We start from the raw sequence: 72,089 nt of genomic DNA on the forward strand, positions 1-72,089 counted from the left end.
TAGCTATTATTAAAATGTGAAAAACTAACATGTTGATGAGAATGTGGAGAAAAAAGAATACTTATAAACTGTCGGTGGGAATGTAAATTAGTACAACTTTTATGAAAAACAGTATGGAGACTCCTTGACTCCTTAAATAACTAAAAAGCCATTTAATACAGCAGTTTCACTACTGTGTATCTATGCAAAGGAAATCAAAAGTAGCGCATAAAAAAGATACATGTACCCCTATGTTTATCACAGCACTATTCATAATAGCAAACATACAAAATCAACCTAAATGTCTATAAATTACTAGATAAATAAAATGTAATACACACAGACACACAACGGAATACTACTAAACTATATCAAAGAATAAAATGATGTCTTTGGCAGCAACATGGATGGAACTGGATACTATTATTTTAGTGAAATAACTTGGAGAGTCAAATCTCACATGTTTTCACTTATAATTGGGAATAAAGAATGTGTTCATATGGGCACAAAAAGCAGAATAATAGATATTGGAGATTTAGAAAGGTGGGAGACTGGAAGGAGGGTGAGGGATGAGAAATTTTCTACTCAGTACAATGTACACTGTTCTAGTAATCATTACACTAAAAGCCTGGACTTCCCCACTATGCAATATATCCATGTAACAAAACTACACTTGTACCCCCAAGCCTATATAAGTATGAAACAAGTTGACAAAAACCAATTATCTAAGTATCTGTCTCAAAAACTATAAGTATCAAAGCAAACCCAATGGAAATATGAGAAAATTAAACAATATTGAGCAATTAATGGAATAGAAAAAAATTTAAAGAATGTACAAAAGTGAAAACTTAGTTTATTTTGAAAAAGTAAAAATACTAATTTTCTAACAAGGTTTATCAACTAAGCAGGATGAAAGAATAATTAATGTTTATAGAAATGCAAAAGATGACATAGCAAGTGATTTTACAGAAATAAAGAAAATTAGAGTGTATAATTATGAGATTTATATTTAAAAATTTAGTACAAATATATAAAATACAACTTATCAAATTGATAACAATATGAATACCTATGTATGTATTTATATACATATTATTATGGATGTGTGTGTGTATTGCACACTTCAAATCTCTAGAGTTAAGGAAGGACTTATTTATTTATTTGATAATTTAATAATTACATAACAAACTTTTTAAAGTTTGGCATGATACTTATCTCAAAATCTTAAAAGAACATTATATGAAAAAAACTAAAAATCCATCCCATAATTACATAATATATATTTGTATACATATTATATATGTAAGCATGTAAAAACCCAGCTCTGTTTGTTACTGTTATTATGTTGGATACTTATTTGGTAATAAAGGTTTTGTTTTTCATTAAATAACCAGCTAATATATTAATATCAGAATAAAGGAGAATGTGTGATGTACTCAGTGGATATGGAAAACATTTGATAATGTTGAAAATTAATCCACAATAAAAGCTTATAGCAAATAAAGCATGGATGGGAAATTTATATGCATTTAGAATATCTACAAGATACTTACAGCCATCATTACACTTAATGTAAATTTTCAAAGCTTTCCCCATGAGATTCAGGAATGAGGCAAGTGTGCATATTATTTCAGCTTCTTTTCATCATTTTATTGTAAAATCCAGTCAGTGTAATAAGAAAAACTCTCCCTACCCCATTCCAAGAAGAAAAAAATAAAAGAATTGAAAAGGAAGAATGATATCTTATTATTTACATGACATAATTTTGAATGCAGAAAATACATGATATTCAAAATTAAATCACTGCAATCAATAGGTGTATATAGCAAGAATACTGGAAACAAATTCTGTATAAAATTCTATGGAATTTCATATATAAGTGATTAATTACTAAGGTCAGATGTATAAAAATAATTAAATTTACAGTAGTATCACAAAATATAAAATATCTAAGAATAAATGTACTGAAAATCATATAATTATTTTTTAGTTAATTAAACATAGGGATAAATTTAAAGACATATAAATTGAAGGCAATGATACATTCATGGAATGGAAATAAAATGTTTAAATTATTCCCAAGTTAATCTATAATTCAATGTAATAAAAAATCAAAATCAAAGCAGTTATTTTCATGACAATCACAAATTTTATAAAAATCAAAAATTACCAAGCATAGCTAAGATATAAGAATTTTACATTGGCTATTGAGTTACTACAAAGATTTATTAATTCAGGGAATGTGGTATTGTCAAAATGACAGATAAAAGTAACTATTAATAAAAAGATGAAATTGAATCTATATAGAGACTTGAGAAACTGTGTACAAATAAATGGTACTTGATTTACAGAAAATAAATCTGTTTAGAATGGACATTCTATACAATAATAGTGTTGGATTGACTACACAGCAGCATAAAAAAAGAAACCTTTTCTCATACATCATAGAATACGTAAAGATAAATTCCAGATGAATTGTAGATTTTAATCTAAAGGGAAAAGCCATGACAAAAATATAAAAATATCTTCACTACTTTGAAGTAAGAAAAACTTTTTTCCTATCATGGGGAGGGGGGAGGGGGGAGGGGGGAGGGATTGCATTGGGAGTTATACCTGATATAAATGACGAGTTGATGGGTGCTGACGAGTTGATGGGTGCAGCACACCAACATGGCACAAGTATACATATGTAACAAACCTGCACGTTATGCACATGTACCCTAGAACTTAAAGTATAATAATAATAATAATAATAAAAGAAAAACTTTTTTACATATGCTATGATATGTAAATTACAGTATGTCAAAATTAAAAAGTTGTTCACCATTACTTGCACGCAAGAACAAAAAATGTCGTCGTAGAAGATATTCCCAAATATAAAAAACCCAACATAGAATGCACACATTTTTACATGCAGACAGCACACACACACACCAAACATACATGCACATGTACTTATGGTTATATCTACTAAAGTTGAACATATGAACTTTCTATGACCAAGCATTTCTACTCTTAGGTTATAGGTGATAGAATGCATATATACCTACATACATACATACACACACACAGGTACACATATATATGCACCTAATTTAAATACAAGAATATCCATGAAGAACATACAAAATGATTTTTGTCATTATGATATATATTATTATGACACCAACAAATCTACATGTCTTAGCAGAAAATGGCCAATGCATGACAAATAATGGAGTACACCATAATCCTGAAAATGAAGAAATTTTACAGGAAGAAGTAACATGGATCCATATACAAAATACTATAAGTAAAAAAATACATATACTGTATGTGATCTTATTCATATATAGTTTTAATACAATGAAAGTAAACCTACGGCTTTGAAATTCAGGATATGATTATTTTAGGGAAGGAAAGAGGTTGTAATAATTGAAGTAGGAAATAAGACAAAGTTCTAGGAAGCTAATGATATTATACTACTTATTTTATGTTCACTTAGTGATACTGTATTCATTTCAGCACTTCTGACATGACTTTTCTAGAAATGTATTTTAAGAATATGTTTTATAAAACACGAAATCTACAGAAGATAATTGCTTCTGAATTCCATAAATATATTAGAAATAGATCACAATAAATTAGAAATGTCCATTGTTTTTCATTTTATATTCAACTTTAGTAATCAAATGACATATTTTGTTAGTTTACCAAACAACATCAACAAAAATAACAAATATACCAGTTCTAAAATATATAAAGTAAGAACAAACAATGGTATGTAAAAATGGTAAAGTCTCTTTGGCAAAACAAATAATCAATTGCAAATTAAATGAGAAAAAACTAAAAATATTGTCACAGTTATCTATAAAATAGGAATATACACTATTCTCATAGTTATTCAACATTTTAAAGATGTTTAACAAAATATGTAATAAATATTGCTTAAGTAGTCAACATTTCTGAATTTAAAGATGATCTAAGAATTCAATGATACACGAATAAGCATATTAAAATTATTAACAAAATTTGATAAAGTGGCAGTTATAATGCAAAAATTAAAAAGTCATAAACTTTCATTCTAGTTAAGAAAATGTAATTATGTTACTCTTGTATCACTAACTTTTTCAAAACAGATTGTGATATAGTTATTTTTAAAAAGAAAATGAAAGCATGTATGTAGGCCCCTAAATGAGACAGTATCTACATATAGAAGTAAAAAAACATAAAACACAGGTTTGTTGAGCACTGTGTTTAGAAATAGACAGTGGAGGTCAAGAGTTTGTTTTCTCCTAGGTAAAGTGGAGCGGAAGTGTTTCAACCTCATGCCTAAAGCAAGGCACTGTAGAATGAGAGCTTCGTCACTATCCAAATTCTGAGCTTTGTTGCTTTCTGTCGAATATTTTGAGAGAAGAAAAATAACAGGTTAACAAACAAAAGGAGAAGATATTCATGCACTGAATGTGGACTGTTTTTTTGGTTCAATAGAAATTAAAAAGCATAGACATGGGCTTGTGACCAAGAACTGTACCAAAGTATCTGGCTTTTGAATATCACCTGGATAAGCAAAGGCAGAATATCTAAACTTTTTATTACCACACTGGAGTGTGGAATGGATGGTGGAGGCAACCAAAAATGATAACAGAGCAGCCAACATAAGCAACAACTGTAAAACAAATTCATTTTGGACAAAGTTGTCACGATGGAAGATACTTAGAGATGATATTACATTAAGTTAATTTGGGATGTTCAAAGTACTAAGAAAAAAAAAAAGGCCCAAAACAAAAACCAGCATACAAGTATGCAAAAAACTGTATATGCATATACAAGCTCATTCCAGAGAATGGACAAATATATTAGATTATCAGTCACAGACTTTCCTAATAGAACTATAAAATCATGTAAATTCTAGCAAACCTCTTAGATATGTAAACCTCTTAAAAATATTTTTAATCAAGAGAATTCATGAATTAAAATTGGAAATCACAGATGAGTACAAAAATTGAAATAATAGTAATATAAATATAACTAATAAACCACCATACAATATAAAGTTAATTTATACCTAAGAAAAAGCAATTCTAAAATAAATAATAATGGGAGAGTTGTGCATTCTAAGCTTTTTACCTTATGTGGGGAGGAAAGATGGAAAGACTAAGTGCATATTTAGTTAGCAAATTAATGTATAAATATCAATGTTAATAACTTAAAATTAATCATTAAAGAATAAAGTTGAATATAAAGTTTCCAATCTAGCAGAAACAAAAAATAGAAAATGAATATTTTAAAATTATGAATTTGTGAATGGAAGATAATAATAGAAGGAAATAAATATGATACTAAACATAACAAAAAAGGGCATGGTAGAAATAAATTCAAGAAAAGTATGCTTATGCAATGGAATACTATATGCCAGTCAATATGAAAAATATGTATAGATAAAAATACAGCCAAATATTCAAAGTAATATTATAAATAAGTTAAGAGTTTCAAAAGTTTAGAGACAGTATGACAACAATTTTATAAAGACAAAATTTTAAAATGACACATAGAAGCATGAAATTTACCAAAATAATTACATCTGAGGACAAAATATGAGAAGGAATTAAAAATAAGAGGAGAAATTCAAATAGAAACTTCATCATACCTAATGTTTTATATTTATATAAAATCTAAAGATCTAAAAACTAAATGACAAAGTTGTTGAGATTTAACAATGGATGATGAGTGTTTTAGTGTTAAACATATTATTTTTATGCTATTATTGATGGTGAACAAATATTAAAAATAATAGATTTCTCTATTCTAATAAAAGCTAATACTAGAAAAAAAATTTATTCAACTAGTAAAATTTATTTTTTAAATATTTTAATATAAATAATTATTTAATTTATGTTGACTGTTATATGAATTAGTCTATATTTCTTTTTCTTAGGTGGATAAAAGTTGTTATGCCAAAATGAATTAAGAAATAATTTTCTCCCATTAGTTTTGAATGGTATTTTAAACGTGTTATATATAGTTCTCATACATTCTTGAGTAAATTAGGAGACTATTTTTCAAACCTTTAGCATGCTTTGTCCTTTTGAGCAAGGGAAGAAACCAGAAAGACCTTAAGAAAAATAACATAATTAATTTCATAAAACATACTATTTTTAGCATTAAAATAATCTATGAAGTAAAAAGAAAAAAATCTCAAAATAAATGAATTATATTTTATAGTACAGTCTAAGGTTTCATATTACTAATTTGGAAATAATCCTACAAAATGATAAGAAGAAAAACAAGCAATCCATTAGAAAAAGGCAAATACAAAAGCAAACAATGAACATAAAGGGCTCCCTAAGAAATACCTGAAAAGCTGTCCTATCTAGCTAGTACATTTTTAAGAAAAGCAAAATGAATTAAAATAAAATAGAGATTTTCATTCATATGCATCCTAAAACTTTTAAAACTATTTACAACAATGAGAATTGTCAAGAGTGACAATACTGTACATTCCATACCTGCTGGTGGGAATGTGAACTGCTGAAAAATTAGCAGGATATTACCTGACAATATCTATTAAAAGTACAAATACCTTTTTAAAAAATTTCTTAAAATTTATATTTGTTTAAGAATCATCTCAAGTATTACAGGAATTCAATTGGTTATAATTCTTACATTCTTTTCTTAATATACTTTAAGTTCTGGGATACATGTGCAGAATGTGCAGGTTTGTTACATAGGTATACATGTGCCGTGGTGGTTTGCTGCACCTATCAACCCATCATCTAGGTTTTAAGCCCTACGTGCATCAGGTATTTGTCCTAATGCTCTCCCTCCCCTTGCCCCCCACCCCCAACAGGCCCCAGTGTGTGATGTTTCCCTCCCTGTGTCCATGAGTTCTCATTTTCAAATCCCACTTATGAGTGAGAACATACATTGTTTGGTTTTTGATTCGTATGTTAGTTTGCTGAGAATGATGGTTTCCGGCTTCATCCATGTCTCTGAAAAGGTCATGAACTCATTCTTTGTTATGGCTTCATGGTATTCCATGTTGTATATGTGCCACATTTTCTTTATCCACTCTATCATTGATGGACACTTGCTTTGGCTCCAAGTCTTTGTTATCGTGAATAGGGCTGCAATAAACATACGTGTGCATGTGCTTTATTGTAGAATGACTTATAATCCTTTTAATACAAAATTCTAACTTAGGAAATCTATGCTGTCAAAATAAAAGCAAGAATGCATAAATAATGAAAATAATGTGTATATTTTTTCCATTTTTTGTCCAAAATGGCAGAACAAAAACATCTGAAACTATTTACAGGTATCAGTATAGCCCTTTATGTTATTATGAGCACAAAGAAATATATAAATATCAATGCACCAACTTTTTAAAATTAATTACTTATGAATGTGTGTGTGATTCAGGAATAAAAGTAAATATCAGAGAAATTGCTAATACATTCTTTACATATCTGTATTTTACTTATTTTAGCAACTTTAAAATTTTTATACAAGTGAATAAAGTAATTTTAAAAACTTTAAATACATATTAAAATAACATTAAATTAAGGTGAATATTAATGTTGTTTTGTAGATACCAAATCATTGTCAGTAATATGAACATAATTCTGATTCATGTTTCCATAGGTTGTCTACAAGGGGCATGCTTATATTACCATGTGTGTTTGTGATGACTTAATTCTCCCAATGATTTTCTGTATTCTAACTATTGAGATACCTTTAATTTCAGCATATAGTGACATCACTGTCATGTAAGTATTAGAGGCTGACCTATCTTTTAAATATTAAAACAATTCTCGTTCTTATTTGCTTGTAGTAACAAGAGAAGTTATACTTGGCATCAAGGTACTTATATAGAATAATGAAGACACAGGCATTAAAAGATATGACAAAACCCAGGGATAAAAAAGTCTTCTAAAACATTTGTAGAATGTTGATATTATTATTATATATTTCACTATAGAGTAAAAAAAGTACACAAGTATCGACAAACAATCTCGTAGAATGTCTCAGACCCCTACAATTCATTCATTTTCTGTGTTCTGTTCACCCATTTTTGATTTCGGAAACATCTTTTCCAGTAGTGCGATTGTGGCTCACTGCAAGTTCCACCTCCTAGAAACATCTTTAATAGAAAATTATTTATGCAGATGAAGCTTCTTGCTTTGTGTAAACAGGTACATATATGTAAAAAAGTGTATCTATCTTACTAAGAATTTTTATAAAATTATACGTGAAACTTGTTGTGTTGTTTTTAAATTTCCACAAAATTTAAAGACACTTCTAACTTTGCATCTTGTCCAAGCTCTCCTTTTTAGCACCTTGGGTTATTAGAATGACCTTAAACATTTTTTTAGGACTAAATTGAATCTATTTTCGACGATTCTTCCTTCACCCCTAATACGCTGTTAAAGCTCACCAGATAGCAAGAGAGACATGGTTAGTATTTGAAATTCATCTAGTCAGCTCTCTTCAATGTGTTGAATCCACTAGTACTGAGGGGCGTAAGAGAGAAAAGGGGCATAAGAGCGAAAAGGGGCATAAGAGAGAAAATGAAAAGGATAAAGATTCCTTTACTTGTCTGGCCAGTAGTTAATCCTTTTAAGGCTGTTGATGCTTTGTGACAAAGTAATCCTTTTTAAGGCTGTTGCTGTTTTGTTACAAAGACTGGCTTTCAAAAATCTGTAAGGGCTGGATTCTGAATTTGTTTTCACTTTTTTTTTTTTAATTTATTTATTATTATTATACTTTAAGTTGTAGGGTACATGTGCATAACGTGCAGGTTTGTTACATATGTATACTTGTGCCATGTTGGTGTGCTGCACCCATCAACTCGTCATTTACATCAGGTATAACTCCCAATGCAATCCCTCCCCCCTCCCCCCTCCCCATGATAGGCCCCGGTGTGTGATGTTCCCCTTCCTGAGTCCAAGTGATCTCATTGTTCAGTTCCCACCTATGAGTGAGAACATGCGGTGTTTGGTTTTCTGTTCTTGTGATAGTTTGCTAAGAATGATGGTTTCCAGCTGCATCCATGTCCCTACAAAGGACACAAACTCATCCTTTTTGATGGCTGCATAGTATTCCATGGTGTATATGTGCCACATTTTCTTAAATCTAAAATTGACACTCTAACATCGCAATTAAAAGAACTAGAGAAGCAAGAGCAAACACATTCGAAAGCTAGCAGAAGGCAAGAAATAACTAAGATCAGAGCAGAACTGAAGGAGATAGAGACACAAAAAACTCTCCAAAAAATCAATGAATCCAGGAGTTGGTTTTTTGAAAAGATCAACAAAATTGACAGACCACTAGCAAGACTAATAAAGAAGAAAAGAGAGAGGAATCAAATCGACGCAATAAAAAATGATAAAGGGGATATCACCACCGACCCCACAGAAATACAAACTACCATCAGAGAATACTATAAACACCTCTACGCAAATAAACTGGAAAATCTAGAAGAAATGGATAATTTCCTGGACACTTACACTCTTCCAAGACTAAACCAGGAAGAAGTTGAATCCCTGAATAGACCAATAGCAGGCTCTGAAATTGAGGCAATAATTAATAGCCTACCAACCAAAAAAAGTCCAGGACCAGATGGATTCACAGCGGTATTGATGTTTTCACTTTCAAATGTATTTGTGAATACTTTGGAAGACCCTATGTGGGACTCCACTTTGCTCAGTTTTTGATGTAGAAGAACTTGCTTCGACTCATCTTCTCTATGCCTATCTCAGTTCTGTACAGATTGAAATTCCTCTTCAAAATGTGGCTACCTTTCTTCTAACCTTCCTTTCTATTGATTGAGGAGTGTTTATGACGATGATGGTGTGAGCACCTTTCAAAGGGAACCTCTATGAAAGTGGCTGAGCCCAATGGTTACAGACTTTCCAAATGTTGATTTTGGCTATTAAGAACTTTACTCTCAACATTGAGCTTCAGTCACAACCCTGTTATGCTTGGAAAAAAAAAATCCTGGTTATAAATCAGAATTGGTATTAACACTACCAAATTCTTCTGACAGTTTGTAGTAAGTTTTCTCATTTTAATTGGTTTTAAGGTCACATATTGTCTAATTCTCTCCTACTGTCCTACTCTCCATGAAACATAAAGTCAATGCAACTAATATTTCTTAGTGAATACACTTCTAAGCATGTCCCATACTCAGCCATTTGATTTGTGCAGTATTAAATACGTTACTGCTTTCTAAATTTTTCTGCGTCTTTGACTGATATTTATCTCTCCCACGTCTTTTAATGTACAGGTGGTGGTATTTAATTGTTAATCAAAATTTATCTGTCTCTTCCACAGTACCTTGTACTGGCTTAAGGAATAGAAAATCAACAATGATCAAGATAGACACTGTCCCTATCTCATAGTATTATTTTTCTACAATTCTAGAGACTATTACATTAATTTGGCATTAGCATCGTCTCAGAGAGTGCTGGTATCAGATAGCTAAATGACAAGATAAGATTTCGTAGAGCATTAAAATGAGAAGTTTACATCTAGCACAATTTTTAATGTCCAAGGATAAATAAAAATGTAACTTCATGTATTGTATCTCTTATAGCATTACTATTGAAAACGGCTTATGCAATTTAAATTTTAGAAAATAGAAAAGTTTGGACTCTCATTTATAGATAACACTCTCTGTTCTATCATTTATCTGTACCAGATCAAACATTTACCTTCCTCGTGCTTTGTTAACATAAAGTGATGAAGAATACTTCCGATGAATATAGACTTTCAGAAATGTTAAATCATTGTCATAATGTTGTGCTGTAAATACAATTCCAAAACAGGGAAAAAAAAAACAAAAAGCAAAAAACAAACAAAAAACCACCTGTATTCCACCCTTAATTAATACAAAGGCGCAGAGTGGCAAGAGCAAGTGCATAAAGCTGATAATATGAGCAACTGCAGAACACTGACAGATATGTTGGTAGTCTGAACACAATACAATGAAGAATATCTGGAACAGAGTCAGATAAATTAAACTGTTTGTTCACTTATATCCCACACAGATCTGAGTACTGCTTAAGATTTTTGAAATCATACAAAAATAGGAACTAATATATGTCATAAGCTTCAAAGAGATTCTCTGAGACATCAACGCTCACATTTACGTAGAGTCCCATAAATGTATTACATTGTAGAGGGTTATAATCAGTTCCTGATATTTTTGTCTTTATTAATTATATGGACAATATGAGCTAAATATTTATTTGTTTCAATTATTTAGAATATCAGTTGGATATCATGATACAAATAGTTACTTAATATTAAGCAGTAAATTACTTTAAAACTTTTTGAAAAGTGTTTTTCAATATGCATAAAAATGCTTTCATAATTACAGAATAATCATATGAAAGTTAGAAAGCATAGTTTCTACCACATTGTGAAAATTTCCCAAGTCAAAGAGTACTTTTTTATGCTAATATTCTTAACTGTGTCTAGTTAAACAATATTATATTTATACCCTAACCTGCAATCCTGTGATTATATAAAAAAATCAAGTCTACATGCTTAAGTTTTGATTATGTTTATAACAACCTTAATAAATATTGCAAATAAGCTTAGCAAACAAAAAAATCCTTTCATAATTAGAATGGAACAAATCTTTACCATGAAACAACTGGTCATAAGAGGTATTGAGAAGGGGAAGGCAGCCCACCACAGTGAATGTTGCAAAGTGTAGGGAGTACAGTTTTTCTTTGTTTGAAGGGTGTGTTACCTTTTTTTTTTTTTTTTTTTTTTTTTTTTTGAGACGGAGTCTTGCTCTGTCGCCCAGGCTGGAGTGCAGTGGCCGCATCTCAGCTCACTGCAAGCTCCGCCTCCCGGGTCTACGCCATTCTCCTGCCTCAGCCTCCCGAGTAGCTGGGACTACAGGCGCCCGCCACCTCACCCGGCTAGTTTTTTGTATTTTTTAGTAGAGACGGGGTTTCACCGTATTAGCCAGGCTGGTCTCGATCTCCTGACCTTGTGATCCGCCCGTCTCGGCCTCCCAAAGTGCTGGGATTACAGGCTTGAGCCACCGCGCCCGGCGAGTGTGTTACCTTTTAACATTTTTGTGGATTCCTTAGAAAATCAGAGATTTAAGAGGCCTTTGAAAAGTAACGCATACAGGGAACCACACATCCATAAATTTCCATTACAATTACCATTATTTCTGCTAGTGCATAAATTATAAATGAGTAGAAATAATTTTCAAATCTTTCACCCTCTCTAAGCATTAACGTTCCCGCACTAAGACTCCTTCATACACACTTCTATGGCACAATCATAATGTCTTAAAATAATTTCTTTCTAAAAGAAGTGTGTATATTATGTATGTTACTCACTACTCTAGGCAGTGCAAATTTACCAGTGATCATGTAAAGAAAAACTTTTGCTCGCATGAAACATAAATTATATTAGATGGGAAAATAATACAACACAAAATCAGCAAAATATGTAAGTTCTCAAAAGAATAATAAATGCAAAGAAACTAAACAAGGAAAAGAGAGCAAGAATAAGCAAAGGAGAAAAATAGGATACTTAGAGAAAGATATATTAAAGAAATGACGTTCGAGTGGCAACATGAAGTAAATATGTGACCAGGCCATAATACCAGGAGAAATAAAATTGTAGTGAAGGAAAACAGCAAGTGTAAAGCTCTGAGATAGCAACTTGCCTTGTATGTTTATAAACCAGCATGTAGGACACTATGGCTTCAACAGAAAAAGGAGAGATAATATAAGAGAAGATGGGGTCAAAGAGGTAACAGAAGGTGAGAAAATATATTTGCTTATAGATCATTTTAGGATACTGACTTTTGCTCTCAGAGAGATGGAATTTGCTAGGTTTTGAAACAAGAAATCTCAGGATCTGACATATTTTAGCAGACTCACTTTGGTGGCTGTATTATGAAGAGACTAAGGATGGTAAACAAAGGAAGGAGTAGAGGTACTGTTTTGAAGTGTATTTGAGTAACACAAGAGAAAGATTTTGATAGGTTGGACTAGAGTGGTGGCAGAATATCAACCAAGGGAATGTTTAAAATGCTGAAGTAGAGAAAATACTTTCAGCAACAGTCTTGAATGCTGTTGACAAGTCATCATTGTCATTTATTTGTCATCAGTGTCATCTATTCATCATTTATTACCTTGCCAAGAGCAAAAACTCATGGAAAGTAAAAGTTTCCAGAAACCAAACTAGTAGTTTAAGAATCATGTGATTCTTCACTGCTTTTTATACATTGTGTTTCATAAGGAATTTTATGAATTAGGCTTTTCATTAAAATTATCACAAAGTAATTTCTGAAACTATAATTTTGTAGCTGATTTTATATCAAAATAGCTCAGAAATGTGATTTGAATCATCTAAATTAGCTCATGCAGTTTAGTTTTTCAAAAATGAATTTTCAACCTGATTTTTCATCAAAAATGTTCAGAACCTTAACTTTTCATTTACATTATCTCAAATGTAGTATTTCTTAAATACCAGATTTATAATAGATTTTTATTCAAGTATAGTTCAGACACTAACAACCCAAGAAAAACTTGACTGATTTCATCTTTTTGGTTTCCACCTTGGTGCTCTGATAGGTATAATTTGCAATATCATGGATTAACATGTATGGAGTCATTCAAAATATATATTTGTGGTTTTCCCACAGAGACACTTAAGTTCACTGGTATACTATCATAATATAGTATTGCAGAATGATGAGATTAATAACAATTATGGGTAATTCAGTGCACTTATTGATGGTATTATAATTTTCTCCTCAAGAAATATATATGGAGTAGTATATGTACTCCTCATTATAGGTTACTATAGGTCAGCTAATGAAACCAGCAAGACCTGGTTCAGTGGAAAATTGTTGGAATTAAGTGGACAAGAGAAATAGCAATATCCTTCAAGTTAGAAAAATAAATTATTTTTACTGATATTTCACTAAAAAGGAAGCCTAGAAACTTGTGATACTCATTCATTTTGATAAAACTTCATTCTTTCCATGAGTTAGGCTGCCCTTATTCATTAATTCACCAAAATTTAAATTTGAATGATTGATGATGCAAAAATAAGCATTAAAGACTTACAATGGTCTATGGCCTCGGCTATAAACTAACCCTCAGATGATTTCACATGGCATACAGAATCAAGTCATTAGCAAAACTAGAATTCCACTTGATATGGTTTTGGCTCTGGGTTGCCACCCAAATCTCATCTTAAATTGTACCCCCGTAATTCCCACATGTTGTGGGAGGGACTCTGTGGGAGATAATTGAATCAAGGAGGCAGTTAACTCCATACTGTTCTCATGGTAGTGAATAAGTCTCACGAGATCTGATGGATTTATCAGGGGTTCCCACTTTTGCGTCTTCCTCATTCTCTCTTTGCCTGCTGCCATTCCATGTAAGATGTGCCTTGCTCTTCTTGGGTTCTTCCATGATTATGAGGCCTCCCCAACCATGTGGAACTGTAAGTCCAATTAAACCTCTTTCTTTCGTAAAATGCCCAGTCTTGAGTATGTCATTATCTGCATTGTGAAAACAGACTAATACAGGAAATTGATACTAGTAGAGTGGGGCACTGCTGGAAAGATAACCGAAAATGTGGAAGCAACTTTGGAACTGGGTAAGAGGCAGAGGATGGAACAGTTTGGAGGGCTCAGAAGAAGACAGGGAAATATAGGAAAGTTTGGAACTTCCTAGAAACCTGTTCAGTGGCTTTGACCAAAAGCCTGATAGTAATATAAACAATAAAGTCCAGGCTGAGGTAGTCTCAGATAGAGATGAGGAACTTGTTGGGAACTGGAGGAAAGCTGATTCTTGTTATGTTTTAGCAAAGAGACTGGCAGCATTTTGCCCTTGCCCTAGAGATTTGTGGAACTTTGAACTTGAGAAAGATGGTTTAGGGTATGTGGCAGAAGAAATTACTTAGCAGCAAAGCATTCAAGAGTTGACTTGGATGCTATTAAAGGCATTTAGTTTTATAAGGGAAGCAGAGCATAAAAGTTCAGAAAATTTGCAGCCTGTCAATGTGATAGAAAAGAAAAACCCATTTTCTGAGGAGAAATTCAAGCTGGCTGTAGAATTTTGCATAAGTAGCGAGGAACTGAATGTTAATCCCCAAAACAGTGGGGAAAGTGTCTCCAGTGCCCGTCAGAGGTCTTCATGGCAGCCCCTCCTATTACAGGCTGGGAGGCCTAACAGAAAATGGTTTTGTGGCACAGGCTCAGGGTCCTTGTGCTGTGTGCAGTCTAGGGGACTTGGTGCCCTGTGTCACAGCCACTCCAGCTATGACTTAAAGGGGCCAAGGTAAAGCTTCAGCTGTTGCTTCAGAGGATGGAAGCCCCAAACCTTGGCAGTTTCCACCTAGTTTTGAGCCTGGTGGTGCACGGAAGTCAGGAATTAAGGTTTGGGAACCTCCGCCTAGATTTCAAAAGATGTATGGAAATGCCTGGATGCCCAGGCAAAAGGTTGCTGTAGGAAGATTCCCCTCATGGAGAACCTCTGCTAGGCCAGTGTGGAAGGAAAATGTGGGGCTGGAGCTCCCACACAGAGTCCCTAATGGGGCACAGCCTATTGGAGCTGTAGGAAGAGGGCCACCATCCTCCAGACCCCAGAATGGTAGATCCACCGACAGCTTGCACCGTGCACCTGGTAAAGCCACAGATACTTAATGCCAGCCTGTGAAAGCAGCCAGGAGGGAAGCTGTACCCTGCAAAGTCACAGGATTTGAACTTCCCAAAACCATGGGAACCCACTTCTTGCATCAGTGTGACCTAAATGTGAGACATGGAGTCAAAGGAGATCATTTTGGAGCTTTAAGATTTGACTGCCCTGCTGGATTTTGGACTTGCATGGCCCTGTAGTCCCTTTATTTTGGCCAATTTCTCCCATTAGGAAGGGTTGTATTTAGTCAATGTCTGTACCCCCATTGTAACTAGAAAATAACTAGCTTGCTTTTGATTTTACAGGCTCATAGGCAGAAGGGACTTGCCTTGTCTCAAATAAGACTTTGGACTGTGGACTTTTGAGTTAATGCTGAAATGATTTAAGACTTTGGGGCATGGTTGGGAAGGCATGATTGATTTTTAAATGTGATAACATGAGATTTGGCAGAGGGCAGAGGTGGAATGATATGATGTGTCTCTGTGTCCCTACTCAAATCCCATCTTGAATTGTACTCCCATCATTCCCACCCGTTGTGGGAGGGAACCGGTGGGAGATCACTTAATCGTGGGCGAGTTTTCCCTCATATTGTTACTGTGGTAGTGAACAAGTCTCACGAGATCTGACAGTTTTATCAGGAGTTTCCACTTTTGTGCCTTCCTCATTCTCTTTTTGCCTGCTGCCATTCCAAGTAAGATGTGACTTGTGGCCAGGCGCGTGGTTCACACCTGTAATCCTAGCATTTTGGGAGACCAAGGCCAACATGGTGAAACCCCATCGCTACTAAGAATACAAAAAAATTAGCTGGGCGTAATGGTGCACACCTGTAATTCCAGCTACTCAGGAGGCCGAGGCAGGAGAATTACTTGAACTCAGGAGGTGGAGGTTGCAGTAAGCCAAGATCTCACCACTGCACTCCAGCCTGGGTGACAGAGCGAGACTCCCTCTAAAAAAAAAAAAAAAAAAAAAAAAAAAAAAAAAAAGATGTAACTTGCTCCTCCTTGCATTCTGTAAGTCCAATTAAACCTCTTTCTTTTGTAAATTGCCCAGTCTCGGCTATGTCTTTATCAGCAGCGTGAAAATGGACTATTACACCACTACTTGGAAGAGACTTTTGTGGTTCTGTAATTAAATGCTGCCTTGCAGATTACTTAAAAGACAATTGCTATTGATCACTGAATTTTGCTTGAAAGTGTGTCACCATGGAAATACATCAATTGATCTTGAGAATGAAAATAGCTATTATATCTTGAGTATGCAGATAAAATTTTGGATAAAAGGAGAAGCTTAAGAGACATCATCTATAAAATGGGATAGGTGTGTTCTATTACATGCATCAGAGGGAAGCTTAGGGGAAGGTTATTCCCCACACTGCCAAACATGAAGCATTCCAGTTCTCCCTTGCTTTGTTTCCCAACATTCTTTTCCAACCATGACAGAACACACTGCTGACTCACCATCGAGAGTTCCGGGATTGAATGTGACATTATTTGGAGACAGTTGTCATATGTCCTAAAAGAACAAGGTAATAGAACATCTGCACAATGGGCAAAGCTGAGTAGTATTTAGATAATGATTTTAAAAAATGCTTAGTGACACTCCTTCAAGGGAGTTTTTTGATGTTTTCTGAGTCTTGAGCCTTTGCCCTGGCCTTGCAGTAGAGTGAAGAAAATGGGCCCAACATAATTGGAGAAAATAGTCATGTATGGACTATTCTGAAAGTCTCTATGATAATTTAAAGAAATAATTGAAGTAAGTCATACAGAGGCTCACTCAAAAACTCATTGGCTACCTTAAAAGAGGATTTGAATTATGAAGTACATACCTTAATCAGATACCTAGAACTGCCCATATTCGTTAATGAAACAAGGGAATCTGTGGGTTTCCTGGCTATGTACCCATATACTAAATAACAATATACTAGTATACCCATGTACTAAATAACAATACTTCATGCACATACAAATGTAGGAATAAAGTGTACCCAGTGGCAGTAGAAAAGTTACTACCCGACTTGAACCAACACTTCACCAAAAAATATACACAGATGACAAATAAGCACATCAAACTATATTCAACACTGTAAACCCCTCAAGGAAATGCAGAGAAAAATCAAGGGGAGTGATATGGTTTGACTCTGTGTCCTCACCCAAATCTCATCTCAAATTGTAATCCCCATGTGTCGAGGGAGGGACCTAGTGGAAGGTGATTGGATCATGGGAGTGGAAAAGACAAATCTATTGTATCAGTTGCCAGGGAATGAACTGAGAATAAGATATGATTAAAAGGGATAGCATGAGGTAGTTTTTTGGAGATACAACTGTTCTGTATTATGATAGTGGTGGTGTTTATACAAATCTGCACTTGGATCAAAACATACAGATCTGTACAACAAAAAGTGTCAATATTACTTTATATGTTTGCTTTAAAACAATATACTTTCTGTAGTCTTCTTAGCATTGTTATTCTTATTTTATATAAAATATTACAGAAAATGTTACTGACAGGAAAGGATATATGTTTAAGCAAATTGTGAAAAAAATCTGAGAAGTCATTTGCAAGGAGATATTGTCTAAATTCAGAAGGTAAACTAGTGGTCAGCAAGATCGCAAAATAGAAAGCCTCAGAGCCTCTTCCATCCATGGAGACTCTTAATCAACAGTCATACATGGACCAATTTACTTTGTGAGGAATCCACAAACAAATTAAGAGGTTTCTCTATCTGAGGTGTGTCTGAAACAAGTCACATCAAAGGTGGTAGGGAAATTCAGGGGACTCACTCACCATAGCCCATTCCTTCCTTCATATCACAGTATAATTTGTAAGTGGAAAAAAACCCTTTCTTCCAGCTACAGAATGGGGAGAGAAAGAAAAAACTAGACTTATATGTCCAACATTCTGACTTTTCTAGGGGGATACATGAAAAAGTAGCTTCTACCTTGCTTGCATTTCAGCACTGACAGGAAAGGATATATGTTTAAGGCCCACTGAGAGCAAAGACAATGAGTGATTTAGATTAGCATTCACTCACTCGCCATATTCCCTCCCCACAGCTCTCCTACTTCCTACAGAAGTAGGAGAGAAAACTCGTAACTCCTGTATTTTCTTTTTCCTGGTGAGAGAAAGAGTTGAAGAATAAATCTACCATTCTGGCTTTTCAAGATGGTTCCCAAGGGACTGTTTTCTATCTCACTTGTCTTGGAGTACTGATAAATCCCAGCATAGATGCCTGAGGGTCACTGAAAACATGAGAGAGATAAGCAGCTTGCTGCTGCTCCAGAGGACGTGTGTTACAGCAGACAGAGGCTGACACATCTCAGAAGACTCCTCCTTGAAGGAAAGAAGAAAGAGAAGAATTGAGTATGTGTCCAATATTATAATTTGTTAGAGGGCTGCTTAACGGACTGGTTTTTGTCTTGTCCAACTTAGAATGTTGATGGAGTCTGGCACACTGCACAAGCCTGGAACTCTCTGAGACCAAGTTTAGTTCCAGCAGATTCAGAGAATCTGCAGTACTAGAGACAGACACCAGAGAAAGCAAAAAACTTATAAGCTCCTGAGAAAAAGAAACTGGCAAAACCTCTACTTGCAATTTACAAGCACAAGTTGAGAAAAATACATTGATAGAAAAAAATTGAGAAGCTCTCAGAATCCTGAACCAGACTAATAGGTGAAGGTATTTCACTGTTGAAGTTAGTCTGTAGCACTGGAAGAAGTGTTTTTTTGTTTGTTTGTTTTTGTTTTTGTTTTCTTAAATCTGTAGTGTCCAACACAAAACACACAAAGAAATAAGGAAAACTTACTCAATAGAGGAAGATAATAAACCTCTAGAAATTGAGCCTGAAGAAACAAGAAGTTCAAAATACCACCAAAAGATGCTCATCAGATTCAGAAAAACAATACATGAACTAAATTAAAATATCAACAGAGATAGAAAATATTAAAAAATAACCAAACAATATTATAACTAAAAACTGTAGTTATACTATTTTACTAAATTTAAAATTTAACTAGAAAAATTCAACAGCACATTTCAAGAGGCAGAATAAACAATCACAGATCATTTGAAATTATCTAGTCTAAACAACCAAAGAAGAAACAATGGAAAAGAGTAAAGAAGGCCGGGCGCGGTGGCTCAAGCCTGTAATCCCAGCACTTTGGGAGGCCGAGACGGGCGGATCACGAGGTCAGGAGATCGAGACCATCGTGGCTAACCCAGTGAAACCCCATCTCTACTAGAAAATACAAAAAATTAGCCGGGCGTGGTGGCGGGCGCCTGTAGTCCCAGCTACTCGGGGAGGCTGAGGCAGGAGAATGGCGTGAACCCGGGAGGCGGAGCTTGCAGTGAGCTGAGATCCAGCCACTGCACTCCAGCCTGGGCGACACAGCGAGACTCCGTCTCAAAAAAAAAAAAAAAAAAGAAAAAGAAAAAAGAGTTAAGAACTCCTAAAGGACTTATCGAACACCATAAATCAAAATAATTATACACAGTATAGTAATTCCAGAAGAATAAGAGAGATTAAAAAGGAGTGGATAGCTTATTTGAAGTAATGGTTAAAAACTTTTTGAATCTAGGTAAGAAAATGGATATCCAGATTGAACAAGGCTAATGGACAACTAGTAGTATGTACCTGAAGAAGTCTACATCAAAACACATTATAAATAAACTGTCAAAAGTAGAAAGCAAAAAGAGAATTTTGAAAGCAGCAACAGTAACTTTTCATATAAAACGAAGCCCCCATAATATTATCAGTAGATTTGTCAGCAGAAACCTTGAAGACTAGAAGGGAATGGGTGAGACGTTCAAACTGCTAGCAGAAAAAAAAAAATAACTCAAAACTTTCAATTCCAAATTCTTTATCTGACAAAACTGTCTTTCAAAATTGAAGAAGAAATAGACCCTTTTCCAGATGAATGAAATCTGAGTGAGTTCATCATCATTTGTTCTGCCTTGTAAGAAATGTGAAATGGAGTCCTTGATGTTAAAACTAAAGATGCGCTAGACAGCAAGACAAAATCATACAAAAATAAAACTCATTGGTAAATATAAATATATGGACAAATACTGAATACTGTAATACTGTAACAGTGGTGCATTGATCACTTTTAATTCTAGTATAAAAGTTAAATATAAAATTCTTTAAAATAACTTATAAAATATTAATAGATATATTTTTATAAAGATATGACTTATGACATCAATAACATTAAGTATGTGAGAAAGGAAAGCAAAACAGTAGAGGTTTTGAATGTGTCATAGTTAATATTTAGTGTTAATTGGATTGAAGGATGCAAAGTATTGTTTCTGTATGTGTCTGTGAAGGTGTTAGTCTCCTTTGCCAGAGGAGATTAACATTTGAGTCAGTGGACTGGGAGAGGAAGACTCACCCTCAATGTGGGAGGGAGACATCATCCAGTCAGCTGACAGCATGACTAGAAAAAATCAGGTGGTAGAAGGTGGAATAAGCTGGCTTGCTGAGTCTTTGGGCTTTCAACTTTCAGCAGTGCTGGATGCTTCCTGCTATTTAACATCAGACTCTAGCTTCTTCGGTCTTTGGACTCTGGGACTTAAACCACTGGTTTGTCAGGGGGCGTGTCGGGCCTTCAGCCACAGACTGAGGTCTACACTGTCGTGTTCCCTACTTTTGAGGCTATGGGATTTCAACTGAGCCTCTACTTTTAATTCTAGTGTAAATGTGATTGTGATTGTGTGAGTCAATTATCCTTAATAAAGTCCCTTTCATATATATTAATACATATATCCTATTAGTTCTGTTCCTCTGGAGGTCTCTGACTAATACAGTATGTGACTGAAGTTCAGTTGTTATCAGTGTCAAATAGTTTGTTATATTGTCATAAATTATGTTTTATGAAAACATCATGATAACCACAAACAAAATTCCTATAGAAGATACACAAAAGAATATGAAAAAAGAATCAAAGCATACCATCACAAAATATCAATTAAACACAAATGAAGCTAGTGGGAGAGGAAAAGAAAGGGAAAAAAAATCCCTACAAGGCAGACAGGAAAAGATGATCAAAATGACAACAATAACACCTTCTTTAACAGTGATTACTCCAAATGTAAATAGATTGACCTCTCAATCAAAAGACATAGAGTGGCTGAATGAATAAAAAGAAATAAGACCTAACTGTATGAGATACATGAGATTCACGTAAGATTTAAGGACATACAGAGCCTGAAAGTGATTGGAGGGAAAATGATACTTCATGCAAATAGTAAACAAACAGAGCAGGTGTGGCTGTACTTTTATGTGGCAAAAGAGACATTAAGTCAAAACTGCCATGAAAGACAATGGAAGAATGAAAGGTATTATAGCAAAAATATCAATTCACAGAAAAGGCATAACAATGATTATGTGTGTGTGTGTGTGTGTGTGTACCCAGGTTTAATTAAGGTACCCACACACATAAAGAAAATATTGACAGAACTAAGGGGAGAAATTGACAGCAACACAAAATTAGATTTCAATGCCTCACTTTCAAAAATAGATATAGCATTCAGATAAATGATTAATAATGTAACAAATGACTTGAACAACACTTTAGACAAACTGGACCTTAGAGAATATACAGAATATTCTATCAATATAAACAAACTACATAGTCTTCTCAAACATACATAGAGCTTTTTCCAGGATATATCACGTTAGGTCACAAAACCAGTCTTATTGAATCCTATTTGGTATTATTTCAATCAAACCAAATATCTTCTATCTGACCACAATGGAATGAAAGTAAATCAACCACTAACAGAAGGAAAACAAGAAAATCTGCAAATACATGAAAATTAAACAAGACACTCTTTAACAATCGATGAGTCAAAGAATAAATCCATTACTTGATTTCCTTTTCAGAATGTTAATTAGAAAAATCTTGAAAAAAATGAAAAGAAAACATAACATATCAAAATATATAGAATTCAGCAAAGACAGTATTAGGTGGGAACTTTATTACAGTAAATGCCAACATTAAAATACAAGAAACATCTTAAATAAACAATGTAAATTTATATCTTGACTAGAAAAACTGAAAAAAACTGCAGAAAAACAGTAGAAAAATCAAATAGAGGTTTCCTTTTCTTTCTAAAGATGTACAAAATTGGCAAACCTTGAGGTAGAAAAGAAAAAAGAGAGAAGGTTCAAATAAAATCAGAAGTGAACGAGGAGCCATTATAACTGATGCCACAGAAATATAAAGGATTGTTAAGAGTCTACTAGGAAGAATTATACACTAACAAACTGAGTAACCTAAAAAAATGGATAAATTGTTGGAAACATACAGCCAACCAAAACTGAATTATGAAAAAAATACAAAATTTGAACAAACCTATAGTTGTCATGGAGATTGAAACAGCAGTCAAATAACCTCTCAGTAAAGAAAAACTCCAGACAAGATGGCTTCCCTGAAAATTTCTACCAAACATTTAAAAAATAATTAATGGAGCCAACATTACTGTGATATCTAAGCAAAAGAAAGAAACTATAACAAAAGAAATGCACAGGCTGATATCCCTGATAATTATAGTTACAAAAATTCTCAACAAAGTACTAGAAGACTGAATTCAGTAGAACATTAAACGAATCATAGACCACGACCAATTAGAATTAATGACTTAGGCACAAAGATGATTCAACATATATAAATCAACCAAGGTAATATACTACATTAACAGAACAAAGGATAAAAATCAAGTGATCATCTCAATAGATGCAGAAAAATCATTTTACAAATTCAACACCCTTTTTGGATTTAAAGAACTTAAACCTGGAATTAAAAAAAAGAATTATTCAACATAGTAAAGAACATGTAGGAACTGCCCACACTAATATTACTATAAATGATGAAAAACTGAATATATTTTTCCAGCATAATGAACAAGGTAAGAATACCTCATTCTTGCCAGTTCTATTCAATGTGGTAGTTAAAGTCCTTGCTAAAGTAATTATACAATAAAAACTTTTAAAAAGACAAATCAGAAAGGAAGAAGTAAAAGTATCTATTTTAGCACATGCAAATGCTGATGATTCATACATGCACACATAGATAAACATACTGTCAGAATTAATAAATAAATTCAATAAAATTGCAAAAAACAAAACCAGCATGCAAATATTGGTTGTATTTCTAGATGCTAACAACAGAAAATCTGAAAGATGACATTCAAATGGGCAACATATATATGAAAAAATGCTCAAATAACCAATTATCAGGAAAATGCAAATCAAAACCACAATGAGATAGCACCTCACACCTGTTAGAAGAGCCATCAAACAACAACAAACAAACAAATAACAAATGTCTGTGAAGATGTGGAGAAAGATAAACCTTTGTGCACTATTGGGGGGAATGTAAAATGGTGCAGCAGTTTGGGCATGTTTGGCTAGACCTTTTCATGTAGGTTGTGTATTTAATAGGATAATTACAGGAATATGTTCATCAATAAAACATCTCTCTGTGTGAAGGTAATATTCTGCATGAATTGCTTAAATATAGCATGTTAAATCACATTCAGAATGCGTTCTAATACAGAACAGAAAGAATCTTTATAACACTTTGTTGACAGTCTTGAACTTCCTCAAGAAAATAATGTTTTACAAGCTTCAAATGGCCTGTATATTTTGAAATAAGGGTAAAGGTTGGTACTGGGTGGTATCTGTGATTAAATTAATTCTGGTTTGACAGTGTGATACTCCGTGTTTTCTCAAGGTATGAAAAATCCTTCCCCAAAAATCTCTATTTTGTGCTTGTGCTTTGTTTTATTTTTAATTAAGTTTAATTGTACAGATTACAATGTGCGAGTCTTCAGTGAACATTTGAAAATGTATACACCTATGTAAGTAACACCAAATGAAACATGCTTATCTGTCGATAAAGCTAGCTTCTAACTATATGGTTTTCATTTGCATTTCTCTAATGATGAGGATACTGAGCACTCTAGTGTTTGCAGGACTATTTATATTTACTTTACTTAAATTTTTGATTTATCTCTTTTTCCCTTTGTTCTATTATGTTATTGTTTGTGCATTGCATATTTTAGATATTTATATATTAAAGATACTGATTCTTTGCTGCATTTTTCCTAGTGTTTTATCCTCTGTTTTTGCTTACAGTTTTTTTTTTTTCATGGAGTTTTTCTTTTTGTATGTTGCAAACTTATTTATATTTTCTATTTTTGCATTGGGTTCAGTCATAACAATAAATTATTTCTTCACTCTTGTCTTAGTGTTTTCTTTTAGATTTTGCATGATTTCCATTTAAATATTTGATTGATTTTCTTACAAAACATGTTAGCTATTTTGTATACTTACATTAGGATGTTACATTGAGCATATATCTGTCATGGAAACTCAATTCTTACCTCTAGAGCTACAAAACACTACTATGGCCTTGATTTTTATGATGTAAATGAGCATGCATTCCTGGTTACAATTAAAGATGACTTTAGAAAACTACATGGGGCTTCAGGTATTCTAATAACAAAATCTGTTCAAAACAGTTGTCTTAATCTATTCAGGCTTCTATTACAAAATATAATAAACTAGGTAACTTAGAAACAACAGAAATTTATTTCTCACAATTCTGAAGACTGAGAAGTCCAAAATCAAGGTCCCAACAGATTCGCAGTCTTTCAAGGGCCTGCTTCCTGCTTTATAGATGATGCCTTCTCACTGTGCCCCCACATGGAGAAAGAAGAGAATAATTTCTTTCGACCTGTCTTATAAAGCCATTAATCACATTCATAATAAATCTGTCTCCTGACCCAATCACCTCACAAAATCCTCATATCTGAATACCATCACCTAATAGCACCCACCTACCCCACAACATAAACCTTAATGAACATTTCTAACGAAGTAGAAATACTATTTCAAAAATATTATATTCCATTATTGAAAACATTACAAAATTCTTTCTTTAATGAAACAAACTTTATTTACTTGCAGGTGTGTACTTTTGATCCTCATTCTTATTTTTCTGTAAGATTGCAAGAACAAACCCGCCATTTATTTTAACTAATAAATATTGCAGTTGACTGTATATATTTTATAATATTCTCTTTTCCAAAGTATATATTGTCATTAATATAGTGGCTTCTCATATATGGTTATTTCCAGTTACTCACCATCCCAATTACTCTAACCTTGGACATTCCAGTTTACCAATGTGCTATTTATAATAGGTTGCTGTATCTTTGCCCAATTTAGTGTAACAATTACTTTTATTAATTAACATTGACTGAAAGTTTATTCATCTTTCTCATTCTGTGGCCTTTTTGTTGTACTTAATTTACTTTGTCTTTTCTTGATGAATTATGGCCTATTCGTGAATTCAACATTTTATGCTTTTGAAAATAATCATATAACTGTTAGTTATTTAGCAAACTCATTTAAACTGTTTCTTGATTTACATATACTCAACTATGATCCCCTATGATCTATGCTTCTATCTCAGGGCTTTAGCTTTTGTGTGTGTGTGTGTGTGAAATTGATGGTAAATTTAATACACAAATACACTTCTTTTCTTGATTTAGAATCTGATTTTCTTTCAGATGCTTATTTCAATCTCTCTCTTTGGAATAATATAGACTAATTCTACTACTTTCCCACATTATTATCTTTTAAATATTTGAAATTATCTTTCAGGGTAAAATTTGCAAATGAAACAAAATTAGATAAAATAGTAGGCTAAAATTTACTAAGATCAGTATGATAGTTTCTTTACTTCCCTCAGAAAAACAATGCTTATGATGACATTATATTTGGATGTCACACCATTAAAGTTTGTGTTCCTATGTTTATATTTATTTATATTTGACCAAATAATTTTAACTGCATTCAAATGAGTGATTAGAAGTTAAGATAAATAATTTTATGTTCATGATGTTTAAGATAAATGGAAATAAAAATACTTTTATTTTCTTCCTATCTTCTAAAATATTAAACTACTTTGTTCATTATTATCTTTAACTTCTCTGATTCAGGATCATCCTAAATTTATATATAGATAAGTGATCACTAGGACAAGAAACATAGCTCTGCTTTCACTTATAGCAATATATATTACATCTATAAATATTAAGTATTAATGATGCCTCTATAAATGTGGTCTGCAGAGGAATGTGTGCCATCAGGAACTTGATTTTTATGAAAACAACTGTGCATGATTAACTCCATTTTAAATCATCAATTTTAATTACATTGAGTCTCCCATGTAGCCAGTTTTTTAACTTGTATGCTAAGTAAATGGCAGCATATTTAGCTGGAGTTTTGATTACAGTATTAATAAATTGATAACATTCTCTTATATGATCGAAGCTTAAATTTTCTAATAACTGGTGCCTAAATGAATAAAGAGTCCTGACAAAGATATTAGAAAATAAGCAACACTATATTATTTGGTATGAAATTTAAATTAATTATAAAAATTGTATAAAATTGAAAAAACATCAAATTCAGCTGTAAGGTAATTAAGAGGGAAAAACAGAAACAAACAGACTAAAAAAAAAAAAGTCAGCACAAATGCACGTCTTGCCTACTTTGTAAAATGAAACTGCAATGATTGGCAAGTTCCCTTGGGAAAAGGAATTTAATTATTTCTATTCTACTCTATTCTAAACATAATCAGTTAACTCTAGATAATCAATTGATCAATCCTTTTCATTACATCATTCTCCATTTGTGATTTTTGAAATTAGCGCCATTTATTATTCTCTCATAACAAGAATATACATGTGTGTACATCAAAACAGTGACAATTAATAGTTACAAAAAGTATGTATAAAAATAGAAGTCAAAATAGCCTACTTATTGGTATATACCCATTCAGTCTAGACTATTGACAACATGTAAGATGTAAATGGACCCTCTACAAAGATACTGATTTTTTTTGCTAGTCATATGATAGAATAAAACATTAAACATTAGAAATCTTAGAGAATCTACATTCATTGGCAATGTAATACTATTTTTAAACAAATACTTATCTAAGTCTTCTCCTGAGCTGCTAAGGATATGCAAATGTGTGTGTGGGTATGTTAGAAAATGTACAGTAAAATATTTTCCTTAAATCTACAGTAAAACTTTGTTGTTAAATTAACTAAGATATATTTTTTGAAATTCATATGCTAGGCAGACATTCCAGATGAAATATAGAGAACTGTTAAAAACCAAGATTGTTAGATGATCTCTCCCCTTTTTGTGGTTAGAAACGGCACCTTCCATCTTGAATTGTATTATGTAGCATTGGGGACACGGATAAATTGTTTAATTTTATTGAGTTTGAATTTTTCACTATAAAATGAAGATGTTTCAGTAATTTCTGTAATATCTTGCAATTCTAGAACTCCACACTTTTATAATATATCACTTGTTTAACTTATTTTAATTCACAGTATGTAATGGAAGTAATTGTAAACATGCCTATTATCTATTTTTAGATCACAAAGATAAGGACTTGAAATTTATCTTAAGTGATTTCTTATGATGAATCAAAGGCTTATTCCCTGGAATAAAGGGAGATAAGCAGGTTTTCTCAAACACTTTAGATAGATTAAATATATTAAACTTAAATACTTCCTTTTATTTAAAATTTTCTTTTAATCCACTTAATTTTGTGTTTATCTAGTGTCTAGTGGGAGTCAGAATAATAATAAACTATTTACTAAAATTGAGTCAAGTAAATATCAAAAAATAATTTAAAAAAATTTAAAACTGGTACTGAACCAACTCGTTGTTATCATATTTTCACAAGTATTTTATGGTGACAAAATACTAAACTAACAAAAGAAGAAATATATTTTCTAGGTTTCAAAGTTATTTTTCCTTTTTCTGACAGAAATTCCACTTATATCATTTACATGATATTGAGTCTGAATGTTTTTCCCACTCCAAATGATTACTTTTATTGAAAGAATTCAACACACCTGATTAATGAAATGTTGATGGCTAAAGTTTTTCAGAAGAGATGTCAGTAACCAATAGTGAATGCTTACATCTCTGTCTCTTGTTACCTGCAATCTATCAATGATTTATTGATCATCTTTGAATTCAGCTTTCTCACGTGTAAAACAAAGATAACTTTTTTGCAAATAAATATAAAATACATTACGAAGATTTTTATAAGAAGCATATAAAAATGTAATATATCATCCTCATCATTTTCGTAACTGTTATCTTTATCCAACAACTTCAAAGATTGAGATTAGTTTTCTTCACATCCCTGAAGCTATCTATTATTTTTTAAAACAGCTATTCATTTATGTATATACTTTTTTTTTTTTTTTGAGACGGCATCTTGCTTTGTTGCCCAGGCTGGAGTTCAATGGCACAATCATAGCTAACCGCAGCCTCAAACTTTTGGGGTCAAGCAATCCTCCCACCTCAGCCTCCTGAGTAGCTGAACTGCAGACACATGTCACTATGCCCAACTCCTGAATCTCCCTATAGCAAAGGTTTTCCCCTATAATTATGAAAAATATCAGATATCATGTTGAAAAGTTAAATAAATTTGAAGAACTATTTACTGGTAATTTTTTGTGCTATTATGTATGCTAACTAAGATTGATGGTATCAGGGCTAATGACCCTGTAAATTAGAAAATATTTGTTTTTATTGGTTCTTTTTCTTATTCAGCATGCTTGAGAATATGAAACAATTTAGTTACATAGTGACATTTTTACTAGGAAGTTAGCAATTACTATAAAATATGAAATTAAAAATATATTAAATATTCAATATCTGAGCTCTTGTCCTCTATAATTTGTCAGAGAAAAGGGCATTTCAGTAACCATAGAAAAAGCATTTAAATAAGACCTTACATAACATACTATATTTATACTTTGTTTTTTTTTTGTTAAAAAAACTTATTGATGGGCTTATGTATTATTCTGTTTCACTTTTCTTTTTTCTGATCCAGTTTGCCTACAATATCTGTTTTAGCATAGTATACTTGACATTTGTTTATTTTTTACTTGTCAAACGTTATAAAGAAAAAAAATGACTGGAAATTCCTGTTGTTTTATTAAATGTTTGTTGCAGACACTTCTGTCTATCTTAACTCTATTCACCTCTACTTTCTTCTTAAATGCAACGTTTTGATCTAGTTTATTGTGGCAATAAATCCATCACATTACACCCATCACATTACGTCCACTCTGATTTCACACTTTCTCTATAGCAAACGGTGGACTTGAGGCATGGATTTGTCCGATGAGAACAAATGAAAAGTGATATCTATCAGGAAAATCTTTTATTTTTTTCTTAGAAAAAAAAAAAAAAAAGGTGTATTCATCAAGGTTCTCCAGATAAACAGAAATAATAGGAGAGAGAGACAGATTAATTAATTATGGAGGCCAACAAATCTGCTAACTGGGGAACCAGGAAAGCCGGTGGTATAATTTACTTCAAGTCTGAAGACCCGAGAGCGAGGAGTGCCAGTGTCCAAGAACTGGAGGCGATGGATGACTTACATCCAACAGAGAGAGCAAATTTGCCCTTCCTCTGCCTCACCAGATTGGATGCCAGCGAGGGTGATCATCTTTGTGCTGTCTACCAATTCAGATGCTAAGCTCTTCCAGAAACACTCTCCCAGACACACATAAAAAGTGTTGTACCAGCTATCTGAACATCCCTTAGCCCTTTCAAGTTAACCTAAAATTAATCATTATTAAAAGTAAGGCACAATGACATCATTATCTGTATTTCCCCTTTTCTCCAGCTGTGCATTCTTATATAATGACTAAAGCTTCAGCAGATATCTTGCTGTCTCGGGAGAAATGCCCAGTTAATTAGACACATTGGCGCTACATATTCTAGTGACCTCCTGATTACTGAGCAAGATAGATATATTTGTTTCTCTTCTTTTTCATTTTTTTCTTTCTACTTTTTTTCGATATAATTTACACAGTGAGGTGTTAAGAATGTATCCCATTGTAGAAACTATTTATTGTTAAACTATCTATTTGTTAAGAATGCATCCCATTGTATGACACAGAAAACCCTATTGACTATGGCTTTAAAAAACAAGTGTTTATTTGTCCACGCATGACCAAATATTCCTGGCATAAGGGAGTTACTTCTTTTGATTCAGCTCCTCAAATGTACTACCGGAGACTCTGCCTTACATTTGATTTTACATAATTTATTTATTTGCATATGTAAAATATTCACATGATTTCAAAGACAAAATTATGCTACAAGACAGAATCGAAGAAGGCTGGTTTCCAAGCCCATCCCCTCCATTGCTGCTCCTCCTTTTCTTCAGGTGTAATTACTTATATGTTTTTAAATATTTAAAAAGTATATTATGGCCGGGCGCGGTGGCTCATGCCTGTAATCCCAACACTTTGGGAGGCCGGGGTGGATGGATCGCCTGAGGTCAGGAGTTTGAGAACATCCTGTCCAACATGCTGGAACCCCGTCTCTACTGAAAATATAAATAAATTAGCTGGGCATGGTGGCAGGCACATGTAATCCCAGCTACTCCGGAGGATGAGGCAGGAGAATCGTTTGAACCTAGGAGGCCGAGGTTGCAGTAAGCTGAGATCGCGCCCTCCAGCCTGGGCGACAAGAGCAAGACTTCGTCTCAAAGAACAAAAAAAAATTATAATATACTTACAATGATGGAAATTATGTCATAAATATACATTTTGATGAATTCTCATAGATCAATCATACCTGTGTATCTACCACTAAGGTGCAGAAATAGAATATTACCAGCACCCCAGAAACTATCCTTGTGTCCTCCTTGGTTGCTACTCCCTATTCTCTCCAGAGACAACTGCTCGCTTAAAACACTATGGATTAGCTTTGGCAGATTTTGAACTATATATAAGTGGAGTAATACATATGTGTTCTTTTCTGCTTGGTTTCTTTCACTTGGCAGTATATTTATGACATCCATCCATGTTGTGTTTAGTAAAAATGTTCCCTCTTTTTTATTCCTGTTAACATAATCTGTTCTATTTATTCTATTCTATTCTATTCTATTCTATTCTATTCTATTCTATTCTATTCTATTCTATTCTATTCTATACTGATATATAGTATATCATAATTTGTTTATCTCTTTTGGGAGCTGAGCAATGAGAACACATAGACACAAGGAGGGGAATGACATACACTGGGGGCTGTCTGGGGAGAGTAGGGAGAGGGTGGGAGAGCATTAGGGAAAAGAGCTAATGCATGCTCTCTTATACTTTTTTACCACATGGCCCACCTACCAACCTCAGAGGAATAACTTTCTTTCTCATACTTTGTACAACACAATTGCAAAATTGCTGCCCTAGTTTCACACACCATATCTGTTTATAAGGCAAGAAGAAAGGCAGTTATTGGCATCAGTTGTCACTTTCCCTATAACAATGAATTCCATAGGAGAACGTTTTATATGTCTTACCGCTAGAAATTAGTTACATAGAAAATTGTAGCCAAAAGGGAGTGTAAGGAAAACAAAACAAAACAAAACAAAACAAAACCTTGCACCGATAAACACAATAAAGGTTTCATCTGAGCCATTTTCTGCCATGTTTAGAAATTAAACGTATTAGAATTAAAGGGAGAAAAAACATATAATGCACAAAAATTGTATGTTTTTTTATTTGCTTGTTTTGTCTTTGTTTTTTGTTTTTTGTTTTGTCTTGAGACGGAGTTTTGCTTTTGTTGCCCAGGCTGGAATACAATAGCACAATCTCGGCTCATTGCAACCTCTGCCTCCTGGGTTCAAGCGATTCTCCTGCCTCAGCCTCTTGAATAGCTGGGATTACAAGTAGATTTTGGAGAATTTCAGATTTAAACTCTCTGAGTTTCACAGATATGTCTTAGTTATATTCATAATACCATTTTGATTAACTCCTCAAAATATCCAACAACACAAAGAAAACATTTTTCAAGAATGTATTAGTATTTTTTTATCAAAAAGACATTCTGAAAACTAATAAGTAATATTTTCTTTTCTTAAATTATTTATTCACAAAAAGACAATGCAGTTCAGAAATTTTGCATAATTAATTAAAGGAGTATATTAACATTGTAAGTAATTTACACATGTCTGTTCATAGGAAATAGTAATGTCATAATACTGGAGGCCATTCAAGAGGTGAATTGAAATTTCTTAATCGCTTAATGAGTCAACACTTAGCCTACTTTTTACCCTTGGGTTGCATAATACTAATAGTCTACTAACTCAAAATTATCCCTGTTTTAAAATTCTATTAACAGAAATTAAGTCAAAAAAGCAGAATGGCATTTTCTCAGAAAATCCCTTATATTTAATCATAGTTCATAGTAGTTAACCATTTTATAACAACTTAATCATCTAAACCTCTCATATTAATGTATTTTGAACTCACACTACAAAACAAGAGTAACAAATTGCTGAAAAATATGGTAACACTAAACTATTTATAACCCAAGGCCTTTAGAATCATTATGTAGTGTTTCAAGCTTTTCATAAATTTAGAAGAGAGGTCACCATGAAATTTGTTGTAGTTCAAAATGGTCATAATACAGGGAACCCTGAAAATATTTTAATCTTATTATGTAGGTCAATAAAAATGTGATTAAATGGAACTAGAAGCTAAATATCACATATATTCTGAATTATTTTTGTCTTATCAGTGAGACCTAGATATCCCAGGGCTAACTCAAGTGAAATAATTCTATAAATTTCAAAAAAATATGTTGTATAAACTACATAATTTCCAGAATTCTTGCTAAAGTAATAGAGAAATTTGTTAGAAAGACTGTGTTATGGGCAAAATTGTGTTTTCAAAAATTTGTATCTTGTAGTCCTTACCCTCGTTATCTCAGAATGTAACTGTATTTTGAGATAGAGTTTTTAAAAGAGGTAATTATGCCAAAATAAGGTTAGTAGTGTAGGACCTACTCCAGTATGACTGATTTCTTTTCAAGAAGAAGACATTAAGACACAGAGGAAAGTCTATGTGAAGACACAGGCAGAAGATGGCCATCTACAAGCCAAGAAGAGAGGTCTTAGAAGAAATCAAACCTAATGGCACCTTGATCTCAGACTTATGACTTCTAGATTTATGACATAATTAATTTCTGTTGTTGATGCCACCCAGCCGGTGCTAATTTGTTGTAGTAGCCCTAGCAAACAGATACAGATTGCAAAAATACAGCATTTTAATAAGTCAAGAAAAAAATACTTACCATATTGGTAATATTCTCTTCTGCCCTAAATTCATCCCTCTCCTTGATGTGGATCTACTAAAACAGCATTGTCAACCAGCAGACCTCAATTCTAGGCCCAATTTTGTCATATAATTAAACTCCCCACTAGCTCCATGTTTTGTTAGAGGAAAATGTATATAAAATAAAGAGCAGTTAGGCAAGGTATGATAATTCATCGACTTTTAGTTTCAATTGTCAGGTTATTATTATAATTTAATGATTCTTGTCAGTCTTTATGTTTGCATGTTATCACCCTTATTTGTTAATTATTATTTTTTATTTTGATAGTTTTTAAAGTACAGATGGTTTTAGGTTACATAGATGAGGTCTATAGTGATCCGTTATGAGATATTTAGTGCACCTGTCAACTGGGCAGTATACACTATACTCAGTATGTAGTCTTTTATCCCAAACACCCTTCCCATCCCTGAGTCCCCAAAGTTCATTATATTACTCTGTATGTCTTTGTGTCATCATAGCTTAACTCCCACTTATAAATGAGAACATACAGTATTTGGTTTTACATTCCTGAGTTACTCCACTTGGAATAATGGGCTCCAGCTCCATCCAAGCTGTGGCAAAAGACATTATTTCATTTCTATTATGGATGAGTAGTATTCCATGGTATGTATAAACCACATTTTCTTTATCTATCTTTTGGTTGATGAAGTACTTAGGTTGGTTACATATCTTTGCAATTGTGTATTGTGCTGCTACAAACATGCACATGCATGTGTCTCTTTCATATAATGACATCTTTTCCTTCTGGTAGATATACAGTAGTAGGATTGCTAGATTGAATGGTAAGTCTATTTTTAGTTCTTTAAGGAATGTTCATACTGTTTTCCACAGAGGTTATACTGATTTACATTCCCACCAGCAGTGCAAAAGTGTTCCCTTTTCACCACGCCCAAATCAACATCTATTGTTTATTGACTTTTAAATTATGGCTATTCTTGCAAGAGTAAGATGGTATCTCATTGTAGTTTTAATTTGCATTTTGCTGATGATTAGTGATGTTGAACTTTTTGTATATGTGTATTGGTTGTTTGTATATTTTCTTTTCAGAAATGTCTATTCATGTCCTTTGCCCATTTTTTTCAGGGGATTATTTTTTTTCTTGCTGATTTGTTTGAGTTCCTTGTGTATTCTGAATACTAGTCCTTTGTCAAATGCATAGTTTTCAAATATTTTCTTCATCTCTAAGGATTATCTGTTTATTCTGCTAGTTACTTCTTTTGCTATGCAGAAACTTTTTAGTTTAATTAGGTCCAAGTTATTTATTTTTGTTTTTGTTGCATTTGCTTTTTGGATCTTAGTCATGAATGCTTTTCCTAGGCCAATATCCTGAAAAGGTTTTCCAATATTATCTTCTAGAAATTGTATAATATGTGATGTATCACATTTATTGACTTGCATATGTGAAAACATCCCTGCATTCCTGGAATAAAACCCACTTGATCATGAGGTATTATCTTGCTGTTGGATTCAATTAGCTGGTATTTTATTGGGGATTTTTGCATCTATGTTCATAGATTGAACATCGGGCTGTAGTTTTCTTTTTTGTTGTTATGTTATTATGTCTTTCCCTGCATTTAGCATTAGTGAGATATTGGCTTCATGGAATAATTTAGGGAGGATTTCCTCTTTCTCTATCTTTTGGAATAGTTTCAGTAGGATTGGGACCAATTCTTCCTTTAATATCTGATAGAGTTTAGCTGTGAATCCATCTGGTCCTGGACTTTTTTGCTGGCAATTTTTAAATTACAGATTAAATTTCACTGCTTGTTTTTGGTCTGTTTACAGTTTCCATTCCTTCCTCATTTAATCTGGGAGGGTTGCATATTTCCAGGAACTTATCCATTTCCTCTAGATTTTCTAGTTTATGTGTGCAAAGGTGTTAATAGTAGCCTTACATGATATTTTGTATTTTTGTGGTATCAGTTGTAATAGCTCTAGTTTCATTTCTAATTGAGCTTGTTTGGATTTTATCTCCTCTTTTCTTGGTTAATCTCACTAATGGTTTATCAATTTTTTTTATCTTTTCGAAGTACTAGCTGTTTGTTTCATTTATCTTCTTTATTTGTTTGTTTGTTTTAATTTAATTTAGTTCTGCTCTACTATTTTTTTCTTTCTTCTGCTGGATTTTGGATTTAGTTTGTTCTTGTTTTTCTAGTTCCTTGAGGTATGACGTTAGTTTGCTAATTTGTGATTTTCAGACTTTTGATGTAGACATTTGACACTATGAACATTTTTCTTAGCACTGCTTTTGCTGTACCTCAGAAGTTTTGATAACTTGTGTCACTGTTATTATTCATTTCAAACATTTTTAAAATTTTCATCTTGATTTTATTATTTACCCCCAAAATCATTCAAAAGCAGATTATATAATTGTCATGTATTTGTATAGTTTTGAGGTTTCTTTTTAGAGTTGATTTCCAGTTTCATTCCACTGTGGTCTGAGGAGATACTTGATATGATTTCAATTTACTTAAGTTTTTTGAGACTTGTTTTGCCACCTATTGTATGGTCTATCTTGGAGAATATTCCATGTGCCGATAAGAAGGATGTGTAAGCTGCAGTTGTTGAGGAGAATGTTCTGTAAATATCCGTTAACTTCATTTGTTCTAGGGTATAGTTTAAGTCCATTTTTTTTTTGTTGACTTTCTATTCTCAGTGGAGTATTGAAGTTCCCCACTATTTTGTTGTTGTTGTCTATCTCATCTTTTAAGTCTGGTAGCAATTGTTTTGTGAATCTGGGAGTTCCAGTGTTAAGTGCATATAAATATAACATTGTAATATCTTCTTGTCGGACTGATCCTTTTATTATTATATAATGTTCTTCTGTGTCGGCTTTTTGTTTGTTGTTTTACTGTTGTTGCTTAAAGTCTGTTTTGTCTGATACAGGAATAGCTACTCCTGATCACTTTGCTTTCAATTTGCATTGAATATCTTTTTCCACCCTTTACCTTGAGTTCTTAAGAATCCTCATGTTAGGTGAGTTTCTTGACGACAATGGATAGTTGGTTGGTGGTTTTTAAAATTCATTCTGCTATTCTGTAGCTTTTAAGTGTTGCATTTAGGCCATTTACATTCGACATTAATATCCACATGGGAAGTACTGTTCTATACAACATGTTAATTTTTACCTAGGTACTTTATTTTTTCACTGTGTTATTGTTTCATAGGCCCTGTGAGTATTATGCTTTCAGAAAGTTCTATTTTGGTGCACATGAAGCTTCTGTTTCAAGATTTAGAACTCCATTTAGCATTTCTTATATTGCTGGTTTGGTAGTGGCAAATTCCCTTAGCATTTGTTTGTCTGAAAAAGACTTTATCTTTCCTTTATTTATAAAGCTTAGTTTTGCAGGATACAAAATTCTTGGCTGACCATTATTTTGTTCAAGAAGGCTAAAGATAGGACCCAAAGACCCTCCTGTCTTGTAAGGTTTCGGCTTAGAAGTCTGTTGTTACTCTGATAGGTTTTCTCTTGCAGGTAACCTAATGCTTTCATCTTACAGCTGTTAGAATTATTTCCTTCATTTTGACTTTAGATAGCCTGGTGAACGCGCCTTAGTGATTATCTTTTTGCAATCAATTTCCGAGGAGTTCTTTGAGCATCTTGTATTTGTATATCTAAATCTCTAGCAAGGCTAGGGAAGTTTTTCTCAATTATTCTCTCAAGTAAATTTTCCAGACATTTAGCCTTCTCTTCTCCTTCAGGAACATCAATTATTCTCAGGTTTGGATGTTTAATGTGATCCCAAATTTCTTGCAGAATTTGTTTTTTTGTTTGTTTGCTTCTTTATTTTTATCTTTGTCTAATTAGGTTAACTCAATAGACTTGTTTTGAGCTCTGATATTCTTTCTTCTACTTGTTCTAGTCTATTGTTTAAATGTTCCACTGCATTTTTAAAAATTTACCGATTTGCATCTTTCATTTACAGAAGTTCTGATTGGTTTTTCTTTATGAATTATATCTCTCTGGAAAATTTTCATTCACATCCTAAATTGCTTTTTAATTTCTTTATGTTGGTTTTCACCTTTCTCTGCTATCTCCTTGAGTAGGTAGCAGAGAAAGGTGAAAACCAATATAAAGAATAATCAGTCTCCTGAATTCTTCATTTGGTATTTCACATATTTGATCTTGGTTTGGATATGCTGCTGAGAAGCTACTGTGATCGTTTAGAGGTGTTATGGAACACTATTTTGTCACATTACCAGAATTAATTTTTTTTTTGTTTCTTCTAATTTTGGTAGATTATTCCAATTATTCTTGAATTTATTTTTGATTTGACTATGTTTTTTTTTTTTTTTTTCTCTCTCTCTCTTAAGGATGTGACTTTTATAGTTTATTATAACCCAATTTGGTTCCTGGTGCTTTTAGGATGGAAAATTCTTTATGATTTCCTTGGTTATATAGAGTAGTCATGTGCTGGCTTTCTCAAATGCTGATTGTAGTAGTTATGTACTTCGTGTGTGGTCAAGCTTATTGTCTGTTATGAGGTTAGAATGGCAAGGATCTCTTGAAGCTTAAATAATTCCTCCATTGTGTGCACTTTTAAATTTATTTATTATTTCCTCAGTTTTCTATTTACCAAGTTGATGCTTCAGGCTTCATACCAGTAGGGGATGTACCCCTGGGTAAAAAAAATAGTTGTAGCTAAAGCAGGTGGGTAGATGCAATACCCAGTGTTGGACAGAGGCCCCAGCCTTGATAAAGGTGTCTGTGGGAGCTCACAATTAGATGCACTGAGGTTTTATCAGAAAGAAGGGTGACAGTGACCTCAGCTCCTCTGCTGGGTCAACAAGAAAGCTATCTACCTCACTCCTGTCCAGTGTTCCAGCTATTCAAGTCAGACAGGCACCTTTTTTTTTTTTTTTTTTTTTTTTTCCTAATCTGTAGGAATGTTGATGTTCCAAGTAGAGAGAAATTGTGACATTGTCCTTGTTCGAGCCTGAAACTGGGGAGTGCTCTTCCTGTGGGGATATAATCACCCTTAATTTTTCCAGGAAGGCTGTCTACAGTTGCATCCATGCTGACTTGCCATGGAAGGAGTTCCAGCTCTGCCTGCAGTGGTGGAAAGAGGGGAACAAAGACCCCTTCACCTAGACCCTTTGTGAGCATGCAGACTGCCTGATTATTGGGATAGAGGATAGAGATGCAGACTTTCTCTCCTGTTTCCAGCCTGCCATTGTGCCTCTGCTGAAAGAAACTTCCCACCAGTGGAAAGATTCGGGACTCAAAGACTGCTGTCCTTATACTTTTGCTCCACAGAGTGTTCCCTTGATTTAGTGCTCTCCCTCTTCCACTAGGAGTTGGAGCTCCTGAGAGCCAGACTACATTGATTGCTATTATTCTTCTGGGTTGAGCCACCCAGTGGGGCTTCCACACTCTGGGCCATTGCTGGAAAATATCTGCAAGAGAGCCGGTGATGTGATCTGTCTTCAAGTCTCCCAGCAGTGGATACCAGTGCCAGCTCTAATGGGTGGGGGTGGAGATTGACATAGACTCTGTGAGATTCCTTGTTGTAGACAGTGTGCTGGCTTACTCAAATGCTACTTATAATTGTAGTGAACTTGTCACGTGGACAGAATCAGGATCTCTTGAGATCCAGAGTGTTGTGGGTGGTGGTGATAGCTACCTGTGCAGTCATTTTCTCCTTCCTGAGTGCCATGTTATTCTACCTAGAGATATTTTAATGGACAGTGTTGGTTGGCCTCAAGCCAGGAGGTGTTACTTTCAAAAGAGCACCAGCTGCAGTAGTAACAGTGGGATTTGAGCCTTCCCTAAGTTGCCCAGGGTAAGTATTCTGGTTTCTTTTTTTTTATTTCCCACTTTTCTTTTAAGTTCAAGGGTACATGTGCAGGATGTGTAGGTTTGTTATGTAGGTAAAGGTGTGCCAAGGTGTTTTTTGCACAGATAATCCCATCACCCAGGTATTAAGCCAAGCATCCATTAGCTATTCTTCCTGACGTTCTCCCTCCAATAGGCCCAACTGTGTGTTGTTCCCCACCATATGTTGATGTGTTCTCATTCAGCTCCTGCTTATGAGAACTTGTGGTATTTGGGTTTCTGTTCCTGTGATAGTTTGCTGAGGATAATGTCTTCCAGCATCCATATTCCTGCAAAGGACATGATTTCATTCCTTGTTATGGATGCATAGTATTCCATGGTGTATATGTATCATGTTTTCTATGTTAAGTCCACTGTTAATGAGAATATAGGTTGATTCCAAGTCTTTCCTATTGTGAATAGTGCTACGGTGAACACATTTGTTCATGTATCTTTATAATAGAATGATTTATTTTCCTTTGTGTATATACCCAGTAATGGGATTGCTGGGTCAAATGGTATTTCTGCCTCTAGATCTCAGTAATCCCCATACTGTCATTCACAATGTTTGAACTAATTTAGATTCCCACCAACAGTATAAAGGTGCTCCTTTTTTTGCACAACTTCTCCAGCATCTGTTGTTTCTTGACTTTTAAATAATAGCCATTCTGATTGGTGTGAGATGGTATCTCATCATGGTCTTCATTTGCATTTCTGTAATGATCAGTGCTGTCGAGCTTTTTTTCATATGTTTGTTGCCCACATGTATGTATTATTTTGAGGAGTATCTGTTCCTGTTCTTTGTTCACTTTTTAATGAGATTGGTTTTCCTTGTAAATTTATGTAAGATTTTTGTAGATGCTGGCTATTAGATGCAAATCTATCCTTTGTCAGATAGATTGCAAAAATTTTCTTTTGTAGGTTGTCTGTCCACTCTGATGATAGTTTATTTTGCTGTGCAGAAGCTCTTTGATTTAATTACATTCCATTTGTCAATTTTTGCTTTTGTTGCAATTATTTTTGTCATCTTAATCATGAAATCTTTGTCCGTGACTATGTCCTGAATGGCATTACTTAGATTTTTCTAGGGTTTTTATAGTTTTGAGTATTACATTTAAGGCTTTAATCCATCTTGACTTGATTTTTGTAGGGAGTAAAAAAGGAGTCCAGTTTCGATTTTCTGCCATATGGCTAGCCAGTTCTCCCAGCATCATTTCTTATATAGGATTTTTCCCCATTGCTTGTTTTTATCAAGTTAATCAAAGATCAGATGGCTGCAGGTGTGCGGTCTTATTTCTTGGTTCTCTATTCTGTTCCATTGGTTTATGTGTCTGTTTTTGTACCAGTACCATGCAGTTTTGGTTACCATAACCTTGTAGCATTGTTTGAAGATGGGTAGCATGATGCTTCCAGAATTTTTATTTTTGCTTAGGACTGTCATTGACTATTCAGGCACTTTTCTGGTTTACTACAAATTTTAAAATATTTTTTCTAATACTGTGAAGAATGTCAATAGTAGTTTAATGGGAACAGCATTGAATCTATACATTTCTTTGGGTAGTATGACTATTTTCATGATATTGATTCTTCCTTTTCATGAGCATAAAATGTTCTTCCATTTGTTTGTGTCATCTCTAATCTTTCTGAGCAGTGGTTTGTATTTCTCCTTGAAGAGGTCCTTTAGTTCACTTGTTAGCTGCATCCCTAGGTATTTTATTCTTTTTGTGGCAATTGAGAATGGGAGTTCATTCCTGATTTAGCCCTCGATTTGCCTGTTGTTGGTGTATAGGAATGCTAGCAATTTTGGGGCATTAATTTTGTAACCTGAGACTTTCTGGAAGTTGCTTATCAGCTTAGGAAGCTTTGGGGCTGAGATGATGGACTTTTCTAGATACAGAATCATGTCATCTGCAAACAAAGATTGCTTGACTTTCTCTTTTCCTATTGAAATACCCTATATTCATTTCTCTTGCCTGATTGCCCTGGCCAGAACCTCCAATACTATGTTGAATAGGAGTGGTGAGACAGGGCACATTTTTCTTGTGCTGGTTTTCAAGGGGAATGCTTTCAGCTGTTGCCCATTCATTTTGATATTGGCTGTGGGTTTGTCACATAGGGCTCTCATTATTTGGAGGTATGTTCCTTCAATACCTAGTTTATTGAGAGTTTTTAACATGAAGAGCTGTTGAATTTTGTCAAAGGCCTTTTCTACATCTATTAAGATAATCATGGTTTTTTTTTTTTTTTTTTTTTTTTTTGCCTTTAGTTCTGTTCAAATGATAAATCACATTTATTGATTACTGTATACTGAACCACACTTGCATCCCAGGGATGAAGCCTACTTAATTGTAATGGGTAAGCTTTTTAATGCTGCTGGATTAGGCTTGCCAATATTTTGTTGAGGATTTTTGCTCACCAAAAATATTATCCTTATTTATTTATTTTTTTAAATCTCTGCTAGGTTTTGATATCAGGTTGATGCTGATCTCACAGAATGAGTTAGGGAGGAGTCCCTTCTTTTCAATTTGTTGGGAATAGTTTTTGTAGAAATGGTATCAGGTTTTCTTTTTGCCTCTGGTAGATTTCAGCTGTGAATCCATCTGGTCCTAGGCTTTTTTTACATTGGTGGACTATCTAATAATGCCTCAATTTCAAAACCCATTATTGGTATATTCAGATATTTAACTTCATCCTGGTTCAGTCTTGGGAGGGTATATGTGTCCAGGAATTTATCTACTTTTTCTAGAGTTTCTAGTTTACATACATAGAAGTGGTTATAGTATTCTATGTTGGTTGTTTGTATTTTTGTGGGGTCAGTAGTAACATCCTCCTTATTTCTGATTGTGTTTATTTGAATCTTCTCTCTTTTCTTCTTTATTAGTCTAACTAGCAGTCTCTCTATTTTATTAATTTTTTCAAAAGAGTAGCACCTAGATTTGTTTATTTTCTAAAGGGCTTGTGTGTGTGCGTGTGTGTGTGTGTGCCTTCTTCAGTTTAGCTCTGATCTTGGTTATTTCTTGTCTTCTGCTTGCTTTGAGATTTGTTTGCTCTTGGTTCTCTAGTTCTTTTAGTTGTGATGTTAGGTTGTTAACTACATATCTTTCCGGCTTTTTGATGTAAGCATTTAGTGCTATAAATTTATCTTTTAACATGGCTTTAGCTGTGTCCCAGAAATTCTGGTAAATTGTCTCTTTGTTCTCATTAGAACTTCTTTATTTCTGCCTAAATGTCATTGTCATTATTTACCCAAGACTCACTCAGAGCAGGTCATTCAATTTCTATGTAATTGTGTGGTTTTGAGTGAATTTCTTAATTTTGAGGTCTAATTGGATTGTGTAGTGGTCTGAGAGACTGTTTTCTATGATTTCAGAATTTGCATTTGCGGAGGAGTGCTTTACCTCCAAATATGTGATTCATTTTATTTTTGTTTTTTTATGGGCTACTTTTTTTGGTTATACTTTAAGTTCTGGGATACATGTGCAGAGCATGCAAGTTTGTTACGTAGGTATACAAGTGTCATGGTGGTTGATGCACCCATCAACCCGTCACCTACATTAGGTATTTCTCCTAATGCTATTCCTCGCCTAGTTCCCACCCCCAACAGGTCCTGGTGTGTAATGTTCCCTCCCTGTGTCCATGTGTTCTCACTGTTCAACTCCCACTTAGTGAGAATATGCAGTGTTTGGTTTTCTGTTCCTGTGTTAGTTTGCTGAGAATGATGGCTTCCAGCTTCATCCATGTCCCTGCAAAGGACATGAACTCATCCTTTCTTATGGCTGCATAGTATCCCATGGTGTATATGTGCTACATTTTCTCTATCCAGTCTATCATTGATGGGCATTTGGGTTGGTTCCAAGTCTTTGCTCTTGTGAACAGTACTGCAATAAAAATACATGTGCTTGTGTCTTTATAGCAGAATGATTTATAATCCTTTGTGTATATACCCAGTAATGAGATTGCTACATCAAATGATATTTCTGGTTCTAGATCCTTGAGGAATCTCCACGCTGTCTTTCACAATGGTTGAACTAATTTACACTTCCACCAACATTCTCTAAGTGTTCCTATTTCTCCACATCGTCTTTAGCAACTGTTGTTTCTGAACTTTTTAATGATCATCATTCTAGCTGGCATGAGATGGTATCTCATTGTGGTTTTGATTTGCATTTCTCTGATGACCAGTGATGATGAGCTTTTTTTTTTTTCATATGTTTGTTGGCCACATGAATGTCTTCTTTTGAGAAACATCTGTTCATATCTTTTGCCCACTTTTGGATGAAGTTGTTTGTTTGTTTTCTTGTAAATTTGTTTAAGTTCTTTGTAGATTCTGGATACTAGCCCTTTGTCAGATGGTTAGATTGCAAAAATTTTCTCCCATTGTGTAGGATGCCTGTTCACTCTGATGATACTGTCTTTTGCTGTGCAGAATCTCTTTAGTTTAATTAGATCCCATTTGTCAATTTTGGCTTTTGTTGCCATTGCTTTTGGTGTTTTAGTCTTGAAGTCTTTGCCCAGGCCTGTGTCCTGAAGGGTATTTCCTAGGTTTTCGTCCAGGGTTTTTATGGTTTTAAGTCTTACATTTAAGTCTGCAATCCACCTTTAGTTAATTTTTGTATAAGGTGTTAGGAAGGGGTGCAGTTTCAGTTTTCTGAATATGGCTAGCCAGTTTTCCCGGCACCATTTATTAAAAAGGAAATCCTTTCCCCATTTCTTGTTTTTGTCCGGTTTGTCAAAGATCAGATGGCTGTAGATGTGTGGTATTATTTCTGAGGACTCTGTTCTGTTCCATTGGTCTATATCTCTGTTTTGGTACCAGTGCCATGCTGTTTTGGTTACTGTAGCCTTGTATTATAGTTTGAAGTCAGGTAGCGTGATGCCTCCAGCTTTGTTCTTTTTGCTTAGGATTGTCTTGGCTATGCAGGCTCTTTTTTGGTTCTACTTGAAATTTAAAGGAGTTTTTTCTAATTCTGCTAAGAAAGTTAATGGTAGCCTGATGGGTATAACATTGAATCTATACATTACTTTTGGCAGTATGACCATTTTCATGATACTAATTCTTCCTATCTATGAGCATGAAATGTTTGTCCATTTGTTTGTGTCCTCTCTTATTTCCTTGAGCAGTGATTTGTAGTCCTCTTTGATCAATTTTAGAGTTATTGCCATGTGGTGAGGAGAATAATGTATATTCTATTGTTTTGGGGTGTAGAGTTCTGTATATATCTGTCAGGTCCACTTTATCCAGAGGTGAGTTCAGTTCCTGAATGTTTTTGTTAATTTTCTCCCTCAGTGATCTGTCTAAAATTGTCAGCATGGTGTTACATTTTCCCACTGTTATTGTGTGGGAGTCCAAGTCTATTTGAAAGTATCTAAGAATTTGCTTTATGAATCTGGGTGCTCCTGTATTAGACGCATATATGTTTAAGATAGCTAGTTCTTCTTGTAAATTAAACCGTTTATCATTATGGAATCCCCTTCTTTGTCTTTTTTGATCTTTGTTTGTTAAAGCCTGTTTTGACAGAAACTAGGATTGCAACCCCTGCTTTTATTTCTGTTTCCTGTTTGATTGGTAAATTTTCCTCCAACCCTTTGTTTTGAGCCTATGTGTGTCTCTGCATGTGAGATGGGTCTCTTAATTACAGCATACCAATGGGTCTTCATTCTATATTCAGCTTTCTATTGTGTGTCTTTTAATTGTGATATTCAGCCTGTTTACATTTAAGGTTAGTATTATTATGTGTGGATTTGATCCTGTCATCGTGATCTTAGCTGGTTATTATGCAGATTTGTTTATGTGATTGGTTTATAATGCCACTGGTCTGAGAAATTCAGTGTGTTTTTGAAGTGGTTGATAATAATCTTTTCTTTCCATATTTAGTGCTTACTTCAGAAGCTCTTGTAAGGCCAGCGTGGTAACAAATTTCCTAAGCATTTGCTTGTTCAGAAAGGATGTTAACCTTTTTTTTTTTTTTTTTTTTTTTTTGCTTATGAAGCTTAGTTTGGCTGCATATGAAATTTGGGGTTGGGAATTTTTTTCTTTAACAATATTGAATATTGGTTCCCAAACTCTTCTGGCTTGTAGGGTTTCCACTGAAGGGTGCGTTGGTAGCCTAAAAGAATTATCTTTGTCAGTGACCTGGTTTTTATTGCTGCCTTTAACATATTTTTTTTCCTTTTGACCTTGAAGAATCTAATAATTATGTGTCTTGGGGATGATCTTCTCATGGAGTATCTTTCTGAGGTTCTCTGCATTTTTTGAATTTGAATGTTTCCTTGTCTTGCTAGGTTGTGGAAATTCTACTGGATAATATCCAGAGGTATGTTTTCCAACTTGGTTCCATTCTCCCCATCTGTTTCGGGTACCCCAATTAGTTGTAGATTCAGTCTCCTTACATAATACCATATTTCTCAGAGATTCTGTTCTTGCCTTTTCATTCTTTTTTCTTTTTTCTTGTCTGCCTGTCTTAATTCAGAAACCCAGTGATCCAGCTCTGAGATTTTTTCTTCTGCTTGGTCTATTCTTCTACCAATACTTGTGATTGCATTGTGAACTTCTTGTAATGTGTTTTTCAACTCTAACAGGTCAATTATATTTCTCTTTAAACTGGCTATTTTGGCTGTCAGCTCCTGTATTTTTTTAATCATCATTCTTATCTTCTTTGCCTTGGGTTACAACATGTACTTATAGCTCAGTGAAGTTTGTTATTTCCACATTCTGAAGTCTACTTTTGTCATTTCAGCCATCTCAGACACAGCCCAGTTCTGAGCCCTTGCTGGAGAGGTGTTGCAGTCATTTGGAGGAAAATTGGGCATCTGGCTTTTTGAGTTTTAAGCATTTTTGCTTTGATTCTTTCTCATCTTTGTGGGCTTATATACTACCTTCAATCTTTGAGTTTGCTGACCTTTGGATGGGTTTGTGTGTGTGTATGTGGTTTTGTTATTATTGTTGTTGTTGTCCCCTCCCTCCAGGCACTCTGTCTCAGAGAGAGAGCAGAGCTTTCTCCGTAATACCTGCAGATGGGTATAGCTACAGGCCCTGGCTGGGTGGCCCTGCCCAGTAAGGAGGAATGGATTGGGGTCCCACTTAAAGAAGCAGTCTGTCCATGATCTGGCAAAGCCACTGTGCTACACTGCTGGGGGGACCCTTTCTTATCTGGACCATTTGGACTCTCCAAAGTCCAAAAGTTGGAATGACTGAGTCAACCAAACAGCAGAGATGGTGTACCTGCCTCTCCCTGCGGAGGCTCAGTCTGATCTCATGCAGGCTCCATCCTATTGCCAATGCCTGGCTGGAATTCCAAAACAGGTTTTCTTATCCCATGAGGTGTCACGTAAGAGGAACCTGCAGAACGATGCTCAGTTCTCTGAATTCTACCCTCTTCCTAGGGTTGTATGCAGACCTCCAGCCTTACATGAGTTGCAGACATGTTTGTTGGGGATCCCTGTGCTGGAGTATGTAAAGCTACATGGTCTCTGTGTGTGCATGAGCGGCTGATCTGAAGACTCCACACAGCTCTGTGTGTAAGACCCAAGGTCCTGGTGGCATGAGCTCACAAGGGGATCTCCTGATCCATGGGTTGCAAAGATCCATGGGAGAAGCATGGTTTCCTGGAGTTACACAATCACTCCCAGTTTCCCTGGCTAGGGGTGGGGGTTTCCTTGGCTCCCTGACACTCCAGAGTGGGCCATCACCCTACCCTGCTTTTCTTCATTGTCCGCAGTCAAATTATCTCCCTAATCAGTCCCAATGTGAGAACTTAGATATTTCAGTTGAAGGTACTGTATTCACTCTCCCCTTTCATTCTTCTCTGTTAGTATCTTGGATCATAGCTGCTTCTAATTGGCCATCTTGGCCCCTCTTCAATATTCTGGATTCTTAGGCAATAAGCAGGGCTATAAGGCTCCCAAAAGTTTATGTTGTTTGTGTTAAGCTACCAGGGTGGGTGGATGGGCACGACCAGGTAGAAGCAAGGTCAGTCAAGTCTGTGCTCTGACTCTCCTAGAGTAAGAAGCTGTGACCCCTGTGAGGGTCAGGGAGTGGTTCTGTGGTCACTGGAGTAGTGTTCCCAAGGTGAGTATAACTGCCTCTGCTTCACAGAAGAGTTTGCAAAGGGAGCGGGGAGTAGCAGGTGGCTGTAAGCTTCACCCAGCTTCCATGCAGTTGGCAAGGACAATGTCACTCCCACAGTGTTCCACTAACATCACCAGGTTAAGACCCAGGCCGTCTGTGCACAGAACTCAGACCTGCCCAGGCCATAAGCTTACCCTTCAGAGATAGCAACCATGGCCTCCCCGTCTCCTCACTAGGCTGGGTGCCCAGTTCCTGTGCTTGTTTCTGGAGCATACTTCCCGTTCAGCCCCTGGGTTCTGGTCAAGGGAGTTCATCCCCACTTGAGATTACACTATGAAATTCAGTTAGGACCTTCATTCTCATCATAGTGACCCCTCCCTGAGCTACTTGACTGACTTCCCCAAAGTCACCTATGAGACACAATCAGGACTGGCTTCCTTCAGCCCACACTGGAGACTGGGAATACTTGCAAAGTATTTCCTGCTGCTGCTTCTACTTTCAGGTTTCTTCTCATTCCCTAAATCATTCCCAGCTCTGGGTAGGTTTAATGTCTCCTGTGACCTGGATTTTCAGATTCCCAAGTGGGAATATATATCCCAGAGGCAGTCTCTCTCTCCTCACACTCTGGGGACTTACAGTCTCAGAGAGTAGGCTTCAGATTGTTACTTCTTTCAAATGGTCTATGGATTATTTAAGTTTTCCTATTAATTTCCTGCATTGTTCCTTGGAAAACAGTTCACAGTGTGAATTTCTATACACTATTCTGTCCTTCCAAGTGGGACAGACACATTAACAGTTCCTCCAATCTGCCATCTTAGAAAAAAACACCCTTATTTGTATTATTTTCTAGGTCTATCTATATTTTCATGAAGTGAATGTCTTAATAAAATGACTTTATGGGAGATGTCAACAAAATGGTGGAAAAAGAGCTTTCTGACTCACTCCAAGCATGAATGTACCAAATAAACATCTATTCATGTATCAATTCCATCTGCAAGAAACTCAGAAATAGTTGAGAGACACCTACTCACGGAGCAGCTAAGGAAACATCCACATGGAATGGGTAGTAAAAGCTGAGGCATACCCAGGTACAGGCCCTGTTCAGATACTGCACCATGTAGTCAGGAAGGAAATCCCAAACACTCAGCTCTGCCTATGGAGAAGAGGGCTTGGACCACACATATAATGCCCTCACTCTAAGGTTCCTTTTAATTTGATTCTTAATTCACTAACTCTGGTAGTGAAGGAGATTAACCATGTAAAAGTCTATCTTGTCCACAAGAAATAAAAAATGAGTGGTTTTATATACACGTGCAAGCACTTCTAGGGGCTCTATCCTCCAGCCGTGGTGCAGAGAAGGGGCTTGAAAAAACAGCTCCTTGTTTCTCCCCATAAGGGGTTTATGACACACTGTTGCAGTGAATACTTTATAGCCTGACTTCTACCTAACATATATTGATGACTTAAAGATCAAACAAACAGTGACCCTCCAGCAGTCTGAGAAGCAGATCAGCACTTTCCAAGACTTCTACTTCTGCTTGCCCCAGTGATAACATCAAGTTTATCAATTCATTCTGGAAAGAGTTTGTCCAAATATCAAACACTCCAACTTTTACAGCTTCTACCCAAGGTATTGCATTCTAATCCTCCTAGCTATGGGAGCAGAGAGGACTAGGCATATGTAAGTCTCTCTAGAACACAGAAAAAAAAAAGTACAATTGTTAGCAATCATTCAAGTACTTCCACGGCTTCATCTCTCAAGAATGGTGAAGATAATGGGGCTTTAAAAATGAAGTTTCTTTCTTCTCCCAGAAAATGGTTTAAGCCAAACATTAAGTGCACCAAATTTTGTGGATCCCGCCAGATGGGCTGCCTCCTAAGCATCTTATCTCTGGGAGCAGAAAGAACTAGGCATATCCAAGGGTCTCTGGATCACAGAACAAAGAGGTAGTTTTAAAATGATGTTCAGTATCTTCTAGTGGCTATGCACCCTTAAAGCAGTGCAGATATAGGGTTGGAATGTACAGTTTCTGTTTTCTCTCTGAAATGAAGTTGATTGTATTCTCTTTCAGCGTCTTCTTAATGCCCTGCTTCTAATAAATTTGTATCAAGGAGTTAACAGAATAGACATATAGTAGCCCTTTGGTAGCCTTAGCCAGGGCTTGAAGCTTCCTGAGCCTTTCCTCCTGCTTGCTGCAGTGATATATCCAGGTCTACCTTTCAACCTGAAAAGAGATGGTTGAAGCACATAATGCCATTACTCCTACAGCTTCTGCTCAAGGGACTACCTTCTTAACAATGTAGCTCTGGGATTCATTGGATATTTGTGTTCGTGAGTGGCCCTAAACCACAAAAAATGAAGAGGTAGACATAAAATGGGCCCACATCCAGCAGCTGTCTCCCCAAGATCAGAGCATACAAAATGAATATGAGTACAGGCATTTGACGTAGATCCTTGCTCAGGCTTACTGCAGAAAGAGAGGGAGATAAGAGCCTGTGCTCAGCTTTACCATGAGGATAGATAAAACTGGAATACATTTCTAACCTTTCCAGCTACACTTAGAGGGACTGGCTTTTATCTTACTTATCAGAGTGGGGGATGTGGCCTATTCTAATCTCCAGGGAGCCACTGAATACATAGACAGTAGTTTGGTCAAACACAAAATTTTAAGAGGTATGTTAAAATCTCTAGCCAGACACATAGGTGAGATCCTTCTACAAAAGGCCAGTCTAACAAGACTGAGAGAGGCAGTAATCTCATCTGATTCGCAGAGACCAAGACAGTGAAGAAAATGAATATACAGGAAAATATATTTCAAATAAGCAAACGATAAATCTCTAGAAACTTACCCAAGTGAAGTGAAGATATGTTTTTTACCTAACAGGAAATTCAAAATTATGGTCATAAAGATGCTCATTGAGGTTAGGACAGCAATGCATGTATAAACTGAAGATTTCAACGAAGAGATAGAAAACTTAAAAAAGTATTGAACAGAAATTGTAGAGCTGAAAATTGCTATAACTGAACTGAAAAATTTAGTAGAGGGATTCATCAGAAGAATAGCTCAAACAACAGAAAGAATCAGGGAACTCAAAGACAGGTCCCTGGAAATCATCCAATCTGAAGAGCATACAGAAAAAAAATAAATAAATAAAAAGGAGTAAAGATAAGTTAAGAAATGTTTCTCAACACAATAAAGGCCCTCATTATTTTTTGTCTCACATATTACTTTGTAATGTAAATGTTTTTCTTGGTATATAAATTTAACTTATTTTACACTTCTCTTTCTCCTTTCTTAGCTCATGACAAGCTCAAAGCTAACTTTATACTCGATGATAAAGAGTTGAAGGCATATCTTCTAAAATTAGGAACAAGACAAAAATGCCCACTATCATCACCTCTTTTCAAAATAGTACTGGAAGTCCTGGCCAGAGTAACAAGGTAAGAAAAAGGGCATCTAAATAGAAAAGAAAGATGTAAAATTTTCTCTGATTTCCACACATCTTATAACAATCTTATATAGAGAAAATTTCAAAGATTACACCAAAAATCTGTTAGAACTAATAAAAGAACACAATAAAGTAGCAGGATACAAAATTAGTTTAGAAAATTCTATACACTAAGAAAAAAAGACTTGAAAAAATATAAATTTAATTTACAATAACATCAAAAAATGAAATATCAGTAAATTGGTAAATTTAACTATGGAGGTGAAAAATCAGTATACTGAAACCTGTATATTGAAGTAAAAAAATGAAAATAACACAAATAAATGGAAATATATCTGGTGCTCATGCATTGGAAGGATTAATATTGTTAAAATATCTATTCTACTCAAAGTGATATACTGACTCAATGTAATTCCTATCAAATTTCCTATGTCTTTCTTCATAGGAATAGAAAAAAATTACAATTTGTGTGGAACCATAAAAGACCCCAAGTAGCCAAAATTATCTTCAGCAGAAAGTACAAAGCTCAAGCCACCACATTTCCAACTTTCAAAATATATTACAAAACTGTAGTAATCAAAACAGCATTGTACTGGCAAAAACCAAACAAACAAAGCAAAACAATAAACAACAACAACAAAAACCCAACAAACATTCACTAATGTAATAGGATAGAAGGTCAAGAAATAAAATGGACATTTATGGTCAGTCGATTTTCCAAAACGGTGCCAGGAACATGCAATGGGGGAAAAGGCAGTCTCTTCAATAAATAGTTGTGGGAAACCCAATATCCACATGTATATGAATAAAATTGAACCCTTATATCACTCCTTATACAAAATTTGATTCAAAATGAATTAAAGACTTAAATATAATACTTGAGACTGTAAAACTACTAGAAGAGAATATAGGAGAAAAGCTACATGATATTAGACAAGGCAGTGATTTCTTGGCTATAACTCCAAAAGCACAGATGGCAAAGCAGAAATAGACAAATAAGATTCCATCAAACTAATAAGTTTCTACACTGCAAATCAATTAACAGAGTAAAGAGACAACCTACAGGCAGAGAGAAAATGTTTGCAAATCATACATCAGATAAGGGGCTAATATCCAAAATATACAAGAAATTTGAACTAGTCAATAACAAGAAAAAAAAATCAATAAAAATGGACAAAAGGGTTGAGTATGGTGGCTCATGCCTATAATCCCAAAAGTTTTGGAGGCCAAAGTAGGAGGATCACTTGAGCCTATAAGTTCAAGTCTGGACAACATAGTGAGATTCAGTCTCTATACAAAGCAGACAAAATTGTTAGTTAAGCATGGTGGCACAAGTCTATGATCTCAGCTACTTGGGAAGCTGAGATGAGAGGATCACTTGAGCTCAGGAAGTTGAGGCTGCAGTGAGTTGTATCACACTGACAGGTATGTAAAAAAATGTTCAACATGTCTAGTCATCAGAGAAATGCAAGTTAAAACAACAACAAGATATTATCTCACACCTGCTAGAATGGCTACCTTTAAAAAAATGAAAGATAACAAGTGTTGGCCCCTATATGAAAGAAAGGGAATCATTTCTTAGGAGAAATAAATTCTGGGGACCTATAACATAACATGGTGCCTATAGTTAATAACATAATTTTGAATTTCCTGTTAGGTAAAAAACATATCTTCACTTCACTTGGGTAAGTTTCTCAAGATTTATCGTTTGCTTATTTGAAATATATTTTCCTGTATATTCATTTTTCTCACTGTCTTGGTCTCTGCGAATCAGATGAGACTACTGCCTCTCTCAGTCTTGTTAGACCAGCCTCTTGTAGGAGAAAGACCTCACCTATGTGTCTGGCTAGAGATTTTAACGTACCTCTTAAAATTTTCCTGATTTTATCATTCCGCAATGTATATATGTATCATGATGTCATATTGTATTTCATAAATATATAGTTATTATCTGTATATATACATGGAAACATAGATTCATAAAATCTCCTAAAAAAGTACAGGACCAGATGTCTTCAGTAGTTAATCATAACAAATGTCAAAAAAAGAAAAAAAAACTTATCAAACTGTTAGCAAAAAAGCTTGACAATAAAAAGATATTTTAAAATTCAGTTTATGAGGCTAGCAATGCCAAAATCAGATAAAAAATCACAAGAAAAGAAAAACACGGAACAATATCCCTTATAAATACATATGCAAAAATCCTTAGGAAAACATTAGCAGATCAAATCAGACAACATATAAGAGCTATACACTATGACCAAGCAGGATGTATCTTCACCCACTAGATTTTAAATAGGCATAATATAGCAAAAATAAATATTTTTAAAAAATTTATGATATCTCAGAGTAACATCCACAAAATGGTAGAGTAGGCAGTGCCAATCCCTCCTTCATCCCCAGAAGTGGCAACAAATAAACATAAATCGTTAGAAACAACTTTGACAGAATTCTAAAAAACAGTCAAATATTTATGTCAACCAAGTGAATGCTAAATTAAGAAAAAGGCAAGTTGAAATTGTCAAAAAAATCTGAGTTTTTTTACTGGCCTTTATCACACCACCTCCCTGGTACAGTAGCAGTCTTGAAGTGGTAGCAACTTGGTGTTTTCAGTGTGGGACTTTGGTCTCCAGTTCCTGAAAAAGCAGAGCAAACCTTATATATAAAGCATTTTGTTTATCTGCTCTGAGCTGTTAAATGGTCTACCTGAAGAACTAACATATGGTACTTGTCTCTGTTTTTCCTACATAAGACCAAAAAAAGTGACATATATTGCATACATATAAATATATAGATAGATATACATATATATTTATATGTATGCAATATATGCATATCTCTTTACACCATATATATGTACACACACACATCCCATATATATGGTTACTCTCTCTTTATGTATCTATGTGGTGTGTGTATCTATGTATATACACAGTGCCTGGAGCAAAAGTTACTCTCTCTCCCTCTCTCTCTCTCTCTCTCTCTATATATATATATATATATATATATATATGGGGTGTGTGTGTGTGTATATATATAGATAGAGAGAGAGAGAAAGAGAGAGAGAGAGAGTAACTTTTGCCCCAGGTGCTTGTTGTTTATTAGTTCAACTTTCAGTGGTTATGTATGTGTGTGTGAGTGTGTGTGTGTATGTTTAAAGGCATATATGTATGTGTGTGTGTATATATATATACACATACATACATATATATATATATTTTCTCTTTAAAACTGTTTTACTATATTTTATTGATATAAATACCACAAACCTCCTAAGTGTGTTCTTGCTTCAAGGAACTTAAGGACATCCTCCTCCTTTATTTGCAAGACATGAGGGGCTCCGGACATTGCGAAGGTTTCCTTTTAAGTTGGGACTGACAGGAATACAGAACAATGCCATATGGACCCCTCTGTGGGTAGTGTGGAAAAGCTGTTCATTTTTATATACCATCTAAATTTCAGTAAGTAAAGTCGTGATAGATTCTTTGGAAAACTAGGAACATCTGTGTATACAAGAGAATTTAGAATTCCACATGCATAACCAGGGCAAGATATTTGCTCAGAAAAACTGAGATGCTCCTAATATTTTGTGTTGGGAGCTAGACTAATTTGGAAACCTGGCAGAGATTTGAAGTCCCCCAGCACAGAGCCAATCTGCAATGATTGATAGAGAAGTGTGTTTTGGTTTGCTTTTTTTTTCCCTGTTCTATAGTTGTTGTTTTGTTTACTTGTTTTTAGCTCATGACAATCAAGAAAATCTCTTCCAAAGTATTAACAAGATAAAAGATCAGAGATTTCAGGGAACACATATGACAAAGAATACAATTTTTACAATTGTTTGGAAAAGTCACTAAACATATGAACTATTAAACTTTCAACTATAAAAAAGCTGCAAATCCTGAGTAAGAGGGAGAATCTGACTTCCAGAGTTGCCACATTAAAGCATTCAAAAGTCTACTTTTTAAAAACAGTAACAAAATCACAAGACATGCAAATAAACAGGAAAAAAAAAAAAAACCTGCCTATGGAAAGGAAAAAAAATTAAATTGACAAAATATGCCATGAGCTAAATGTTTGTTTCTCCATCAAGTGTATATGTTGAAATCCTAACCCCCAATGTGATGGAGCTAAATCATGGCACATTTGGAAGACGATTAAGTCGCAAGGGTGGAGCCATCATGAGTGGGATTAGAAGTTTTATAGGAAGAAACATAAGAGCTTGATCTCTGTCTCACTCATTCTCTCTGCTCTTTACATTTTAGCCCTATTAAAAAAATGCTGAAGGGACTTCTTTAGGTTAAAATGAAAGGATACAATAAGAAAACTGCCATCTGCAAACCAAGAAACACACCCTCACCAGACACTGGATCCACCAGGAAACACACCCTCACCAGACACCAGATCCACCAGGCCCTTACCCTCAGACTTCCAGCCTCCAGAACTGTGATACATAAATTTCTGTTGTTTAAGATGTCCATTCTATGGTTTTCTCTTACAGCATTTGAAACTGTTGGAGAAAGCCCAATCATGCGATTGACTGGACAAATCTTTAAACAACTCTCCTGAATATGCTAAACAGCTAAGAGAAGAAATAGAAAGAAATAAAAAACTAACAAAATTAACAAAACAATGTCTAAACAAAATGACAGTAATATTAAAATGATAAATATATTCAAAGAAACCAAGCAAAACCTCTCGAGATAAAATCAATAACCGAAGTGAATGTTTTGTTACATGGACTCAACAGCAGATTTGAGGAGGTAGAAGAAAGAATCAGTGAACTTTAAGATAGGACAGTTAAAATTATTGACTCTGAGGAGCAGAAAGAAAAAAAAAGTAATAAAGAATACTTAACAGAGCCTAAGTGACCTGATGAAAACTATCAATTCAAGAACATACAAATTATGAAAGTCTCAGAACTAGAAGAAATAGAAAACAGGGGAAGAGAGAATATTGAAGGTAAATGAAACAAAAATACTACCCTTTTTATCAAGTACATGTGTATGCAAATCCAAGAAGATCAACATAATCGAAGTATAATAAAATTAAGCAGACCCACGTTAAGACACAGTATAGTCAAATTGCTAAAAGCCAAAGATAAGACAATCTTGAATGAAGTGAGAGAGAAATGATTTATCATCATATGTAAGGATCATCAACAAGATTAGGAGCTGATTTCTCAAGTGAAACTTGAAAGCCAAAGGCATGAGTATGATATATTTATAATGCTGAATTTAAAAAAAAAAAAAAAAGAATGTCAATAAAGAATTCTATACCTGACAAACTATCCTTGAGAAATAAAGTAAAATTAAGACATTTTCAGATAACCAAATCTGAGAAAGTTAATTACCACTAGACATTCCTTACAAAAAATGACAAAAGGAACATTTAGGTTGAAATGAAAGGAAACTGGAAGTAATTCACAGCAATAAAAAGATATAAATATCACCAGTAGAGGTAAATATATGGACAAATACAGAATTTAGTATTTTTGTAATTTTGTTTTGTAACTCTAAATTTGTTTTGTTTATGAATATTAATCCATGAATGTGTCAGTGAAGATTGCAAAAAATTAGAAAATACTTAGAGATGAGTTAAAATAAAACACAATATGTAAAACCTTAATAGGTGTAACAAATGCAGTGCTCAGTGAGAAAATTATAGCTGCAGATACCTATATTTTAAAAAAAGACCTAAAATTAGTAGCCCAAATGTACATCTTGAGGAATTACAAAAAGGAATTTACATCTTTAGGAACTAGGGAAAATACCAACAAAGTGGTAACTAGAAATGAAAACCAAACCCAAAGCTTTCAGAAACAAAACAATGATAATGGTTAAAGTGGAGACATAAAACAGAGAATAGACAGACAATATAATCAAGGTACCCAAGAGTTGGGCCTTTGAGAAGATCAACCAAACTGGCAAACCAGAACCAAATGTCTTCAGTAGTTAATAATAACAAATATCAAAAAAAGAAAAAACAAAACAAAACAAAAATCAAACTGTTTCCAAAATAACCTTGATAATAAAGAGATATTTTAAAATTCAGTTTATGAAGCTAACAATGCAAATATCAGATAAAAACATCACAAGAAAAGAAAAAACACAGAACAATATCCCTTAAAAATACATATGCAGAACTCCTTAGGAAAATATTAGCAAACCTAATCAAACAACATATAAGACCTATACACTATGACCAACCAGGATTTATCTAAGGAATTCAAGGATAGTTCAACATAGAAAAATCCATCTACATAATATCTTACATTAGTAGGAAGAAAAAGAAAAAAAAAAAATGATTATCTCAGTTGTTTAAGAAAAATAACATGGCAAAAATCAGCACTCTTTCATGATAAAAACAGAAAAGTAGGAATACAAAGGAGCTTTCTAAACAATAACAAAGAACATTTATAAGATCTCACACTAACAAGTATCTATGCCATTGTAAAGACTGAAAGCATTCCCACTAAGATAACGAGCAAGACAAACATGCTTTTTTTATTGCTGTTATTTGACATTTTACTGGAAATTGTAGCCAGAGAAATTAAACAGGCAAAAGCCATAAAAAGCATTGAAATTGTAAAGGAAAAAATAAAACTGTCTGTAGTCAGAGATAACTTGATGTTACATAATTTTAAAAACTCCACATAATTCAGAAAGCATTGGAGTTAAAAATTAAAAATTAAAAAAAAATTATAGTACAAAATCAGCACAGAAAATCTAGTTGTGGTTCTATAAGCAGCAATGAGCAATTTAAAAAATCAAATCAATTTACAGATTCAACACACTCCTTATCAAAATTTCAAAAGCCTTTATTTGCAGAAACAGGAAAGCCAACTCTCAAATACATACAGAATTGCAAGGGTCCCCTCAAGGCCACGACAATTTTGAAAAACAGAACAAAGTTCAAGAACACACACTTTTTATTCTGGAAAGTTACTACAAAGTTTCCATAATCAAAACAATCTGATACTTGCAGAAGAATAAACATATGGGCCAATCGAATGGAATTAAGAGTTTAAACCACGTGTTTATGACCAATTGATTTTTGACAAGGGTTCTAAGTCCACCAATGGTGAAAAAATAGTTTATCAGAATGGATGGTACTGAAACAACTGAATTTCCACATCCAGAAGAACACGATTAGACCACTTGATTAAATATGTATCAATGACCTAAATGTAAGAACTAAAATTATAAAATACCTCAGACAAAACATAAGCCTTTATGTTCATGGTTTTGGCAACAGATACTCATATATGACACTGAAAGCAATGAAAAAAAAAAAAAAAACAAAGGAAAAATTGACAACTTGGACTTTGGCAATACTAAAATCTTTTGTGCCACAAAGGACATTGTCAAGAAAAAAAAAAAAAAAAAAAAAAAAAAAAAACAGACTATGAAAAAATATTTTCAAATCATATATCTGAGAAAGGCTTTTACTCAGAATGTATAAAGAACTCCTACACTCAAGAACAAAAATAAACAATACAATTTAAAAATGGGAAATGTAAATGGATAAAAAATTTCTTCAATAAAGATATAAAAGTGGGCTATACGTACATGAAAAGATTTTCAAATATTCACTAATCAAAAGAGAAATGCACATGAGCATTAGTAATCACTAGGGAAATGCAAATTAAAACCAGGAGATGTCACTTCATGCCCATTAGAATGGCCATTATTATGAAACAAATAAAAAATATGTGTTAGTGCAGATGTAAGAAACTGAAATCCTTTTATATTGCTGATGGGAATGTAAAATGAAGCAGCCACTATGGAAAACAGTTTGGCGTTCCCTCAAAAATTTAAACATGTAATTACCATACAACTAGCAATTCCACTTTTAGATATATGCCTGAAATAACTGAAAACAGAGACTCAAACAGATATTTCCATGCTAATGTTAATTGCAGCAGTATTAACAGTAACTAAAAGATGCAAACAACTTACTTTCCACGAACAGATAAACAAAATGTGGTATATTCATACAATGGGATATTTATTCAGCCATAATAAAAAATAAAATTTGTATACATGCTACAACAATGATTTATACTTAAAAGCATTGTGGTAAGTGGAATCACACAGAACAAAAGAACAAATATTGTATATTCCAATCTATCTGAAATATCTAAAATAGGTAAATGTATAAAGAGAGAAAGTCGTTTAGAAGTTACCAGGAGTTGGGGAAAGGGGAATTGGAAATATGTGCTTACTTCTCAAAGAATGTCTGTTTGGAATGTTAAAAAGGTTTTGAAAATAGATGGTTGGACATGATTGGACAATATTGGAATTACACTGTGAAACTAATTAATGCCACTTAATAATACACTTAAAATAATTAAAATGGCAGAATTTATATGTATTTTACCATGATGAAGAAAGAAAAAGCAGTTCATACGATTTTGATAGAAATCCCTAAGACTCTCATTAAACATTTTATGAAGTACTATTTTGCCCTGTGATGCCTCCAGTCAGTATTTGCATTGCTGTTGAATTCCTGAGTGACATGTATTTTCATTTGTTTAAATATCCCTCTACTAGAATATAAGATTTGGAAACACAACCATGTCTCATATTTGCTAGCACATTTCTGAACACTTGTTGATCAACATTCAAAAAATAATTTAAAATTTGAGCATTTGCTTACATCTCAAAATGGAAAAATATTAAGTCATTGTATACAGCCAATTGCTCTTAATCTTTCTTTAGATAATAGAAATTATATGTAGAGTATATATATAATAATATATAAGTATGTGTACATTATATCATAATTATATGCATATGTAATAATTATTAATTTACTCAAAACCTGTGATACTACTCTAGTTTATAAAGCTGACTATCTTTGTGACTCCACCCTGTATTTTCCAGAATTTTTTAAAGAATGGGCAAGAAATATTCAGTTCATTATTTTCTTTTGCAGAGTATATTCACATGCCATTAGAAATTGAACACTTATGATTTGTAATACATATTTTAAAGAAAAATTATAACAAGGAATAGTAAATGTTTTCATGTTGAAAAACATTGAAATCAAGTAGAAGTAATTGTTTCTGTTTGAATACAGAGGGAAAATAACAGAAAGTAATTACTTTTGCTCATCTACATCACTTTACAAAAATGAAACATTTCTTTTCATCTATCCAATCTCTAGTGGTAGTTGAAGGCTCAAGTTCAGTGTGATTCGAGGATGCCCATGTTACTTCATTCTACATTGAATTCACTTCTCTTTTAAAGAGTTAGTCTCTAACTTGGCAGTTAATTTATACAGCCTTATTATATATTACAAATATAATAATTACAAATACTTACAGGACATCTGCTATGCATCATTTGCTGTTCCAAGTGTTTTACATATATAAATTCATGAATCTCCAAGCAGCTTTATGAGATAGGTAAAATTATTAGTTGCATTTTGCAGATAAAGCTATTAGTTTTGGAAAAGAGTCTTGCTCAAGCTCATATAGCTAAAACGTGTCAGGCTCAGATAAGAATATATCTTTTAAACATCTCAATTACTATAGGTCTTTCAAAACAAATATGCTATGCTATGCTGTGCCATTCCATGCCAAGCCATGCTATGTGATACTTACCCCATTAGTGTCTGTTGTGGGTTGAACTGTGTCCTTCTAAAAGATATATTGAAGTCTTAATGCCTCATATTTGTAATGTGACTTTTTCAGGAAACAAGGTCTTTGCAGATGTAACCAAGCTAAAATAAAGTGATATTAGATTAAGGTGGGTCCTAATCCAGTAGGACTCATGTCCTTATAGGAAGAGCTGAATATATGCAGGTTCACAGAGGGAAGAATGCCATGTGAAGATGGAGTCTGAGATTGAATTTAGGAGTCTACAAGTCCAAGAATGCTAAGAATTACTGGCAACCAGCAGAGCTAGGAAGTTGCAAGAAATGATTCTTACCTAAGAACTTTAGCGGGATCGTAGGCCTACAGATACCTTAATTTTATACTTCTGATCTTCAGAACTCTGAGAGAATATATGCTTTTAAACCACATAGTTTGTGGTAGTACTTGATTATGACTATTCTAGGAAACTAACAAAATGTCTCAGAGTGTTTTGTCAATTTAGGAATTAAAATTGCTTTAGGTCACAAATTTTTTAATGTTTAATTTTGTACATCAGTAGCTTTACTTTAAAATTAACAGGCAGCTTAATGTTAAAGCAAACAAACAAAGAAACAAACAAGGAAGCAGTCCTGAGGGGCTTTCTGCTGAGCCCCCTGGTGCCACCCTCTAGGTCTTAGAGTTTTTTGATGAATAGTTGTGAAAAATAACAAACCCAATTTAAAGTTATTATTTAATTTTCAGTGAAAACTGAAGCTTAAAGAACTTTGTTCTCTAATATAAGGTCATCCAGATAGGTGGTGACAAACTTCTCACTTTGGTATATATTGTCATTTTATTTCTTTATTAATTTTCCACACTATGGTGGACTTCAATTTAAAGACTGACTTCTAAAAATAGCTCTTATTGATTTTCTTATCATAAAAATATTATATTTTATCTCTTAAAATTTATTAAATAAAAACAGTAAAATGAAGAAATGAAAAGTCTAATTAACACTCTATAAAAGAACTCTAAACATTTGGTGGATTTACATATACACACTTAACTCTGAAATTAGATCCTGGAATCTCTATTGCCTAGTCAGAAAACAATCTTATAGTCAAAGAAACATCAATCTATCAGCCAAAAGATATTTACACAGAAATAATATTTTATTACTTTTTCTTGTAATTCACAACACTTTGAAAACCCTCTTCCTCTAGTTCTTCTCATTCCACATTTCACTTGACATTCTGTAGCCACCATTCCCATCCTTTACTCTTAACAATACACACATTACCTTTCATCAGGAAACACCCCTTTTCTCCAACTTGTCCTTTCATCTCTCTTCCATTCTCCAGATTCTTTATTTGCAAAGTTTAGGAAACTTTCTCACAGAAAATGTATACAAAATGTAGAAATAACCTAAGCAAACATATTTTCTGTGGTCCTGCCCTTGGTACACATACACATGTGCTAGTTTGCATCATACTTTAGTCAGAAACACTATAATCACTAGGAGTTCTCTTAAAATATTTGTTTTATTTATCCTTTTAAACTACTTTTTTCTCATTATAAATCAAGAAATATTGTTGATTGTACCTTAATTTTTACAAGGGACTAAGCAGATGCATTTATGGTAGGTATATATTTTTAAACATATCTGGACTATTTTAATGTCATGTATGCTATTGTTAAAATTCTAAACTATGCAAAAGTGAACAAATGAGACTTCTGTCACCTTCAGTGGGAAGAGAGGGGCTAAAAGTTCAGTTGACCACCAATGGCAAATGGTTTAATCAATCATGCCTATGTAATAAAGCCTCCATAAAACCCCTCATAAAACAAGATTCAGAGTGCTTCTGGATAGCTGAACGTGTAGAGGTTTTTGATGAGTGGCATGCGTGAGGAGAGTATGAAGGCTCCATGCCTCTTCTCCCATACATTGCTCTATGCATCTTTTCATTTGTACCCTTTGCATTATTTTTTTATAATAAACTGATAAACTTGAGTTACATTTTCCCTGAGTTCTGTGAGCCACTCCAGCAAATTAACTGAACCCAGAGAGGTGCTGTGAAAGCCCCAATTTATAGTGGGTCAATCATAAACACAGGTAAAAAAACCTGGGGCTCATGTTTGGCATCAGAAGTGGAAGGCAATTTTGTGGAACTGAGCCCTCAACCTGTATGGTCTGATGCTATCTCCAGGGAGACAGTGCCAGACTTGAATTAGAGCACATCCAGTTGCAGAATTTATTGCTTTCTTGGCATGTGGGGGAAAAATACCTACACATTTAGTCACAGAAGTCTTCTATGTTGATTGTGGAGTGAAAGTTTAGGAAAAACAGTTTTCATGTTTTTTCATTCAGATCAACCCACTGCCCCAAAATTTCATTAGAGATAGCAATTTGCAGAGACAGCAGAGAAACCTGGAGGGAGAGAGAAATGAGCGCTGGCTTACTTACTGAAGACATAAATGGGTACTTGCAACAGGAGCTCAGCATATATAATGCAAATTGTTGAAGGCTGCATTTGAGTTGGTGGGACATTGTAATGCCCTAGGTGTCACAGATAATGAGGTATTTTACACTCTGTGGAAAGTGTTTATCAACAATCTCACTGAATATTCACAAAAACTATCAAAATGAGTCCTAATGAAGTTTCCATTGTAGATCAAATGTAGAGGAGGGCAATAGCAGTTCTGTTAGAGAAGACTCCACTTGAGTGCTTCTCCTCTAAATCCACTATAGAGCAAAAGCTTTCATTTATGCAGAGGTGGGCAACATACACCACTGCCTTTATGATACTGGAGAAAATTTATTGCATCTAGAATAAAACATGGGAAAAATATCTACTCTTGAATCAGGTGAAGATCCATGAACTGGACTCTGAACTAATCTAATAGAGGTGAAAAGAAATAAGTAGGAGCCATTTCCCAAACCTAGGGTACTGTGACTGCCTAAGACTTAAAGTTTGACAAAACCATTTAAGAATGCTTGTCAAGTACTGGGAGCCAAGCCGCCAAGCTTTGAAAAACAAGTAATGATTGAGAACTGCAGAGAGCAGGATTAGAAAAGAGTAAGAGCATGTGAAAAATAACACTCTCTGAGGCACAATGTAAAAGGAAGGCCAAGACTCAGGGTCAAACCAATCTATACACTAAACACATGGTATTGCTAAATGAATAATAACTATAGCAACAATATACTTCTTCTCAGCTCATCACCTGAATTAATTAATTAGTTAGCTTAAACTCCTGCACTGAAAGTATTCAAGAGAAAAGGTATAACCATTTTCAGCATTAAAAAACTGTTTACTGCCGTGTGTATTGTCCTAAGCAGATTGCAGATGGCTTTCAACGAAAACCATAAGACAAACAAAATTATCTGAGATAGCACACTGCTAAGAGACCAAGTAATAATCAAAACCATATTTTAAATGACACAGATATTAGAATTTATACTAAAGCATTTAAAATAGTTATGATTGATATGTTAAAACATCCCATGGAAAAGGTATACAATATTCAGGATCATATTGGGAATTGCAGTAGAAAAAATTATACCAATAAAAAATAAATTATTAAAAGAATACAAGTACAGGATACAAATCAAACAAAAGAAAAAATTCAAATGGAAATACTAGAAATTAAAAACATAGTAACAGAGACATAAAGACTGTCTTTGTACAACACCTGAGGGAACAATAAACTCAAATCAGAAAATTCAGACAATAGAAATTATACTGACTGAAAAACAAAAAGAAAAATATAAAACACTCAAAAGCTGTCTGACAATACCATATGGTCTAACTTACGTGTAATTAGAATTCTAGAGGAAAATAAAAGAGAATAAGACAAGAGAAATTGTTTAAAAAAGAGTGAGAATATTTCAGAATTAATGACAATCATCAAACTATAAAAACACAAATCTCAGAACAAAACAATTGATGTTTTTTAAAGAAAAGTGTGTACATTATATTCAAACTGGTGAAAACATTAGACAAAGAATAATAAAGCAAACGTGGCAAAAAGGCAAATTAAATACAGATAAACAAATGTATAAATTATGATCTGATACCATACAAGCCAGAATATAATCAATCCAATGAAATAGGAAAAGAAACTATTTATGGGAATAACTGAATGATATGGTTTGGCTCTGTATTCCCACCCAAATCTCACCTTGAATTGTACTCCCATAATTCCCATGTGTTGTGGGAGGGACCCAGTGGGAGACACTTTGAATCATGTGGGCAGTGTCTCACATACTGTTTTCAGGGTAGCTAATATGCATCATGAGATCCGATGGTTTTATCAGGAGTTTCCACTTTTACATCTTTCTCATTTTTCCTCTTGCTGCAGCCATGTAAGAAGTGCCTTTTGCCTCCTGTCATGATGCTGAGGACTCCCCAGACATGTGGAACTGTAAGTACAATTAAACCTCTTTCTATTCCCAGTCTCGGGTAAGTCTTTATCAACAGCATATAAATGGACTAATACAGTAAATTGGTAACAGGAGTGGGGTATTGCTGAAAAGATACCCAAAAATGTGAAAGTGACATTGGAACTGGGTAACAGGCAGAGGTTGGAACAGTTTGGAGGGCACAGAAAAAAAACAGGAAAATGTGGGAGGGTTTAGAACATTCTAGAGATTAATCGAATGGCTTTGACAAAAATACTGATAGTGATATGGACAAAAAGGTCCAGACTGAGTTGGTCTCAAATGGAGATGAGGAATTTTTGGGAACTGGAGCAAAGGTGACACTTGTTATGTTTTAGCAAAGAGACTGGTGGCATTTTTTCCCTGCCCTAGAAATTTTTGAAGCTTTGAACTACAGAGAGATGATTTAGGCTATATGGCAGAAGAAATTTCTAAGAAGTAAAGCATTCAAGAGATGGCTTTGGTGCTTTTAAAAGCATTCTGTTTTAAAAGGGAAACATTATAAAAGTTCAGAAAATTTGCAGCCTGAAGATGCAGTATAAAAGAAAACCTCATTTTTTTAAGGAGAAATTCAAGCTGGCTTCAGAAATTGCCATAAGTAACAAGGAGCCAAATGTTAATCCCCAAGACAATGGGAAAAATATCTCCAACATGTCATAGATCTCCATGGCAGCCCCTCACATCACAGACCTCAAAGTCTAGGAAGAAAAAAAGATCTTATGGGCCAGGCCCAGGGTCCTCATGCTGTGTGTAGCTTGGGTCTTGGTGTCTTTCATCCCAGCTGCTGCAGCCATTGCGAAAAGGGGCCAAGTTATAGCTAAGCCAAAGGTTCTAGAGGGTGCAAGCCCATACCTTGGCAACTTCCATGTGGTGTTGAGACTGCAGGTGCACAGAAGTCAAGAATTGAGGTTTAGAAGGTTTTACAAAGCTTTGGGAGAGAATAAAAGCTGAAGGCAGGGCCCTCAAGGAGAAACTCTGCTATGGCAGTGCAGAAGGGAAATGTGGTGTGGGAACCCCCAAACAGAGTCCCTACAGGGGCCCTGCATAGTGGAGCTGTGAGAAGAGAGCCACCGTCTTCCAGACCTCAGAATGTTAGATCACCAACAGCTTGAACAGTGTGCATGAAAAATCCACAGACACTCAATGCTAGCCCATGAAATCAGCCAGGAAGAGGGTTATACCTTGCAAAGACAAAGGGGCAGAGCTTCCCAAGACTATGGGAACCTACCTCTTGGAACAGCATGTCAGTGTGACCTGGATGTGAGACATGGAGTCAAAGGAGATTATTTTGGAGAACTAAAATTTGACTACCTTGCTTAATTTTAGACTTTCATGAGGCCTGTAGCCCCTTTGTTTTGGCCAATTTCTCCCATTTAGAAGAGATGTATTTATCCAATACCTGTACCCCATTGTACCTAGGAAGTAACTAGCTTGTATTTGATTTTACAGGCTCATAGGTGGAAGGAACTTGTTTTTTTTTTTTAGTTGAGACATTGGACTGTGGACTTTTGGGTTAATGGTGAAATGAGTTAAGACTTTGAGAGACTGTAGGGAAGGCGTGATTGCTTTTGAAATATGAGAAAAATGAGATTTGGAGAGGCTAGGGTCAGAATGATATGGTTTGGTTCTGTGTCCCCACCCAAATCTCATCTTGAATTGTACTCCCATAATTCCCACATGTTGTGAGAGGGACCTGGTGGGAGATAATTTAAATCATTGCAATGGTTTTCTCCATACTGTTCTCATGGTACTGAATAAGTCTTGTGAGATCTGATTATTTTATCAGGGGTTTCCACTTTTGCATCTTTCTCATTCTTTCTTTTGCTGCCACCATGTAAGAAGTGACTTGCAACTCCCACTATGATTCTGAGGCCTAAGTAAGTATAATTAAATCTTTTTTCTTCCCAGTCTTGGATATGTCTTTATCAGAGGCATGAAAACGAAATAATATACTGAAGAAGTCCTAAATTAATGAAGAGATACATATGCTTATGAATTGAAAGACTCAATATTGTAAAGATGTCAGTTCTTCCCCAAATAATCCACTGATTAAATGGAATCTCAAACAAAACTCTCTCAGGCTTTTTGGTAGATATCAATAATATTATATTCAAATTTATATAGGAAATCTAAGGAACTAAAATAACCAAAATACTTGAAAAAGAGAAATTTCTAGGATCATGGTGATACAAATAACTAAATATATAAGTAAATGGAGAACAGGAGTATATCTGTTCATGACAGAATAAGTTTGAGTAACAAATGTAAAATTGATGATAAAAACAGAAGATTGGTATTAAAACCACACATTAATAATTTCCACAAGCAATATCCATTGGGATGATGCTAAAGTTAGTGGGTAAAAATTTAAGCAGAAAGAGATATTTCATAGCTTCAAATGTCCCTCTCAAAATATTAAATGGTTATAAACGGAAAAAAGTAACAATGGAGAATCACTCAGACAGTACCTTAACCAATGATCAAGTTAACATCACCAGTAACACATATCTTCACCAAGAACTACCTGATACAAGATAGTAGGAAGGATATATCAGAGTTGTGGTATTGCTTCCAGTAATATATAAGGTATATCTAATAATGGAGGCACTTCAGAAGAAAAAAAAATGGAGGACATTCTACAACGTAACTGACCAGAATTATTTAAATGTTTCTAGGTGATATGGTTTGGCTGTGTCCTCACTTGAAGCTCATCTTGAATTCCCACGTGTTGGGGAGGGACTTGGTGGGAGGTAATTGAATCATGGTGGGTCTTTCCCATGTTGTTCTCCTAATAGTGAATGTGTCTCATGAGATCTGATAGTTTTAAAAGGCAGAGTTTCTCTGCACAAACTCTCTCTTTGCCTGCTGACATCTATGTATACTGTGTCTGTCCTGCAGACTCTGGACAAGCAATGGATGAAAGGAATACGCACAGGTATTTTGTGTGAGCATGGCTAGGGGACTGCTCAGCTTTGAGATGCTGAAGAGAGAGTGCAGTTTCGATAAGCCTGAGCTGCTTATATTTATTCAGTATATTTTATGGCAAAGGCTTGGAGCCAACACAAACTGTGGATAATTAACGTTGTCATCCCCACTTTCAAGGAGCAGTCTTGCATGGGGATGATCAAAGGTCAGTTTCTGGACAACATAAATAAATAAACTTACCTAGATAAACTCCTTTATACTCCCTTTCATCTACTTCTCACCCTCTGCCTCAGGGTAAGGGAATTAGCTGCCTTCAGCTTTTATTCTCTCCCAAAGCTTTGCAAAACCTCCAGACCTTCCAAGAGGGTTTGTGTCTTGTCCTGTAAATTTTCTTATAAAGTTTTCCGCCACATTGACTGAGCCACACATGTAAGACGTGGCTTACTCCTCCTTGCCTTCCACAATGATTGTGAAGCCTCCCCAGCTACATGGACCTGTAAGCCTATTAAACCCTTTTTCCTGAATAAATTACTCAGTCTTTGGTATGTCTTTATCAGCAGCAAGAAAAGAGACTAATACAGTAAATTGGTACCAGTAGAGTGGGGTGCTACTGTAGATACCTGAAAATGTGGAATCGACTTTGGAACTGGTTTACAGGCAGGGGTTGGAATAGTTTGGAAGGCTCAGAGGAAGACAGGACAATTTGTGAAAGTTTGAAACTTCCTAGAGACTTGTTGAATGACTTGCCTAAAATGCTGATAGTGATATGGACAATAAAGTCCAGGCTGAGGTGGCCTCAGATGGAAATGAGGAACTTGTTGGGAACTGTAGCAAAGGTGACTCTTGTTATGTGTTAGCAAAAAGACGGTCATCATTTTGCCTCTTCCCTAGATATTTGAATTGAGAGAAATGATTTAGGGAATTTAGTGGAAAACATTTCTAAGCAGCAAAGCATTCAAGAGGTAACTTGGGTGCTGTTAAAGGCATTCAGCTTTAAAAGGGAAGCAGAGCATTAAAGTTCAGAAAATTTGCATCCTGACAATGGGATAGAAAACAAAATTTCATTTTCTGAGAAGAAATTCAAGCCAGCTGCAGAAATTTGCATAAGTAGTGAGGTGCCAAGTGTTAATCACCAAAACAATGGGGGAAGTGACTCCAAAGCATTTCAGAGACCTTTGTGGCAGCCCCTCCCATCATGGACTTGGAGGTTTAGGGGGAATAAATGGTTTTGTGGGCTGGGTCCAGGGTCCTTCTGCTCTGTGCAGTCTAGAGACTTGGTGACCTGCATCCAGCCATTCTAGCCATTAATAAAAGAGGTTAAGGTACAGCTTGGGCTATTGCTTCAGATGGTGGAAGCCCAAGTCTTGGTAGCTTCCACATGGCGTTAATCCTGCACGTGCACAGAAGTGAAGGATTGAGGTTTGAGGACCTCTGCCTAGATTTCAGAGAATGAACGGGAGTGCCTGGAAGTTTGCTGCAGTAGTAGGCCCCTCATGGAGAAACTCTGATAGGGCAGTGCAGAAGGAAAATGTGGGGTCAGATCCCCACACAGAGTCCCCACTGAGGCACTGCCAACTGAAGCTGTGAGTAGAAGGCCACCATCCTCCAGACGCAAGAATGCTAGATCCACTGACAGCTTGCACCGTGTGCCTGGAAAAGCCACAGACACTCTATGCCAGCCCATGAAAGCAGCCAGGAGAGAGGCTATGCCCTGAAAAGACACAGTGGTGGAGCTGCTCAAGGGCATGGGAGTCCAACTCTTGCATCAGTGTGACCTGAATGTGAGACATGGAGCCAAGGATATTATTTTGGAGCTTTAATACTTGCCCCACTGGATTTCAGACTTGCATGGGGCCTGTAGCTCCTTTGTTTTGCCAATTTCTCATATTTAAAATGGCTGTATTTACTCAATGCCTACACCCCATCATATCTAGGAAGTAACTAATTTGCTTCTGACTTTACAGACTCATAGGCAGAAGGGACTTACCTTGTCTCAGCTGAAACTTTGGACTGTGGACTTTTGAGTTAATGCTGAAATGTGTTAAGACTTTGGGGGACTATTGGGAAGGCATGATTGGTTTTGAAATGTGAGGACAGGAGATTTGGGATGGGCCAGAAGCAGAATGAAATGGTTTGGCTGTGCCCCCACCCAAATCTTATCTTGAATTCCCACATGTTGTCAGAGGGACCCAGTGGGAGATCATTGAATCATGGGAGTGGATCTTTCCTATGCTATTCTTCTGATAGTGAATACGTTTCATAAGATCTGATGGTTTTATAAGGCAGAGTTTCCCCACACAAACTCTCTCTTTGCCTGCTGTCATCCATGCAAGACTTGACTTGCTCCTCCTTGCCTTCTGCCATGATTGTGAGCTCCCCTCCAGTCACACAGAACTGTAAGTCCATTAAATATTTATTCCTTCATAAATTATCCAGTATTGGGTATGTTTTTATCAGCAATTTGAAAACACATTAATACACTAGGTCATGAAAAATAAGGAAAAATTAATACTATTTCAAATATGGAGGCTGAGAAGACATGCTAACTAAAAGTATTGTGGAATAACTAATTATATTCAAGAAAACAACAAGACAATGAGTGGGAAAACTGGTGATATTTGAATACAGTCTCTAGTTTAGCTGATAGTAGGGTACCAGAGTTATTTTCTTGTGTTGATACTCATGGTAATGTAAAATGTTAACATAGGGAGCCATTGGGTGAAGGATGTATAGAGATACTTCCTTCTATCTCTACAACTCTTCTATAATCTAAAATTCATCTAAAAATAGTTAAAATGAAGCCAAGATCTAAACGACCAAAAAGTGAATAAATAGAAAAAATCTACATATCCTCACCTTTCCATTTCCAACATTTTTCAGAAGAAGATACACAAATGCCAAGAATTATATTAAAAATGCTCGAGATAACTAATCATCAGAAAAGTACAAATTAAAACCACAAGGAGATTCCACTTTATACTAGTTAACATGGCTGTTACTCAAAGGACAAAAAATAACAGATGTTGGTGAGGATGTGGAGATAGAGTTACACTTATACATGGCTGTTGGGGAAGTAAATTATTGCAACTCTATGGAAAACAGTATGGAGATTTCTCACGAACTAAAAGTAGAACTACCTTTCGATCCTGCAATCCCACTACTATTTATCTACCCAAATGTAATGAAATCATTATATCACAAAGACACCTATACTTGTATGTTTATCACAGCGCTATTCACAATAGCAATGACATGGAGTCAACTTATGTTTCCATGAACAAATTATTGGACAAAAAATTATGGTATACAATGAATATTATTGAAGTCATGTAAAAGAATGAAATCATGTCTTTTGCAGCAACTTGGACAGAACTGAAGGCATTATCTTAAGTGAAACAACTCAGAAACAGAAGGTAAAATCCCACATGTTCTTATTTATGAGAGCTAAATAATGTGTACACATTGACATAGAGTGGGAAATATTAGACATGGAAACTCAGAAGCATAGGAGGGTAGAGGAGGGGTGAGAGATGAGAAATTATATAATCGGTACAATGTACATTATTTGGGTGATGGTTATACTAAAATATCTGACTTCACCACTACAAAATATATCCATGTTGTATAGTATTACAAAACTATACTTGTACCCCTTAAATGTATATAAATAATTTTTTTAAAAATTAAAAAAATACATACACTCCATATTCTTCCAGACATGTAGAATATATTTTTATTTTTTAAGGCTTGTATAACACTGCATTCTCTTTTGTCTTTGTCATTAAGATAGACTGAAATAATGGTAAACTGATGTTCATTGCCTAAAATTTATATGCTTTGAAACATATGACCCAAAGGTCCAAATCATTTAAGAAACACTTCATAAAGTACTTTATTTTAGTAAAATATAAATTTCTGGAAAAA

Source organism: Macaca fascicularis, chromosome 6, assembly GCF_037993035.2.
Source record: "Macaca fascicularis isolate 582-1 chromosome 6, T2T-MFA8v1.1".
Taxonomy (NCBI): domain Eukaryota; kingdom Metazoa; phylum Chordata; class Mammalia; order Primates; family Cercopithecidae; genus Macaca; species Macaca fascicularis.